The sequence below is a fragment of the Lactuca serriola genome, chromosome 1 (assembly GCF_051521515.1).
Source record: "Lactuca serriola cultivar US96UC23 chromosome 1, Lser_US96UC23_V15, whole genome shotgun sequence".
Lineage (NCBI taxonomy): Eukaryota > Viridiplantae > Streptophyta > Magnoliopsida > Asterales > Asteraceae > Lactuca > Lactuca serriola.
In genome coordinates, this window is record NC_136408.1 from 46,547,549 (window position 1) to 46,619,637 (window position 72,089).

General features: G+C 35.2%; 2 protein-coding genes, 1 long non-coding RNA gene and 2 pseudogenes across 5 annotated transcripts; 1 reads left to right on the forward strand and 4 right to left on the reverse strand.

The window, feature by feature from the left end:
* The first annotated feature begins 1,311 nt into the window (after positions 1-1,311).
* On the forward strand, positions 1,312-4,917 carry LOC145054427 (uncharacterized; annotated as a pseudogene).
* An 11,609-nt stretch (positions 4,918-16,526) lies between these two features.
* EER4 (Transcription initiation factor TFIID subunit A) lies at positions 16,527-21,270 on the reverse strand. 2 transcript variants are annotated; one of them, XM_079024693.1, is made up of 8 exons: positions 20,510-21,270; positions 20,114-20,335; positions 17,713-18,264; positions 17,564-17,638; positions 17,407-17,485; positions 17,109-17,173; positions 16,991-17,026; positions 16,527-16,893 (listed from the first exon to the last, which is right to left on the reverse strand). In XM_079024693.1, the coding sequence occupies exons 1-8, from the start codon at positions 21,110-21,112 to the stop codon at positions 16,702-16,704; spliced, it is 1,824 nt and encodes a 607-aa protein (XP_078880819.1). In that variant the 5' UTR covers positions 21,113-21,270; the 3' UTR covers positions 16,527-16,701. The 2 variants fall into 2 exon arrangements, with proteins under 2 accessions (XP_078880819.1, XP_078880811.1); XM_079024685.1 differs by having other exon boundaries at positions 17,713-18,273.
* A 3,030-nt stretch (positions 21,271-24,300) lies between these two features.
* Positions 24,301-28,580, reverse strand: LOC145086835 (B-block binding subunit of TFIIIC). Its single transcript, XM_079024675.1, has 7 exons — positions 27,541-28,580; positions 27,315-27,470; positions 26,888-27,240; positions 26,391-26,796; positions 25,329-26,316; positions 24,707-25,230; positions 24,301-24,631 (listed from the first exon to the last, which is right to left on the reverse strand). The coding sequence occupies exons 1-7, from the start codon at positions 28,501-28,503 to the stop codon at positions 24,446-24,448; spliced, it is 3,576 nt and encodes a 1,191-aa protein (XP_078880801.1). The 5' UTR covers positions 28,504-28,580; the 3' UTR covers positions 24,301-24,445.
* Positions 28,581-32,982: 4,402 nt separating this feature from the next.
* Positions 32,983-36,803, reverse strand: LOC145054437 (T-complex protein 1 subunit gamma-like; annotated as a pseudogene). Its single transcript, XR_013684800.1, has 8 exons — positions 36,781-36,803; positions 36,664-36,730; positions 36,501-36,582; positions 36,404-36,459; positions 36,259-36,343; positions 35,539-35,613; positions 34,475-35,133; positions 32,983-34,389 (listed from the first exon to the last, which is right to left on the reverse strand). The product of XR_013684800.1 is annotated as a T-complex protein 1 subunit gamma-like (transcript).
* A 41-nt stretch (positions 36,804-36,844) lies between these two features.
* On the reverse strand, positions 36,845-39,208 carry LOC145068324 (uncharacterized). The gene is made up of 4 exons (XR_013688956.1): positions 38,494-39,208; positions 38,169-38,231; positions 37,155-38,049; positions 36,845-37,080 (listed from the first exon to the last, which is right to left on the reverse strand). It is a non-coding gene; the product is annotated as an uncharacterized LOC145068324 (long non-coding RNA).
* Between the last annotated feature and the right edge of the window lie 32,881 nt (positions 39,209-72,089).

Genomic DNA, 72,089 nt, shown 5'->3' on the forward strand with positions numbered 1-72,089 from the left:
ATGAAAAATACAAAAGTAGAGATGAAACTAATATGCTAAAATGTTTAAAAATTAAAATGAAAATTGAATGCTAAATTTAAATTATAATGTTAATAACAAAGGATTGTATTTCTTAATAAAACTAAATTATGACCCGCGTAAAACGCAAAGAACATATAAAAATATACATATAAAGGTATAAAAAAGTTGGCACTATAAAAAAAATAAAGTAACAGAAACAAATTTAGTATTATCGATAACATTGAAATGTCTGAAAAAAAAAACAATGAAACACTTGAATATATATAATCGTTGAAAGATCTCTTTGTAGACATAACTTTTTGTTTTATTAGTTGGACGACCCTCGTCATGTATGAGTACTTTCAATCCTTTTTCACTTGTGACACGAGAAACAAAAAACATATAACTGACAATGAGTGAAGACGAGCCTACGCAAGTATAATCCAACATTTGATAATTATTGTCATTGACTTTTGTTAATGACCATAACAAAATAAACAACTATGGCGAATTGCTTCCGCTAAAAACGAAATGAGATTGTTTTATTAGATGAAGTTAACTTCATGCAATGTATATAACTAGTCTCGTTGATGAATCTAACATATATGATTCAGGCTTCAATGACGTGTCTTCCAATCCTAATAATATGTAACCTAGTACCATTGCATAGTCCTTTAGTTTGTTCGATATTATGAAGTAACATGACTGGAACACCTATTTTTAGTGTAAGTTTATGGTTGGAAATTCTAGACGCCTTAAAACCATTCAACACAACTGAAAAGTAGATTGACTCCTCAAAAAAATCTAGTAACTATATCTCACATAAAGAGTTTGAACTCATATATGTTTTCCCTTCATCTTTCATCAATCCTAAAATTTACTCATTGGTAGCATGAAATTCTTCATTTGTAGGTACCAAAATAGTTTTATCTTGAAAATATAATGGATCACCAAGATGGTTTTCAAATGATGGATAAATGGTGGATACAATTGAATGAATATGGTCACCTATAGAGCGAACAACAACGTTTTCTGGAAATTCAACTTCAACTTCACTATCATTAGGGCTAGTCCCGACCCAATACATGGGCGACTTGGGCTTAGGCCCAGGGCAGCAAATAACTGGGGGCATCAAAGAAGTCCAGCTACATATGTATAATATATATAAAATCAGCCCAAAAACTTACCCCGAAAATCTGCATACAACGATGAGAGAAAGAAAGCGAGAGGACGGTGGCAGAAAGAAAGAAAGAAGACGCGCCAATTGCCAAACGTTTAGTGCTCCTGGAAAAACCAAACGTTTCGTGTCTAATGCCTAGAATCCCGTTGGCGTCGGGTTTGATGGGAGAAATCAATATGTCTCCACTCTCCCGTATAAAAAGGAAGAACAAGTTTTCAGGTTTTGCTTTCGTTTCCTTCCAGTCGAATTGATTTTACTCTTTTTACGTACTTGATTCTCCGATTCAGTTTAGTCTTCAAACGCAAAGCTGTGATTTAGTCCGATTTATCATCGATTTGGTTATTTTAAAAGTTAGGGCAGCGATTTGGGTTAGTTTATTCAATCTGTTTGATTTCTTAGTCATCTGCTTCGTTTTCTAGTTGTCTATTTTAGAATCGGGTGACCTAATTTCTTATCTATTTCATTACAGTAAGTCAAATTTCCCATCTCTTGTATTTGTATGTGATATTGCTGCGTGATATTGTTGTTTCAGGAATCATCAAATCATATTTGGTAAGTTTTAACTTGAAATTTGTGTTTATTTAGGTTCCTTTGATTGTTTTAGAAATCTGATTTAGTGATTTATGTTGCATATATCTGATTTATTCTCCAAGAGTTCATATTTTTTTTAAGTTTGTTTCTAAAATCTGCTCAATTTCTTATTCATCTGATTTGTTTGTTGGTTATTTAAAAATATGTTCACCTAATTTCGTCTTTGTTTCATTACAGGCAATCAGATTTGTCTTTTGTTTGTGTTTATATTTGATTTTGCTGTTTTAGGAATCATCAAATTATATTTGGGTAAGTTAAAACTTGAAATCTTTGTTTATTTAAGTTTGTTTATGGTTTAGAAAAAATTTGGTTAATTGCTTCTCTAAGAGTTTCTATTTTATATTTCAGTTTCAGTTTTTCAGAAATTGAATCTGATACAATTCAGATTTCTCCATTGTTTCAACATTCAACAATAAGATTTGGTGAGTTTAATTTTGAAATCTGTTTTGTGTTCATTATTCAATAATTGTTGTCTAAACTACTTTTGTTATTATTTATGTAATGTGAAGCAGGAGCTATATTTTTGACATTGTTGACTAGAAGTAGCAGAACTGCAGAAGCCTTATTTCATACAATTTGGTCAGGTCGTATCTTCCTTTGCTTAGCTTTTATAACTATATTTGTTGCGTTTTTAATATGCTTCCCCGAAAACAGCCATCAGGTGCCCAAAATAGAAAACGAAAGAAAAAAAGAACAAGAAGAGGCTAATCAATTAAGAGGGTCTTTGAATAAATTTTTAGTTATGAATCAAAATGGTAATAAAAATAATTCTAATGATCCAATTAATAACTCACCTAGTGCTTCCAATGATTCGGTTGGAATTCCTAATGATTTTGAAAACAATGATTCAGTTGAAATTCCTAATGATTTTGAAAATAATGATTTTGTTGATAAAGATAAACCAAGTGACTTTAATATCTTTGATCCTAGAGTATGGGGTGATTCAGATTCTAAAATGAAAGATTTACTAATAGAAAAAGGACCTAAGAGAGAAATTGATGCCAATATAGTTTTTCCAAAAGATTCATTTGGTAGACATTTTTCATGTGATTTTTTTATTCGTAAATTAAAAAATGGTGATTTTTATGATACAAAATGGTTAGTGTATTCAAAAGAGCTTGATAAGGTTTTTTGTTTTTGTTGTAAGCTTTTTAAAACAATTCGAACTAAAAGTAATTTGGCAACCGAAGGAATTAAAGATTGGAAGCATCTTAGTGAAACATTAAAACAACATGAAAATAGTTCTGACCATATGATTAATTTAAGAATGTGGACTGAAACACGAATTAGGTTAAATAAAAATGAAACAATTGACAAAGAAATTCAAGAAATGATAAAAAAAAGATATCGAACATTGGAAAGAAGTTATGGTTAGAATTATTTCTGTTGTAAAATATTTAGCAAAAAATAACTTGGCTTTTCGTAGTACAAATGAAAAAATTTATGAAAACTCAAATGGCAATTTTTTAAGTGTAATTGAATCGATTGCGGAGTGGGATCCGGTAATGAAAGAACATTTTCGAATGATTAAAGACAAAGAAACACATAATCATTATCTTAGTCATAAAATTCAAAATTAATTAATTGAAATGTTAGCATCCGAGGTAAAAAGTGCAATTATTAAAAAAATCAAAAATGCAAAATATTTTTCTGTTATTCTTGATTGTACTCCGGATGCAAGTCACCAAGAACAAATGACTTTGATTATAAGATGTGTAGATTTGGAAAGTGTTCCGTTAAAAGTAGAAGAGTTTTTTTTAGAGTTTTTAGTTGTAGAAGATACATCCGGTTTAGGTCTTTTTAATGTTTTACAAGATGCCCTAAAATCTCTTGATTTGGATATTAACTATGTTCGTGGTCAAGGGTATGATAATGGGGCGAATATGAAAGGTAAACACCAAGGTGTTCAAAAACGGTTGCTTGATATAAATAATAGAGCTTTTTATATGCCTTGTGGATGTCATAGTTTAAATTTAGTTTTGTGTGATATGGCAAATTCTTGCCAAAAAGCAAAAACGTTTTTTGGTACATGTCAAACAATTTATAATGTTTTTTCTAATTCAACAAAAAGATGGAGTGTCTTACTTGAGTTTATAGATGATCTAACACTTAAATCATTACCAGCTACTCGTTGGAAAAGTCATATTGAATGTGTTAAAGCAATAAAAACACAATTTTCTCAAATAAGAAAAGCTTTAAAAAAATTATCTATAATAAGTGATAATGGACAAGTGTGTAGAGATGCTGATTCACTAGTAAATGGTGAATTTTCTAGTTTTGAATTTATTTTAAGTTTAGTTATATGGTATGAAATTTTGTACAAAATTAATTTGGTAAGTAAAAAGTTACAATCCAAAGAAATGCTTCCTGATGTTACTGTAAAAAATTTCGAGGGATTAATTAATTATTTTGAAGGATATAGGGAAAATGGGTTTGACTTTGCTATTAGTGAAGCAAAAGAAATAGCAAATAGTGTTAAAGTTAAACCCGAATTTACTCAAAAATGCAATTCTAAAAGAAAAAAACAATTTGATGAAATTCCAAATACCGAAAGAGAACATCAATCTTCTCAAGAAGCATTTAAAAGAGATTATTTTATTATTCTTGTAGATATGGCTCTTGTTCAATTGAAAAGTAGATTTGAACAAATGCAATATTTTGAATCTATATTTGGTTTTTTGTTTGATGGTTCCAAATTAGTTTCTTTAGATGATGATGAATTAAAAAAATATTGTTTAAATCTTGAGTCCAATTTGAAAAATGGTGAAGATTATGATATTCATGGAGATGGTTTATTCATTGAGTTACAAATTTTGCAGAAAATGTTGTCGGGTGAAGCTTACAAAAGTGAAAGTCCTTGGACATCTATTCAAATAATGGAGTATACAAGAAGAATGGATATGTTCCCTAATGTGTTGGTTGCTTATAGGATATTGTTGACGGTGCCGGTTACGGTTGCTTCCGCGGAAAGAAGTTTTTCAAAATTGAAGCTTTTGAAATCGTATCTCCGAAGTATTATGAGTCAAGAAAGATTGAATGGATTAGCAATTTTAAGTATTGAAAGTGATTTTTTACAAAATATTGATTATTGTAAAATAAGAGATGTTTTTGCTTCAAAAAATGCACGAAGACATCGTTTTAGGTGATTTTTGTATGTTTTGTTTGATTATAAAAATTATTGCGTTTTTTATTATATTTTTTATATAAATGTTTTTGTTATTGTACGGTACATATATAAGGGCATAATTTTTTTATCTCGCTCCGGGTAGTAAAAAACATTGGACCGGCCCTGATTAGGGCCACCAGTATTACTTTCACTAGTTTTAAGAATCCACTCATCAAATGCTTTTGTCTCATCCAAATCATTAGTTAGACAACCAAACTAAAGCCTAATAATGTTTACGGTTAAACGTAAAACTGTATATTCACGCCAGAATTCAACAGGGGAAGCTAATTAAACAATTTACGATATACCTAAATAATCAAATGCATTCAACTTGATAACATTAATTGAAATTGTTCAAGGTTTAACGTTGGAAGTTTGATGTACAATTTAGGAATTGATTTTAGTTTTATTACAGTTCAAAGTTCATTGTCTGTTTTGGATGATTACTCAAATTACATTGCTAATCTCAGTGGGGGGTCACTAATATGGTTGATGGTCTGATCTTGGTTGATGTGATGTGTTCTTCTCAATCATGAAATCAATGTGGATAGTCCGCAGACCATGTGCTGAGTAACACCTAAGTGAAGCATTTTAACACATTTAGAACAACATAAATCCATTAACTTGCATGGGATAGTTGGGTAGGGCCAATCAACTATTACAGGAAGACCTTATTAGAGTAACTTAAGAACATTAGGTTATGAATATGCAACATTGTTTTGTATGTTGATCATATTCTTTTTGGTAAAAAAAATCCTTCAAATGTTTCCTGGTAATGATCACTAGAAAGTACAAAACATGTCAAATAACATTTTAGCTTTATTACATCTCGAAGTTATTTCATATGCTATTTTGAGAGCATCTAAATGGTGTGTAAGCTACTAAAATGAATAAAGATTTTGAATAAATTGGGTTAGTCAAAACTGGGTTTTTCTTTTTCGTGTTCGGGTTGTCATATCAGGATTTTATCCTTTTTCAAAAAGATTTCTCCATATATGTTCATCAAGATAGGCATTCAAGGAATCTACCTGCAGTTAAAGAATTCCAAAAAAAGTTATTTTTTAAAAGTACGATGCTATTAATGAATTTTTTTTGCAAAGTTCAACGTTATTAATGAAATTCGCTTCCAGAACATTGTCCTACAAATGAGCTTCAATGTTGGAAAACATGAAACGTTTCAATATCATCTAAAAATATTCTAAAATAATATTTTTTTAAATTACAATGCCATTAATAAACTTTTTTTTTTTTGCAAATTTCAATACTAAAAACAAAATTTCCCTAGAAAATTGTCATATTAATGACCTACTAATTAACATTTAAATTTATATATTACATAAATGGTTCACTTGTGAACATAAATACATAGATGGTCCATATTTAAAATGTTTTTTTTTAACATAAATGGTCTATATGCGAAAGAAAATGAAAATGTACTTTCCATTAACAAAATATTTTCAAAAAAATCCTATTAATGAGCTCCAATGTACATAAAAATAAAACTTTTCTAGATTAGCCAAAAAGAATACGAAAAAGTCCTTTTTTGAAACTACGATGCTATTAATACTGAACTTTTTTGCAAAGTTTAATGCTATTAATGAATATTTTGTTTTCCAGAAGACAATCCTCTAAATGATCTTCAGTATACAAAAAATGTAATTTTCCATATCAACTAAAAATAATTCAAAAAAAAAAGTCCTTTTTTAAGAGTACGATGCTATATATGAACTCTCTTTTTTCAAAGTTCAATACTAAAAGCAATTTTTTCCAGAAAAGGTCTTAATATAAGGTTAAAAGAGCATATTGTAAAATATTTATCGATCTATATGAGCAAGAATTAAACATTTCCATCAATACCCAAAAAGGCATATAAATCATGCCTCATTCTGTAATTAATTCCAACGCCCCACAATGTGGAATCCTCTCAGTGACAGCATTCTAGAACTCAAACCACAATGGATAATCAATATGAAGAGAAGTTGCAATAAAAAATAATAATTGTCACCATCTTATACAAATATTATAGATTATTGGGGTGTTAGATAGTGTAATAACTTGCCAACAAAAAAAAATACCAACACCTTGTAGACATCGCCTGTACAACATTTAATAAATATACCAAGAAACATTATATAAAATAAACTATGGTTATGATATCTCTTCTAAGGTACATATGAATATTCAAATTAATGCTACCAAAAATCTTCAATATTTAAGTGGCTCTAAATACAACTACCCTCCAGTTTTAGGGCCCTTGACTTCACCGCACTCCCAAGCAGAAACGGTCCCTGAAATACTTTAAAAAAAATCTAAAAGATTAATATATACACACAAAAAGATGAAAAATGGTAAAATGAGCTTTCCAATATAACAACAATATTTTATAGACAATACTACAAACAAGCTAGAAACATGCAAATAGAGACGAAAGAACATCATAATTAGATTGACACCATACACTAATTTAGTCTTATCTTTCTTCTTCCCTTATAGGAATTTATAAAACATTTTCTATTGTATGATAGATTTCTGAATTACTTTTTTGAGATATGTGAGGTTGCAAGAATGGAATAACAAATAAATTGAATGGATAGGTAATCGTAAAAGCAAGATAATGGAATAAGTAATTCCATTCCAGAAACATATTTGTGAGTCATGGAATGGAACAATGAAATTTTCATATGATTTTTATGTTATATATTGCAATTTAAATTATAAAGATAATCCTTCACATATCTTTGTTTAGTTATTATTATGTAATTAAAAATGGTTTATATTGCAATTTTTATATTAATATCTTCTCTTATTTTTTAGAAAACCTTGATACTCATAATGTTACCAACCCTATTTTCAAGAGTGTAAGGTGTACCCATTTATCATTGAGAAAGTAAACTCAATAAGAAGATTCAAACCAGTTAAACGAAAGAATAAGGTTGTGCAAGGTTCTTACTATGCTTCTCGGCATGCCCAAACAACACAAGTTAACCAAAAAACCCTGCTAATTAACCAAAATTAATCAATCCCAAACATTCTCCAAGAAGATTTATCGATGTAATATCTTTACATGGTATACTAAAAGTGTCTTTTCTTTGCTATTGAGTCTAAAAGATGTTTTTTTATAATATTAAAAAGGGATTAGTAATAACTTATTTCTGAGAGCCCACTTTGTATTTTTGAAGATGTTTTTTACAATAAATCAAAACACATATCACTACTGGGTTTTGCTAAGTTATAGAATATGTGGATCACTCAATGGTATAAGGGTTTAAATTCCATCTCCAAATCCAGGAAGGGATCGAATGGGTAAAGCATTATAAATATTGACTCAAGTATATCTTCCATTCACGACCTAGTAAGCCACAAAAAAATCATTGACTAAATGAATATACAAAAATGTAAAAATAAAAAAGAAAACCGGCATATACAAATTCACTACCTAGTGGACATATCTTCCAGATTGAAACAATGAATGAGAGTTAGCGGTGATGCTGTGTCCATCATTTTGCTCTCCAGTTATCTATAACTTAAAAAATCAAAATCAACAATACATATCATAAGAACAAATATTGAAGCAAATTCAGAAAATGTAACCATTATGGATTTAAACTTAAATCGAAAGGTTTTATAGATTGGAACTTCATAGTTGAAATAGAATAAAAGAAACATAATCTAAAACGTACCGAAAATCGATCTAAACTATGACCAAATAAAATTAGAATCCAAAGAAATTTATCTCTATATTATTCCTCCTTCTTTAATGATGATCGAACACAAGACTAGTCTACACAAATCGAAGCAGGCGACATATATTCTATTTTCTTCTTTCCCCATTTTCTTCATCTCTGCAAAACTTAGGTTAGATAAATTATGTAAAGAAAAAAGGAACAGAGAGTAGGGGTACTGGTAATGAGGAATGGGACGGGGCATTTTTTCATTTTAATTTTGGTAAGATTTAATTGTCATTAATAGAATTCTTAATTTAATTCATTTTGTTTTTGGTGAGATTTAACTGTTATTAATAGAATTCCTAATTTAATTCATTTTATTTTTGATGAGATTTAATTATGATTAATAGACTACCTAATTTAAAACGTAATATATGTTTTATAAAATTTGTGGACAAAAATAAAAGGGTTGACAAAGATGATGTCAACAAATAATCCAATGGTAGAAAATATAGGATTGAAATGCAATCAATGGCCCTGATTTCTTCAAATTAGAATTAAAGGTTCTCTTTTAATAATATTTAGAGACGTATAAAACACACATCATACTTCTATCAAAAGATGGGTAGGCGTCTACACAAATCATATGTCTGTCTCCCTAATTATATTCGATCATCATTGCATACATATCATTTGATGTTTAATACTTTCCCAAAGGGATTAAACCCTAAATTGAATAGATCCATTCTCTCGATTGGAATTTTTTCTTCATGTAACTCTTCTTTGATTCTTATCCATTTTTTAATCCATCTCCAAACCCTACACTTTCCTGTCACCACCACATAGATACTACCAGAGCAATTGGAAAACATGGCGACAACTTTTGATCAGTATGGCCCGTGAAGCATACATGATTGATGACAATTGGTTATTTTAATCAATATGATGTTTGTACTTCTCTTTGTCGCTTAGATAGGACTACTTGAGTTCTTATTTCTTCAATCACATATACTCATTCCACAAAGCAAAAGCTCATCGGAGGTAGCTTTGCAGAATTGTTCTTAAGATAATTTTTTTGCCACATCAATTCCTCGAGGCTTATACTCATTCTGCGAAGCCCTCAGAGCTCGCCTCTGTAGAATCCATGTCTATTCCCGGAAATTCGATTTTTTGTGTATATTTTTTGGAATTCAACCCAAAAAAATGTCTACATCGTACAAAATCCTAGTTTTATTTGCTTGTTTATCAATGTTGATCAAATTAATCTTACCACTATTACTTTTTATAAATATAAAATGAGATAAATAGCATCTACACATATTATTGACTTATTCATTAAATATGATAATTTATTTTCTATTATTTAGGATTACATTTTTAATAAAAGAAAAATATATTGTACCATTCAAAAAAATAGTTTTTAGACTTGAATGGTTTGTAGACATGTAGCAAGTTTTTATTTTAAATTACATTGTCTAATGACGAATATAAAGAATGGTATATATATATATATATATATATATATATATATATATATATATATATATATATATATATATATATATATATATATATATATATCTTTATCTTAATTACCTTATAAAACATTTTTGGTCAAATGCTGAATTTTAAGTCGTACAAACATACAATACTTTTGCACAATCAATTTATGCATTACAAAAAGAGTAGAGTACATATGGTCAACAATTGAAAATGTCAAATCTCTTATCCCCTATTCTTAGGCTATTTTGACCCGGTTCATTCCTTATCTCCGTATTTCCCCAAATCTCGCAATTTCTGTTCACAAATCTTGGATATATATCGCTGACGTTTCCATTTCTAGGGTTTAATTCATCTTTCAGCATTCAACCACTATTGTAACACCCGTCGCTTGGCGCGGGTAAACGGCTAGTACCTTAATATTCATTTAGCCACAAATGCTGAATTTTAAGAGGTACAATCCTTAATACATCATATACAACAACTTTATGCATTCCAGAAAAATAAGATCCATTGAAAAGGGATAAGATTTTGAATGAGTCAAAGTTTTGATCAAGTGATAAGATTTTGAATAATTCAAAGTGATAAAATTTTGAATGAGTCAAAGTTTATGCATTCTAGAAAAATAAGATCCATTGAAAAAGTGATAAGATTTTGAATGAGTCAAAGTGATAAGATTTTGAATGAGTCAAAGTTTTGATCAAGTGATAAGATTTTGAATGAGTCAAAGTTTTGACCAAGTATTTCTCATATCCAACTGAATAGGTCTAACAAACTCCCCATTATATCACCTTATTCGCAGTTAATTATAGCCACCCTGCCTTTCCCTTCATCTAATTTTCAATTTAAAATAGACATTGCTGCTTGAATTTTGAAAAACTAAAAATATTCTCTCTACAAACATTGTTATCAACAGTACTCTTGACATGGATTTCTTCGAAACTCTATCTCTTCCCTTTTAATCTTTTTTCCTAACTCAAGTTTTTTGTTTTTTTTGCTTAAAATCTCTATGGTTTTTTTAGTTGCAGGTTATGGAGGTGGTGCTTAGCACCATCGTCAAGCTCTACACACACATACGTATTTCTCTCATCTTTCTATCTCCAAACTCTAATCAAAGCCACTATCACCATCTTCATCGCTAACACAACCACTACCACCACTCTCCTCCTTCTATTCCGTAATCGACACCTTCAACACCAACACCACCATCCTTGATTTTATCGGTTACATATTTTTCTAATCTATGTTTAATTTGGATTTCCAGGTCTCCGATGAAGTCTGAACTACCATTACCGCCATCACCACCCTTAATTTGTTCCAGTCACAACCATCCAAAACCATCCATGTATGATTTCAGATAAGCTTTCAACGCCTTCTTTCCTTCTATTTTCTTCACCAGGAGTCCGGAAGCATCCGTGAATTGAGTAAATGATATGGGGTTGATTTTTCGCTACTTCTTCGAAGTTTAAGGTAAGTCTAGAAGAGATAAACCTCAAAGTCGTTCATCTTTATCCCGTCTCTCTTTGGATTGATCGACTCATGTTAGTGTTCTGTTTTTATTATTTCTTTTTTCATTTTTGGGTTATATCTAATTTGTTTTATAGATAGAGATAACGATGATCAAGCATAACTCAAGTTTATGATGTTTCCTAGAGAAAATATTAAAGCTTTCCGGAGATGTGTTGGTAACCCATAACTCAAACCTTGATCATTTCTTACCTTATTTCTATAATTTCTTTTAAATCATCATCTGTTTAGAAAATTTGGTTGGGATGAATGAACAATGATTTAAAGGATTTTGCAAGAGAACTATAACTTCCATATAAGTGTTTTTTCTTTTTTCTAAGGGTTTTTGTTTTTTAGTGAAATCTATGTTCCACTCTGGTACTTTGAGAAAAGATTTGAAGAATGTATGTTGCTAAGCATTTGGATTCGGATTGCCATCTAGGTAGGCATGAAAATATTTCTAAAACTCTCATTGAAGTAATTTCAAGAGTCAGATGATATTTTGATGACTGTCCAACCTTGATGTTGCGGTATACTTTGTAAAATTTTGTAAGTTATAGCATTTATTTTAAATTTTTATCTTACTTTAGCATTGTACTTTGAAAAATGTAACCAAAATTTGCATGATGTATGACAGAATGATAGATGTTGAGAGCATGTCTAAGGTTTCTTGCAAAACAATGCCAATTTCAACCCTATAACATAATATGCAAGGTGGCAATACAACAACTCCTAGAATGCCTAATCTCTCATTGACCTGAATTAATTTTTTTTTCTAATTTTTGCAGGTGTTTGACATCCAGATCTCTATTACCTTTTGACTAACTCAGGTGAATGTTTTTCGTTTCAATTTTTCTTCTTTGATTCTAAAACAAGTTTTTTCTTCCAGTATTGGATTCTTAATCACAACTGACCATGCATTATTCTTTCCTTTGTTATTGCTAAAATTAATCAACATACTTCCCAAATGTTCCATATGCGTGTTTAAAGCATCCATTATTGACATGTATTGCTAATGACAGGAAAAGACCTCGACGATAGACAATATAAGGGTATTTGATCCTTCCTGATCTAGCAACCTTGCTCTGTTCTTAGCCTATTGCTAAATTGACTCGACCCCACATCTCATTTACACTTTTTGGTCTGTAAAAGTTCCAGTTTGGAATACTGGTGGTGTGGTAATTTTGTTCTCTTTAAATATTCTATGTATAATCATTTATTTGCACATTTCCATGAGACATATCACTAAAAGTTTACTGAAAATGGTATTAATTTATGTTTTTGTATGCACGTATGAGTTTTGAGGAGTGTAGAATGAGTGGTGGCATGAACCGGTTTATAAGGAACAATTGAGTTGAAGGTAAAATTGTAAAACCATATAGGTAAAGGTGTGTTTTAAAATCACTTGATTTTTAGTTGGGGAAAAGTATGGTTTTCAAGCATTATATTGAAGATATGGTACATTTAGTTGAGGAAGTACCAATTGTAGCATTGTAATTTCGTTGGTTTGTATATTTTGACATTTTACTTTTTTTAAAAAAATAAAAAGGGTTAACTACAAGATATAGAAATGTACATTTGTTTGTTTATATATTTTGGCACCATGCTTTTTGTTTCTTCCTATTATAGCGTTGTACTTCAAAATCTCAACCAAATTATAGTAAATTGGCCCAAATCCAATATTGGAGTTTGTGTGTTATCTGGTCTCTCTATATAAGTGTGATCTAATATAAGTATGTATGATGAACAATTTTCAGATTGACCTATGTATAATTGACTGTAAATTGAAAAGTTTTACGAAAATCAACAACAAACTAATCGTTGGGTGTCATACCTATTAGTTGATAGAAGAAAAATTATAAATTTGTGAATACATTGTATATCTTTCTTTTAGCTATGTGTATTACAATTACAGGAGCAATTGAAAAGATACAAAAGCTTAGACTATGTGCATCATAATGTATTACTCGTTTATCTGGTTAATAATATTATACATAAAACTATCAAATATGATTTAATTACTTATATATCCTTTATGTGTTATTTTCTACCAAATACGAGCTGGAATGATACTTGATCATATAGAATAGTAATTCAACCCTTATTTACTGAAATGGTCCTTGCTGCAACTAGAGATGCACATTTATCGGTTTTGGTTTTTTTTAAAACCGATTCGATTTTCTAACATGTTTTTTCTAGATTGGTTTTGGTTTTTGGGTTTTTTTTGAAGTGAAACTGATTTAAAAACCGGTTTTTTTGATAAAAAAGTATAAAAACTGTTTATATATATATATATATATATATATATATATATATATATATATATATATATATATATATATATATATATATATATATATATATATATATATATAATATTCAAACCTATTACTAACCGGTGGTTTGGTTATAAACTAACATGTTCTAGAAAAACATGTTCTCAAAAACCACTTTGGATTTTTTTTGTCGATCAAAAAAATGGTTTGAATGTACACTTCCAGCTCAATAAGAGCACATTCTTGAAATAACCTTGGACACTCATATTATAACAAGGTTTGGACAGGTTGTGTTATATTTGCTAACATTTTATGGTATAAAGTTTCATTTGTTTATAATATCACTATAAAAAAACATTTAACTTTTTGACAACATAGAATAATTATTTTGACATAAAATTGAACATATAACTTGATCACTTTTTTACTAATTTGACGAAAAATAAATATTTAACTGGACCACTTTTAGACTAATTTGACAACAAAAAATTACTAGATGGACAACAAAAATTACCAGTTTGACAACAAAAGTTACCACTTTTCCAATTTAATACTAGGAAACACTTAAAATGATTTTTTGAAGGAAAAAAATAGCCGGTGTCTTCAACGAAGAGGCGTAGTGGTTTCAATAGTTAAACCAAGTCATAGTGGTTTTTATGGATTTGACCTTAGATTTTTTCGGAAAGTCACTTTAACAAAGTTTCCATTTTTCATTCCCACATGATAATGTCTTCATTCATTATTTTGTTGATTTCTTCTCCAAACATTTACAATTTTTATTTTTATCAAATTGATTAACAAAAAATCAATAATTAAAAATACATACATAAAAGATTGTCTCGGTTCGGTTCTGCAATCCTAAAGGAAACAAGAAAATGGCTTGGTAGCCAACACATGAGTACATTCATATGTTTTTCGGATTCGTACGTTTTAAGAACCTCCATTACGTATGTTTTAATTATGTTAATCATTTGTCTTGTCTCTGTATTGCATGGGTATCACAATATTGCATATAAATTGTTCACATAATCCCCCACACAAATTGTAATCACTGAAACAAAAATATTCGCCGAAATAAAACTAATAGTTTGGACAGATTAGACTGCATAGATTACATGTGTAAGGTAAACGGGTGTAGAAACTATTTTTTGAAAAACTATTTACACCCGTCGCTTGGCGCGGATAAACGGCTAGTAGTACAAAATGGTAGGAAATCAAATTTGAGAAATAAAACTTAAAGTAGGAGGCTATTAGTTATATTATACAACTTTAGGACTCATACAAAAAAAAACCAAATAAGTATAGACATTACATGATAAAACTTAATGAGACCAAAATTGCAAAAAACACATATACTCAGAAACCAAAGTAATACAAAAAAAAAAAACCAAATAAGTAAAATTGCAAAAAACGCATATACTCAGAAACCAAAGTAATACATAACATGTAGGCTTACACAAAAAAAAACTCATTCGGGATCCGAACCAGTAAACCGGTTCACTACGAACTGGTCCACTATGAATCGAACCGATTCAAGAACCGAACCGCCGGTTTGCACCCTTTCGAGATTTTAGATATTGAAACCAGTTTAATAACCGTGAACCGGTAGTCAAACTGATCGAACTGGTTTAAAACCGATTGAACCGGTTTAGAACCGGTGTGACCGATTTAGATAGGTTCGAGTTTTCTGTGACGGAACCGGTTTGAACCGAACTGGTTTATGGCTGAACCTGTTTGGTTTTAAAAAAAAACGGTGTGCTCACCACTAATAACATGCATAGACACAAAAACACAAAGAAAAACAAACATATTCAAACAAAGAAACATAAATAATATTAATAATAATAATAATAATAATAAAATAATAACATATATTATGCAGAAGATGAGCAGATTGCATATATAAAGAAAAAACGAAAAGAATAAATAATAAAAGAAAAAAGTAACCCGATGTTTTTATAAATAGGATCATTAACACAAACAAAAAAAACACATTAACAAACACAACCATCCTCATATGATGAACTAACTTGATTTTGGTATTAAGTCTCTCTTGCAGAAGACGTACAAATTGAAGACGTGATAGCAAATTATTGTTTATGAATTGGAATGAAACAAAAAACCGTGTGACAAATAACTTTAAATGGAGATTGAAGTGTATAATTGGTATGGAATCCTGATTTTATGGGATTCGTTAAAATCATTAATGATTTAAATGGATCTTGATATTGTTACCAAAAAAGTGGATTTTGAAATTTTAGAATGAATATTTCGGGATTTTGTAATTAATTTGTTGTAAATAAATATTTTATTTTATAATGGGAGCTACAAAAAATTGACACATGACACATACTAAATACAGATCCATATTAGGCTGACTCGTGGCATCCTAAAACTATTATTTTACTATGTAGGGTAGAGATAGATATGTGAATTTGTACATAAAACTAAAACTGTCTTGAGGTACATTTTTATTTTTTACAAGCAAATTGTTATGAGTTTTATTTGTAGACTTTAGAATATCTTGTTTTTATGTATACTTTAAGAATACATAGTTAAAATTAAAAGATAGAAGCTAGGTAGAACTCCCAAGTATAGCCACTAACATATAAGTGCACATATCATGTAACACTAAAAAAACAGGAAACAGAAATAGATTTACCATATCATATCATGCTAAAAAAACCAAAACCAAAACCAGTTCCAAATAAAAACATCAGCATCACCACGTTTCTTTTGGTTTGGGTCTCTATCTATAACCACAATTTATAAAAAAACGAAAGAAAAAACAGTTTTACCATTAACTATGTAAACGATCTAATATCCATCAAAGCCTTGTTTATTAAGATGCTTATTTTGAGATTGAATCATCAACTGCTCAGAACTTGCAGAAGCCCTCATCTGCTGCATATTTCCACCAAATTGGTTTCTTGGAATCGTTGATTCTTTAGAATTATTATTATTATTCATATTTGCTTCAGAACATGTGTTCTCCATCAGCCCTTGTATCTGGAGTCAAATAGTCAACAATAATCGCTTTATTATAATAATAATAAATCAATTAATCAATCACAAACAGATAATATATAATAGATACTGCTCTCACCATATCCAGACGCTTCTTGTGTAAATCACTTGGTGGCTGCATTTTAGTTTCAAACAATCAAATTACATTTTAATTTTAATTTTAATTTTCTACACAAAAAAAAAAAAAGTCAACTTACATTGTCTTTTTTTTGTTTCTTCTCTTCACTTGAGAACCCAGGAATTGTCAACTTGTAGTTCTTTTCTGTACACAATACAAAAATGTTCAATCCTAGGTTATTCTCAGAAAAGTCGTGTGTATTTTGACCCTTTTTAAACCAAAAAAGACACAGGACTTCTTTGTTAAAAAGAAAGGATGGCCTTTTCAGAAAAAAAAAAAAAAAAAAAAAAAAAAAAAAAAAAAAAAGTCAAAATACACAGGACCTTTTTTGACAATAACTGATATTTCATAATTTTGTAAATGAAAAAAATTAGCACCTAGGTGTAGCAACACATCTTTTGATTCTACAATTGAAGAGTTGCGGTGCTTGGCCAAGATGGCTCCAAATGAAGTAACCTAAAAAAAATCAGGAAAATTAAATATCTTATCTACACATTTAAATTTAAATTTTAAAATTTAACAAGTCTCACTCACGGAATCAATAAAATCATCAGCAAGCATCAAAAGCATTTCTTCAAGTTCGGGGTCCAAAACTATATTTGGATCAATCTGAACACCAAAACACACAACCATTATTAAATATAAACAATAAATTGCAATCACACACACTACTTAGTACTTACTTGTGCAACCAAATCTCGAATTTTCCTTTTACCAAGAAGATGGTTGCTAGCTTCTGTCCCCTGGCTTGAACTTCCGCCAGGTGTCGTCGTCCCAGAAGCTGTTGCATCGGGTTGCGACCCGGTCAAACTTAAAGACTTTTGACCCGCGGATCCTCCGATTCTCGGTGACTGTTGCTGCAAAAGCTGTTGCTGATTCTGTTGGTGTCCAATTGGTTGCTGTTGTTGATTCTGATTTTGTTGCTGATGTTGTTGTTGTTGAACCATTTGTGAGATTTGTTGCTGATTTAAGGACATGGAATTGTGCATTTGAGAAGAAGGAAGCTGTTGTTGTTGCTGCTGCTGTTGTTGCTGTTGTCCCAAAAGTGCTTGTTGTTGTTGTTGTTGTCTTTGTTGTTGAAGGCGATATGAAGGAGAATTAGGTGCTGACATGGCAGGCATTTGTTTTGACCATTGTTGTTGTGTGAGGTTGTTCTGCATCATGGCTAATTGACCATTTTGACTTAATGCTGATAGCTGTGAGTTCATAAATGGGGTCCGTGATAGCCCCTGTGCCTGCAATTTCTAGAAATAAATCAATGAAATTAGCAAACAAGATGAAAGGAAAAAGATTGTGCTTAAAATATATATATATATATATATATATATATATATATATATATATATATTTCCGTGTTCAAATTGTAGAAATTCAGTGAAATAAATTCAATTTTCAACGAAAGTTTCTTCTTTTGACGTCATGAGGTGGGTTCACCACCTAGTGTATAATTAGAATAAAAAATCGGTAGTGTGTAGCAAACAACTTTTTTTTTCAAACTGTGTCATACAAATAGAAAATCTAAAAATAGAATAAAAAAAAAAAGAAAAAGGACTTTTCCGAGTGTGTGATATATGAACACAAGGATTTGCAATTTTTTATTAAAAAAAAAAAAGATATGGTGAGGTTAAGAGATACGGGTGCATTAAGTCTAGAAAACCAATAAGAGAAACAAATTGAATTTCATATTTTGTAGTTTATATCCTAAAAGGAATCGGTGTAAAGATCAAAATTAACAAATTGGAAAATATATTGACAAAATCAACTAATAACATCAACAACCTTAAAACACTAGAAAGTCAAAATGTATTCATTTGGTGATAAACTCATTTTTCCTGTTTAAAATGATGATGAATCCAAGACGAAGCAAATTACTTTATCTCCTTCAACTCCATTCTATCTTTTTCGACGATTGCTCTTAAATATAAGTACATAAAATTTTCACTTTTTAAATGGTTCTTCCCATATTTGAGTTGGAGATAAGAAGACCCTTCTATGCTAAAGCCTAACAATGCCAAGTAGCCACTTATAACAAGTCACAAATTTGTTTTCTTGTCTAACAAAGAACAAACAAGCTTGATGTTGGTTTTTTAACTAATTTGAAGAAGATGATGATGGAGTTCAAAAAGAAATTATGAAAGATATGGGGGAAAAGCGTAGGTGAAGAATAAATGCAGAAGATGAAGATGGTAAAATGACTAAAATATCCCTAAAAAGACAAGCATGAGATGCAACTAGCTATTTTATTTAACAGTCTATATATCTAATGGACACAACCATTACCACTATCATGTGATGCCATAGCATAGTTTCTAATTCTTGATTGTTAGTTAGTGGTGTATAATTATCTTTTCAACCGTTAGTTACAATTAGTCCATGTACACATTGATTCTATAAAAGGCTTCTATGCCAAAAATGTACTCTAACATATATATATATATATATATATATATATATATATATATATATATATCTTGTTAAAAAGGAAAAGAAAAGTGAAGTTGTAAGCCCAAATACAAACAATCAATCTGATGACAGCAACTATAAATGATCCACAACTTATCTTTTTCTTGACATGTGGTATATCAAAACTGTAGATATGTCTAACGGCTGTAGACATGTGTTTAATTCTTGTATAAAGGAAGTTGTTATCATACTAAATCTTACAGAAAGAAATAGTAGGCACTAATGTATAATATCTTTGTTTATGGAAACATCACTTGACATCCAGATATACTTTAGAAACCATCGAAAAAATTGATAATATAGCGTGCATATTACAACACCTAATATGTCAAAAACTGTTAGGGTTCTATTGGACATAAAAGTAAGAAGCATGAAAACATCTGTCATATTCTGTGAATACAACTATTAGCAAGCATGGCCTTCACTTGTTAGAAAGCCATATAGAACAAAAGATTGGTAGCTTATGTGAAGCCAGGAGAATTATCACAAGTACCCATTTGCACAGTGTTCACAAAGGCCTGACAGTTACATGTGTGACTTTAAAAATATAAATATAATAGTCTCTCATGCAGCTTAAGTTAACATTGACAGAGAATCAAGTTATTGAGATAATATGTTTACCTGACTAGATGCCAGTGCATTTTGTTGGGCCAATTGTGGTCTCATCTGGCCCTGGTTTATCCTTTGTTGAGAGAAAGCAAGAGAACCATTTGCCCTAATTTGAGAATTCAAATTGTAGGGGCTGATCATGTTCATCCCCATTTGCATTCCTTGCAGTGATTGCCCTGGTGTATTTCCTGGATGAAACTGAGACCCTTGAACTAACCCGGTTTTCTGCCTAGGCTGCAAACACAATGACACAACAGATCAGACATAACATTGATCAAAGAAAGTAACCCTTTATTTTCTATTGAATCAGACCTACTAACACTGATGGAAAGTAGCCTTTATTACTTTTGCTCAACAGGGCCTCAAATCGTACAATTACGCTACAAATTGAGAAGTAAGAACGATTACCGATGCTGATAATTGGGATTGTAGATTAAGCTGCGCAGCAGCGGCAGCTTGACCGGGTAACATTGTCATGTGGCCGGTTTGACCCATCAAGCCTGAGCGGGTTAGGGTGGCGTTTCCTATCTGACCAATTTGTTGATTTTGTTGCTGTTGCGGCATCTGCTGCTGCCCACTAGCAAAATTCATCTGTCCATAGATTCTGGCAGCATTATTCGCACTCATATTGTACTGTTGTTGTTGTTGCTGCTGCTGTTGCATGTGATTCAAACGCGATATAGATGGAGACCTCTGTAAACCTTGTTGATGAATTTGGAAATTGGCTGTCCCCATCAAATTACTTTGCTGTTGCTGTTGTTGAAGCAATTGTTGTTGCTGCTGCTGTTGCGATAGAACGTTGGATGAATTAACTTGTGGTGCTTGTTGTTGTTGTTGCTGGGATGGCAATGATGGGGTTGACATGATTTGACCAATGGTGTTGTCGATTGAAGAAGGGAGGTTTTGAGAAATCGATTGTTGCTGCTGTTGCTGTTGTTGTTGATCCATGGATGTGGTGGCGTTGGTGATGGTCGATTGAATTGGGGACGACGATGACCCATCCGCCATCATCAAATTTGAGAAAAATAGAATGAGATTGAATGATTAAATCATATGGGAAGGGAGATAATTGGTGTATCAGAAAGTATGAACAAAGTGTCAGTAACAAGAAGACTCGATCGAGAGGGAATTTGGAATGAAGGTTACTCGGTAAGAGACGAGAATGGGTCCGCTCAATTTATATAAAACTACTAGCCGATAAATCACTACAGTATTTCTTCCAAAAATCAGAAATAAACCCTAATTTGAGGATATTAGGAATCGGCAAATTGTATTACGTTTTAATGTTTTATGATGACTTTTGAGATTGCAACTATATTATTTTGACATTAACATAAAGTCTTTTTTGATGAAAATTAACTAACACTTGTTTAAAAATAACCGGTTTTTACATGTTATTATCTATTTTCCGGTCAAACTGCTAATATAAAATTTTCAAAAAACAATGATTAAATGGTTTGATCATCATTTACATTCAAAATCAATATGTTTAAAGTTAGACAATTACAAGGATTTCTCAAAAAAGAGTTCATATAATATCTTTTTTCAGTTAAATGATAAAGTTCAAGTTTGATTTTGTAACCTTCTTCATGATCTTAACCATAATGTTTGCATTGTAGTTTTTTGTGTTTTTGAGTTTGTTACGAATGTTATGGCTTTTGTATGTTTACATACTTACCTGTTTTAAAAACATGATAAATAATGACTTCTTAATAAATAAAATGACCTTCGACAAAAGGGAACCAGAATCTTGTAAATAATTTAGATATTAAGGTTGAGTTAACAATATTATTGAAAAGTGGAAAATAATAATTTATTGAACCTTTTATGTGAACCAGATAAGTTATGTCGTTACACACACACACACACACACACACACACATATATATATATATATATATATATATATATATATATATATATATATATATATATATAACGACATTTTTTTGTGTAACGACAACATTAAATTAAACACCAGTAAGAAGCTAACAAAAAATAGATTACAAAGTAGCGAAAAGTAAAGAAAAGTTATACCAACTAACACAGATCATTTTATGTTTTACGTCTATTGCAAATTCAAAAATAGGAATGAATTTGAGAGAATATGAGGTTGATGATAAGACAATACAAAATATACGATGATAACTTTAAACCTAATGACAAACAACATAACGATTAAAACATCTTTTTATATGTAGAACACGTAGTACACAAGCCTTAAACATAGTATCATTTAATGATGTCAATCAAATGGAAGAAATATGAAATATACGTTCAATATTAATTTGTTTTGTCACATATACAGAAATTATTATTTTATTAACCATTCTACTTATGTGGAAGTTTTAGTCAAAACACTAAAATGATGAGGAACAAAATAAACTAGCATGTCAATTGCACATCAAAAGATTGCATTGTTCTTTGCACTTTTCAAGATCAAACACTCACCTCACTTTCATTTATAAAAATACAATTACATATCTCATATTATATCTTGGTTTGGGCTTAGACCATTCAAGATCATCTTATTGTAAGTGTTTGAGCTTAGTGTGAGCAATTCTTCGGTATCCATTATGTTTAGAAGTCAAGTTAGCAAGACGTGTACATATGGTTTTCGTATCTATATTTAAAATCCCATTTACTAATTGCTTATCTCAAGCAATTTAGTTTTTTAACACCGTTTACTATCTAACAATTGTTGGTGATTTTAGTGTTATCAACATATTTTGGTATAATTATTATTAATAATGAAATAGGTTGAGCTCACTTTACTAACCGAGATAGGAGATGCGGGGTGCACACTCGGTGTGTTGAATGTAAACTCGGGAATATGGGGGTCCGGGTGCAGCACCCCTTGTGGGGTCCAAGTCCCTAAAACCTAAATGGATTTTGCTTCGGGTGTGACTCCAATCATGCAATTTCCCACCAAAAACCCATTGATGACATCATAATGATGTCGGCATCGGTTGTATCCAATAACTATCAAGTTTTGGCGCCGTTTTTGGTTTAACCGATTTTAACCGCTTTCCCCTCAAGTATAAGAACTCTTATATGGTTTCAGAAAAAGGGTTGGAACATTCATACACTCGAAATTAAATTATAATTTCTATCTCTAAAAAACAAAAAACATCAAGGTATATTTTTCTGTGTTTCGAATTTGAAAGTAACTTGATTTCCAAATTGCATCTTTTGGATTATCCCAAATCAGATTTCGTGATACCCTAGGCATAAGGGTCGAAATCACAGATTTTGAAAAGTGATTGCAATCACGATCCCATAAATTATCCAAGTTAATTGATATTCTCCAGACCCAAAATCTTACAACAACGGATTTTGACATTGTTTATGATAATTCATAATTCTAACTATTCAATGTCACTCTTGTATAATATTTCACAATGGGTTTGGTGTTTTGACAACCAAAAACCCAACAAATCATTCCAACTCCCAAACTTGGAGTTACAATTCTTATATACGCTTAATATAAATTTAGGAATTCTATATTTATATTATCCTCATCGTTGTAAGATAGCATGTCATCAATTTCCTTTATATTCAGGGTTTTATACTTAATTAACCGTTACCCACAAAGATCCCTAATTTAACAAACTTTAAGTTCAAATGCCACAAAGAAGATGAATTGTGGATCATCTCTTGGCTTGGGGATGTAAATCCAACCAAAATGAGTTAGATCTCCTATCCAAATGGTTTTGAGACATGCCCAACTCCAAAACCATACCCTAAAACACACACACACAATTCAGGAAGTGGAAATGAGGTCAATTGCTAAAAACCTCATCCTTTTTACACTAAATTATCCAATTCAATTGTTAGGTCCATATGTATAACTTATATGAAACCTTTGTCAAGTCATACGAACTCTCTTCTGGACTTCCCCTCAATCCCCTAAGGCCCTACAAATATTGGAGTAAAACATGCACATGATACCCTTGGTGCAGCTTGTATGGCATCCCCTATTACAACATGTTTGCACTCGAGGTATTTTCCTCATTTTAGGCATGTTTGATGGTGGTGCAACATGCATGGTACCTTATTAAATTGTATAAACCCTCTTGGAGTTAGAAAACTTACTCATAACATTGAAATGAACAAGACATGTATTGGGTTTATTAGTTTACTTTGTAATCTACAAATTATACAATTTTATATTGGTCAAGTCTAACATAAATCTTTCAAATAATTGCTTTTAAATTGTAACAGGGCCAAAACTAAAAAGAATTTTAACACACTCGAAAGCAGCCGGGATGGGGCAAGGTCTTCATATGACCAAAAAAAAAAGGTTAGTAATTTATGTACATATATATAATTTAATATATACTTCTACAAACAGTCGATACTTGTAGGGTTTGCATTAAAATGTTGTCTAAAAACCAGCTTTGGTTTGTTAAAACTGCAACCAAAAAGAGAGCGTAACATGGCTGGGGGCTCATTTGATACAGATGCATACATCTTCCTCACCCTGATATGACTATCCAGAATCATCAGCTCCAATAACTTTCTACAGCTCTGAAATGTGAAGGATTAATTAATTAATTCTTGTTCATAAGTAAAATCAAATTCAAACAGATGAAACTGACATACCTGAGGATTTAGAACATTCATCTGGCTTATGATTTGGTCCTCCAAAATCCCAGGATTTTGCATCACAATACCAAGAACACGGCGTACAAGTCCCTTGTAAACAATCTCATTCATACTCCCATCTCCATTTACCCAAGGCACAATTGGCTTATAACCATCACCATCACCAATACAAAATCCCTCTTCTGCCCCTGTTCCTGAACAACTTGCTTTCACATTCTTGTTTGTTTCGTTTTCTTCTGGTTCTGGGTGGTTTAAAATGGTGACTCTGTGCACCTCATCATCAGTATGATTTTCTTGCTGTAACTCATCATTAATGGAGGAGGTCTGTGGCTCCTTCAGATGAGGAAGATCATGTTCATGTTGGTGTTGGTGTTGGTGTTGATGGGATGCCATTGAGGAGGCCAAAAGGTATTTTGATCGATACATGGAATCAACAACATGGACAGAATCATAAGCATTCACCTTTAAAACCCGCCCAAATGCCTCAAGCACCTCAACAATAACTTCTCCCATCTTTCCCCCTACAAACCATAACATTTGTGGAAATATTATATATGAGATTCATATACAGAAGAAGAAGAAGAAGAAAAAACAGGTAAGTAACAAATTGCATACATACCTTCTTGTTGGGAGATACCTTCCATGCTTAACCCTTGGTCACCAGCCTTTTGGATGGCTGAATACACAGTTTGAAACATATTCGGATTAAAAGACCCAGAAGATGCCACGTGTCTTGCATAGCTACTCATAGCTTCCCATGTTGACTCAGAAGATGATGAAGATGCCACGTGTACAGAAGAAGGTGATGAATTGGAAACAGAAGAACAAGTGTCTCCGTCTCTAGAGAATGTAATTGCATCAACTCTTGAAATAAAACTACGGTTTAAACATAACTGAATACCTGGAAAACCTTTTTCTTTACGTGAAAAAATCTCACTGTCTAATATTTTCGGCTTTTTAGCTTTTTCAACACACACTTGTTCTTGTTTATCATCACATTCACGTTTACGTTTCTTTAACTCCTCAATCTCCCCAACACCTTCATCAGGCAAACAAGGGAACAACGACACTTCCCCTGAACACATCAGCATACATAAATGAACAACATCACCACACTGAAGGTCAACAGGTAGATTTACTCCATACTCTAACAAATCATCTTCTCTTTCATGAATCCACCTCGCCATCTTCACAGCTCTTTTTCCAGTATTAACAGGAAACGGAGAAGATGAAATACCATGTAAAAACTGCTGCGAGAGTACAAAATGACTCGCATCATTACCCCTGACCATGAATTTTCTGTCTCTGAGGTAATTAAATGCTGTAAAAAGATCATGTTCTGAATACCGTCTCAATGTTTCAGCTAACAGGTTTGGGATAGCTGGAGCTTTTGCTTTTGCAGTGCTTAAAAATATAAGCTTGAAAAGCTCGATTGCATTAGAAACTGCTAATGATTTGTAGGTTTGTGTACTAAAACCTTTTCCTCTATTCATAAGATTGTCATAGCTTTTAGGCAGATAACGTCTTCTTGATCTTCTTCCAGAAGCTTCCCTCCTTCCGCTATCTAAAAACTCGTCCCTAGGTATGGAGGTGGTTTGATCAAATTCCTACAAACCAGTAAAAAAAAGATTAATGATTAAAAATGATTTGTCAAAAATTAAATGATTTATAAAATTCTTACATTGAATCGAGGACAGTTGGATCCACCTTTAGTTGCTGCGAATTTGGAAACCTGTTTGTACTGAAGGACCTCGTCTAGGGCTATTTTTATATCTTTATTGTCAAAATCATCCCATTGTTCATCAACATCCAACTCATTTGAAGGATGAATAACAACATCAGGAGGTTTTCGATTATGAATGAGTGTTTTGTTCTTGGAATATTCTAGATGCTTTGCGTATCTGACACTAAGCATGTTACAGAGTCTCATTACAGCTTTTCTGAACTGATTGTTTCTGTTCAGAGTTGACATTCTTCTTCTGCATGTTTCAGGAGGCGCTGGGAGATTTTCAAGTGAGCTCCATTCTACACGATGAAATTTTGCTCCGAGTGCAGCGCGATGTCTTACGTACTCAATCACCAACAACCTGAAAAACAAAGATCACCAAAGTTTTACAATAATCGTCCCTGGAATATATGTTAATTCGCAATTTCAGTCCCTTTTTAAGAGTTTTTTACCTGTCTGTTGTTTCTGTCCATGGAAACCTTTCCGTACGTGTAGGCTGCTGTAGCTTTGACACAGAGTAAGACTGACCACCGTCTTCATCTTCAGTTAGTGCCACGTCATCATCAGCAGCAGCATCCATGTCATCCATTCTACTCGCTGAAATTTCATTATCTTCATGGAACAATTTGGGATGCTTCACTTTGCTAGACTCTTCAAGTAGATTTTCCATTAAAGTTGTCTTTCCTTTTCCTTTGGATGATCTTTTTCTTTTGTAAGTAATTAAAGCATTTGTTGGTGGATCTTTGGTGCTTGTTGCTCCCTTTAGTTTATGCTTTTGTCTCTTATCATAGAATACACGAAGCACCTACAAACAAAAATAATCAGTTTTCTGCAATTAATTAATGGAATACTTTTACCAAATACAAAGAGAAAACAAACCTGTTCCAAGGTCAAATTAAGATCCTCTGCAATCTTCTCACACTTTTTGTATGATATCTTTTGATTTGAGTCGTCATTTGCCACAAGTTTTAACAGCTCAGCCCGCTGATGAGCTGTCATAACTCGGACTGCTGCCCATGAACGTGAAAGGAATACCTGATGAAATGAAGTTTCAGAATATAAGAATGGAGTTTATATAAAAGAAAAGAAAGAACACGAAAGAAACCTCATGAACAGCAGATCCAGGGAATGCATGCAAAGCAGCTTTTGGATCAGAAGCAGAATAACAATACTCCAAAGTATTCCAGTATTCCTCAACACCTTTTCTACTTCCAAGAACAAAATCATGTCTGACATGAGGACGAAGATCAAAAGAATTGACACCTGGCGATGGCAAAACAACTGTGACAGGTTCCTCAATGTAAGGCTTAAGTTCTAGCGAATGTCTAAGAGTAGCAGTAGTAGTAGTATGTGGGCCCACAGAAGTCTCCATAAATTCTCCACCAATTAATCGTATCAACTTCAGGCGTCTTAAGATGTCAATAAGATACGAAAGACGTGAAGTGGCTCGAGTATCCATGAGAGACCTATACTCCTGAATCGGAAGATCGGAAAGACGTATTCCATTCCGGCATTTCTCAATCATGGAATCGAGTTTTACAGGGGACCCTGCAACCTGCAAGAACAACTCAAGTGGCATGGCCTTGATAGCTGAATCTAATTCAAACAATTTGCAACTACTATACTGGTTCTTCCCTTCATATACATCGTCTTCTCTTGATCTATCAAGAGTGAGATACCCCCACAGAAAAACATGAAGCAGCTTTACACGAACCATTTTTGCCAAAACAAAACCGTTTTCCCTCATTGCTATAAACGTCTCGGATTGAAATTGAACATCGTTTTTTGTAGGAATTCTCTCCACGTTATTTAAAACCGGGATTGATTTTGATTTACCATTTGTATGTCTGGGAAAACTTTGGGCGCGTATTAGCTTTTCAAATGACCTAATTTTCTCATGAACAGTATCCGATAGGTCTTCAGATTTGTATACAGATGGATGGAGGATCACATCAACTGTACGTTTGCGACCACAGTTTGTGGCAGAAGGGATTGCAAACGAAATGCATTTGCAATGTCCGTCTTCTTGAAGCTTATTTAAACTGCGTTCTAATGTCTTTCTGTCCATCGTTGTATACTTATTGTCAAGATTCTCCAGACTCTCCAGCACCCTTTGTAGTTCAGGTTTTATAAGAACCTTTTCTTCCTGTAAAAAAAAAAAAAAAAAAGGAAAATTCTAACACAAATATAACAAGTCGAAGAAGACAAAGATCAATATATTGTCTATTCACCTGTAGTTTTTCAAGTATCCTCTGTTCCCTCTTTGAGCTAGCTGAACTAAAACCTAGACATGGATATGTTGTATATGAGCGTCGAACTCTGGGTGCTAGCGAAGCAGATGAAGATATCTCCAAGTTTGATGCAGGGTTTAAATTTACAGTTATGCCATTTGTGTCACATTGCAGATTCTGTGAGCTTGTTGAACCAATTGGATCAATATTCTGTTCTTCACTGACTTCAGCATTGACTGTAATGGTTAGATGATGATCTGATTTGGCAGGGAGTGAAGTGGAAGCTTCAGTACTGAAGTTTCCAGAAGTCCAAACTCGGTAGACTAGACCTCTATTAAGGTTTTCTGACTTTAAATGCATCTGGAATCTAGACACCATATCAAGAATGCGAGGGTAGTATCGTTTACTGTTTATGCCAAGCCTTTTATATATTTCGTTAAGAATCAACCCTTTTGAACCTTCAGCATCAATCATATCATAAATTTGTTGCTCAATAGGAAGTTCAAGAAGCTGTTCAGTAATTTGGCCACGGTTTCCACCTCCATGACTTTTGGGGACACAAGTTTTAGGAGAAAATGTCTTTAGCAGACGTAAGCACTTAACTTCCTTCTGGTTCACTGTAGCATGAAACTCCTCAACTAGATGAGCATCTTTCAGCTTGTGTAAAATCTGAGAGCATTTGTGCAAGAAACTTGAATCTGAGATGATGAAATGGACCTTAGCGTAATTATACTAAATGGTAAGAATTTATAACTTACACTACTCCAAGCTTTATGTCCAGTTTTATTGCGATAACCTAATTCCTTCTTGATATCTCCAACAACAAGAACCTTAAGAGGTATAAAAACAAACAAGAATTAGCATCTGATTAAGTATAAAGGCAAAGTAAATAACTGAAATGTAAATAGTAACCTTGCCATCGGCTTTTTCTAGTCTATCACAAATAGCTTTTATATCAGATGCATAGTCTTTGATGTGTACATCCTCTTTGATGTGTTCCTCAGAATCACCATCTTCTGTAACAACTCCTCTGTCTGCATTGTCCTCTTTGGTAATTTCAAGTCTTTGTAAGCTTCCCAAATGCTTTGCATAACGATATAAGTGGAGCATATTGGTGTTTACTATTGAACCAGCTTTGTGTTCCCCTTCATTGCCAGCTTCTTTCTTCCTTACTATTGTTGATTGCCTCGCAATTAATCCACGGGTTTCAAGATTCCTTAATATATTGTATATGTTGTTGTTCTTAATGCCAAGTTCTTTGGCAAGATCATTCTGGGTTATTCCATCTGTTCTGCAGCAGTAAAAGTATAGTAAGATCAATAACCTTTATGCATAGTGTTGTCAGTTTTTATAGCAAATGAGCCCCTCAAATTCAAAATTTACAGAGTTTTCATTTCTGCATTAAGATTTCCTGATTTTGACTTCGAGTTCAAATTCACATAGCTAATACACAATGCAAACCTAACCTAACTAAATTTTTGGATAACTGTGTCCCTAACTGAAATTTCATGTTCTAACGATTGGTCTGAACTCTGTATTCACACCAATGGCAAGATCACTATGGTAATGTTTCGTAATAAAGTCGAGCATATTATACAAACAAACCTAGCAATGGCAAGACGCTCAAGGGTGCGACGATGTGGCTGAGAAATGCCGGAATCTGAAGCTTTAATGTCGTAAATTCCTAAAAAGTTGTCAAGCAGATGCTCTGCCGCGATAATCCTCAAGTCGATCGCTTCGGCATCTTCGAAATACTTAATGTTAGGGTCTTCAGCATCATATGAAACACCTTTACATTCGAATCGAAGACTTGGAATATTGAGAAGACTGGACCACAAGGCCTTCTTGACGTTGGTGCAGAGGTGAAGGCCGTTAGAGGAAAGATGAGTAGTGATCTTGGACCATAGACGACGGAGAGTTAGCCCGTTAGCTCCTTGCAAGCAAATTTCGTCGAGTGCACCGTAGACGACGGTGTCCATTGACGGTTTCAGGGATCAAGTTGCATGCAACCGTTGGTCGTTAACGAGCGAAATGTGAGCGGTTGTGTGAGAAAATTACAGTCAGAATTCGGGTGGTGTTGTTCTTGTTGCAGTGCGAACGTAGGTTTAGGGTTCGAGTCCCTCCCCTAACAGAATGGTGTTCTCAGTTTTTAATCGGGTGGTCATCTATATTCTATATCCGGACATCACAGTTTTGGTAGTTTTCTAGAATAATAGAGAAAAATGCAAAAACGGTCCTTTTGGTGTATATATATTTTTTTGGGATTCAATCTAAAGTATTTATTTTCTCTCTCTCTCTCTCTCTCTCTCTCTCTCTCTCTCTCTATATATATATATATATATATATATATATATATATATATATATATATATATAGAGAGAGAGAGAGAGAAAGAGAAAAAAAAAAAAAAAATACTTTAGATTGAATCCCAAAAAATATATATATATACCAAAAGGACCGTTTTTGCATTTTTCTCTATTAGAATATATTAAATAACTAGATTATAACCCGCGTTAAACGCGGAGGAATGCATAAAAAACATATAAATGTCTAGATATTGCATAATAATTAAAAAAACAAAGTTATGGTTATTAGTATTATTGGAATATGTAGAAGATTCACTGAAATCAATAAATATCTATAATCGTTGAAGGACCTCTTTATATACAACATTTTTTGTTTTATTAATTGCATGGGTGGCTCAAACAATTTGGGAGCTCTAAGCAAACAAAAAAATTAGGGTCCTTCAAGTAAGCAATGATATTTGAATTTGAGACCCTTATTTTTATAAACTATTGTTTTTACCATCAAACCAAGCTCCAATTTGTCTTTGTAATGCAAGAAATACATAAATATACATATATAATTAACATAATAAGCTTTAAAATTAGGGGTCTTTTAGAATTAGGGGCCCTAAGCCTTTGCTTAATTTTGCAAAGGGTAGAGCTGACCCTGATTAATGGAACAACCTTCCTCGTCACATATGAATACCTTCAAACATTTTTTTTTACTTGTGACACAGGAAACAACTACATATAACTGACAATGAGTGAAGACGGGTCTACGCAAGCCTAGTGTAGGCCGATAAATAAACTTATGGCATTGTACTTTCATTTAATAAGAAAAAAATAAATAAGAGTTTACTCATACCATTTGGAACCAAAACCACAAAATCAATCAAACAAAAGTATTTGTGACATATAATTATATTTTGTTTCCAATAATAACAACATACTTGCATGTAGCAAGAAAGAAACAACAAAAAATAAAGACATGGTTGTTCTTTAGTACATGCCTAAAAGAAAAAGAATGACAAAAAACTTGTAGTTTGTTGTATAAAAACTCATTCATAAATCCTCCACTGCTACTTACATTTTCAAAGCTTTTTCTTTTATTGCATCAATGTTCCACCTTTTTTTGTTAAAATACTCTCAATTAAATTTTTAACCAAATAGTTTTTTAATATACTTTTTACCCGAATCAAAAAAAGCTGTACAATTTTTTTTCAATAGACCTAATGCAAAAAAGAGGGAATTTTTTTGTGTTAAAAAAAGTTTTAATCGGAAACATATTTAAAATAGAATGTTATAATTATATAGATTTTTCACAAGATAATGTCTTATTTAGAAAAATATCTAAAACGCAAATGCTATAATTATATAGTTTTTTCAAAGTACAATATCCTAAGTAGCCGTTTGTCTAATTTTTTTACTTGATGCAAAAAAGGGCATGATAATTTCTTTTCTCGTGCTAAAAGAAAAGTACATAGCTATTTTGGGTTAAAAAAAAGTACATGACTTTTTGGTTTAAAATTTAAACTACTTTGTTGTTTTGAGTTAAAACTAAAAAATAAATTGCTATTTTCAGCTAAAAAAATAAAATTGTTGTTTTTTGGAGGTTAAAATAAAAATAAGTTGCTAATTGAGTAAAAAATTAATAAAAGTACTTTGCGGTTTTCGGTTAAAAATAAAAGTTTGTTATTGTTTTGGTTTGTAATAAAAGTCTGTGGTTAGACTTGGTTTAAAAAATGTGTTGATGTTTTGAGAAAAATAGAAATATGATGCTATTTTGTGTTAAAAAAACATATCATATTTAGAATAACACATAATAAGTATGTTTTATTTTAATTTTTTAATAAATAAGCCATAAAATGATCAGTAATAACATACAAGAAATATGTCAAAAGTAAAACTCATGATGTCTTGTTTTGTTGATAAACATTTTTAAGTGAACTAACAACACTCACCCATCGTGGGATAAATTTCCATAAAAGCATCCATAAACAACTATGAGAAGAGAATTAATAGTAACTTGAAGATCCAGTACATATAACATTTTAAAGTCTTTCTATATACATAATCTGGTAGAAATACTTATATAACTTATGATGCAATATTTAATGCTCAAGTATAGTTACAAAACTGTAGGCTAAAACAAATAAAAACTGTCAAAGTTTGAAGAAGTTCAAAAACCAGTACACCTCCAATGAGTATTTTTATAATTGTGATTTTCCATTGAATTTTCATTTCACAACATACCCTAAGCATATCTTTTTTCTTCTTCTTCACTCCATCTTTTCCGCTTTCCTTTCAACAATTGTGGTTTTCCATTGAATCTGGTAGTTTGCTTCTCAGATCTCCATGCTTCATCCTCAACTGGAACCCTTTAGCATTCATCCCCTGTTCTTTACATCCATCACCATCATAAACAACCATAATCCTACATATACTTCCATCACAATCAGAAACCCCACAAATTATCCATTCCTGTTAGGAAATGATGAAGAGGAGGATTTAGATTGGTTTTGAGCGATACTTTCCCGTACGAAGGATTACAAATCCATATTCACATAGTTCTAAATCTTTCTTTGCTAACATGGCTTTATCTCTCAATTGACATGTTTTTGTAGTCAATAGTTTGTAAACAAAGTAAGGACAACAAAAGTTGCCACTTTCACTGAAGCGATGGTTGCAACCCATGCAGCCACCTCCTGAAGGAAATAATAATTAAATACCTAACATTTTATATAAAAAAGCAGAAAAAGCAAACATGGTCAAACAGCTAAACCTCAAAAGGATTTTTTTTTCACACTCTGCCTCTACCACACTAAGAAGGCAGGCTTGACATCCGACAAGAATGTTTTGATATCAGGACCAAAAAATTTGTGTAATGCACCAATAAGTTTAATGATGACATTTCTAGTAGCAAATAAAGTCAATTAAATCTTTTCATTTAACGGTCCCAAAAAGTTTTATTTTCAATTTTGGCCCTTATATGAGGTCCTCTTAACATTATTGTTCTAAGTTCCAAGTAGTGTGAGTAAATGAGTAAAAATTTAGGACCAAAATGGCAAAAATTAGGCTTACTCATGGACCACAGTAAGTCAGTTTACTTGGAACATGTACCAAAAATGTTATGAAACCCTTAAATAAGGACCGAAATTGTAAAAGTGAGCTGAACGAAGTCATTTTACTTGGAACATGGATAAAAAAACACTACAAAAACCTCAAATAATAACCAAAATTGCAAGAGAAAACTTATTGGGACTAAAATTGAAAAACAACTATAAATGGGGACCAAAATGTAATTAGAAAATATTTCTTGCCTTTCCCTGAAGAGAAGTCATTGCTCTAATGACATTGACACCACAGTTTTGTGCCAAGGTTTGGGGTATTGCCTCAAATGCCACAGATACAACTTCATAAGGCCACTGACATTGCATCCTATTTGTTCATTCCATTCTTTTTAATTTCATTCCATCATACCAAATTAAGTTTTGAAAAAAAAACTAAAAAGTCAAATACCAACCTGTAAACTTCTCTCCACTTGATCTAAAAGATCCTTGCTAGCACCTATAAGAAGAGCAGTGCATGCTTTCAGATCTTGACAATCAACAATATAAGCAAAAAACTCATCACCGGTCTTTTTCACTTCAAAAAGTCTAGCTCCAGTTCCCACATCAGATTCTTGAAGTTCATCTGGCCTATTTACAATAACAGCCCCACATGCCTCTGCAATCCTGTTATTATCAATTTTCCTTAGTCTCCTAATTGCACTAACTCCCTTTATGCTTAAATAATGACATGCTAAATCACTAAGTCCATTTTATGTAATTAACAAATCGGTCTTAAATTTGAGTATTTGAGTGCATAAATTCATGATATATTCTTCTTCCATTTTTAACAAAACTGTTCAGTCTTCTTCCCGGACTAACTTTGCGTTTCTTTGATTCTCTCCTTTTTTGTACTCGAGAGGGCAATCGAGTAAAATGGCATGTGGGTTTATGATTTTTCTTTTCATTTTTTCAGGGAAGACAACGTCTTTGTTGAACATAACACATTTTAGGACCTTGGAATCTTCTAATTGCCCTCCTGGGATTTTTTTTCAACTTTGATGTATTTTTATGTCTACTTCTCTTAGTCTCTGGCCTACATCAACATCAACTATTATTGCATCAAGTGCTATATCTTATAAAAATAATAATATTAATAATATTAATATTAGGAAATATAATCACGAAATGACGAAAATCAATGGGGGGACCACTGATAAAGCAATTTCATGATTTGCAATTGACCAATTGCGAATTTGATGGTCATTTTGTTAAAAGGTTAAAATGGTCGTCAGTTTGTCAAATGAAACCACCCATTTTGGTCATTTTTGTAATTATACAAGAAAAAATATGAGCATTTTCAATACAAATAAATAAAAAGAAAATATATTTATATAGTTGCTGAAATTGTGATTAGTTTAACTTAAAACATCGCGGGGGGGGGGGGGGGGGGGGATAATACTTACTGTAATTAGATCCCCAAATTCACTTGTGAATTTTGTGCCAATGCAACTCTTCACTAAGCCTAACATTATTGAACCTGGTAATGGAAGTACAAGATAAAACAAAATCTTGAAATCGGAAAGTTCTTGTGCTCTTTCATTATCTGGAACATCTACAAAATAAACGAATTAAACAGTTTTAATGTCAGATTATTGAATTGGAAGAACACACACCTTGATAAACTTACTTACCCTTTCAAAGATAAAAGTTGGGCCCACAGCCTCTGAGAAAGTGGTTAAACATTTCATGGATTGAAGTCAAGTTTTAATATTAGCCAATAGTGAGAAGAGGAACTGGTTTCTATGCTTCATTATTTCATATCTAGAAGATGAAGAATTAGATATTGAATCTTTTCTCAAGGAGTACCATATTTTATCAAGCTACATGCATAAACACTTTTTGAGTGTGAGAAAAGAGATTAAAACATACAATTATAGTCAAAAGCAAACCTAATAACATAAAATATTTACAAGTATAATCCACAAAAAAAAAATTGAAAAAAACTCTATCTAGCATGTAACAGAAAGAGATGAAGATTATAAAGAACAAAGCAAATTGGGCAATTCAATCAGTTAGGGAAAAAATTAGGTAGAAGCATGGAAACATCAATTTACCTTCTTTCCATCATTCTCCTTCATCTTCTGATTCATGGTACATGAAATCAAATCACATGAAAGTTCGATTACTGGTTTAAAGGTGAAGGTGAATTATTAAAAAGAAGTACCTTATGTAGTTTTTTGGTAACATAAAAACATACTTATAGTGTTTTTGTCAACAATACGAAGATTCATCTGATGTTTATCAGCTTCTTCAACTATTACACTGGAATCAGCACATGTTATCTTCACAACGTCAAAAAAGGGAAGTTATTGAACTTGAACTGTTCCAAGCTTCTTCAACACAGTAGCAAAAGTTGCAGCAAGAAACCAGGGGTAAAATCGGAAAGTTTCACTTTTTGCTATTAAAGTGTTCAAAATTTAAAAATATTTATCAACATACCATTCATAACAGAGCTCCATTTAACACTATCTTCCCCATCACAAGGAATCAATATGTTTCCTAGGTATCCTCTAAAATGTACCTGAAAATGCTGGGAGTATATAAAAAAATGTATAAAGTGAACCAAATTAAAAAAAAACAGCATTATGAACATTGATGTTACTGTGAAATTCCAAGGTCTTTCAGGTTCAGCATAAAGAAGATCAAAAAGGACCCCAGTTGGTATATACCTGAAAAAGAAAACAACATTATGTCAAAAAAATGAACCAAATTAAAAAACAAAATATAATATTTTATGAACATTGATGTTACATGAATATTAAGAATAGGAATTACCAGTAAATTTGAAAAGTTTGTAAAATTAGAAAAAAAATATATAATAAATATATAATATGTCTCCAGTTTACCTGCAAAGAAACCAGGGGTAAAATCGGAAAGTTCAACATTTTGCTTTTTAAAGTGTTGAAAATTTTAAAATATTTATCAGCATACCATTCATAACAGAGTGCCATAATTCAACCTCATCAGGTTATGACATGTTCATAACATTTTCACTGCTTCCATGAATTATATATGTAGCCTGAAAAATAAAATCATAAATGATAAATCTATGCTTTTTAATTTTATAATCATTTAAAAAAGTTAAATTGAAACCTCTTTTAATGAATTGATATAGCTCCATTTAACACTATCTTTCCATCACAAGGAATCAAGATCTTCCCCACCACAATGAATCAAGAAAGTTTGGGAAATAATATGTTTTCCCTATTAAGTCGTGATCTTTTAATCCTCATTCCCTCATAAGTATGTCCTCCCTCGCCGCTAACCACCCATTGTGTTTTCTTAATAGTCAAAACATTATAAGCTTAGACCAAACGAAAGACCAGATTTATCCACATGTGTTGATCTGAAGTAAAAATTGCACCGGTCTAAAGCTACCAATAAAGTTTAGTAAAACGAAGCAGAGAAAAGAAACCAATTCACAACAAAGAAAATCAAACTAAACATTTTGTATAACAACATGTAATTATATGAATCCCAAATTCAAGAATCGAGAGTACATATTAAGTTTTCGAACACAGAAAACAGATTTTTTTCATTTCCTTCTATCAAAGAAGTGTCAATTTTGTCATAAATAAACATGATAGATAGAAGATAAGTGAAGATCATTTTAACAAACAGGTGGTTTGCATCTTTCAATCTCTTCAAATTTGTATAACAATAGTCCCACCATTTCAAAGTGAAAAGGCATTTAAAATCCAGAAACTGAAATTACCATAAAAGTGGTGGTGAATTCATAACGGTAAGAAGGTCGCACTTAATTACAATGTCAATTGGGAGTGTGTTCATGAGGAGCAGTGATGTTGAACAGTGAAGATAGAGCATGGTAAGGGTAAGGAGATCTATGTAGCAGATGCATCGGCTCTTGATTTATCTTTTTCATCGAATGCTTTAGCTTTATATAAAGAATCTTGCCTAATTGTCAAACCTTTAGCAAGAACACTTGAGACAATAATCTTGTCCTTCACACATGTAAACTCTTCCACTCCTAGAACAACAACCATTCCCCTATTTTATTAAAAAGAATCTATTTTTTTTTTTTTTAAAAAAAAACTGAATGCAAATTTTTCATAAATAGTTATGTTGTGGTTATTATTTTAAATTTACCTCTGCATTTGGTGAAAGGTTGTACATAGACATGGTCAGGGGTAAATGTAGTTGAATAACTTCCTGCAAGAAGTGACATGATAAAATTTTAGAATATTATCAAAATATATTTATATACCGAGTAAAAACCATAATTTGTATAGGTGTGATGCTAACAATCTGATCTACTATGATTGGCCACTGCAAAGATTTAAATTAAATACTAACAAAAAACATATCAATTTTGCATCTAGTGCAATATCAAAGCGAAACAGAGGCAAATACAAACTATAAACCCTAGGTTATGTAATAAACCAGAATACAAGAACAGAAACATAAATAGCACCTTAAATGGAGAAGATTCCTCAACCACCAGAACAGAAACAGGAAAAAATGGAGATTAGATTAGTGTTAGGGTTATAATTCCGACAGGTTCCTCTCTTGAGATTAGTGTCAGGGTTATAATTCCGACAGGTTCCTCTGTTGAGATGCTCCAACGCCGTTCAGGATTAGAAACGATACATGTAAGAAACTCAAAAGTATCTTATCAAAATTGATGGGAGCCGTCAGGGTAGGGTTCTTCGGACTTAGCATCTGATTTGGGCAACTTTCGAATACAGACATCCTTTTCAATGGATACGACGAAGGTGAGGAAAATCCCCGATATATCAGTCTGAAGCATCGGTGGTGACCAAGGAATGAAGCGGTGGAGACGGTAATATCTCGAAGGTGGATACGCACACTAATCCAATTGTCACTGGTTCAATTGGCGGTGGGATCTGGAATAATAGAACACGTTGAAGATGAATTAAGCAAAGCAAAAACGGTTGATGAGTGCTAATCAACCAAAGCAAAAGAATTTGGAAGTAAAACCCTAAATTTCCATCTGGAATTGTAATAAGATAATGTGGAAAAATCAAACTGAATTTTCTTGGAAGGGGAAAACCAGAGATGTAAAGGAGTGAGAATCGTAAATCTGAATAAAGGGGAATCGCACCTGAAGATGATGAATCTTAAAAAAAAAATGACGATGTGTATCTATTCGACAATGACGATTTGTGTGTAGAGAAAAGTGAAGAATGAAATTGGGTATGAAACGTAAGAGGTAAGCTGCAAATTAAGGCGCTCGTATATTTGACCATGACGTCATCAAAAATGATCCAAGGATGGAGAGATAAGAGTGAAATAAAATCAAGGGTCCTTATTTCTTCAATTTGGATTTTAAGGTTCTCTTTTAATAATATTTAGAGATGATAAAGATAAGGTCTCACATACCCACTCACCCCCCCTCTTGTCCAATATGCATCAAAAATGTCCTTTTACCTGTGTCTTCATCTCGATTAAAGACAGACAACTCTACATTGTTCCATCTCCTTTACCAAAATACATCATCAAAATAAGAACATTAAATTCAAACTCAGAATAAGAACACTAAATCCAATTAAGCAAGTCGATTTCAACGTCTCTTTACCTGTGACTGCTACTTCCATATTTGGGTTTCAGATTCGCAACAAAATTGTTGCTTCCAGATCTGGATTTTCGATTTCACCGTCGCTCTTGCTGTAACATCCCAAAAATCAGAAAAATTTAAAATTTTCAAAAACAACCATTAATCATAAAGTGCTTATAAAAACTGTTGTTTCAAAAGTATAGATCATAAATTCAGAGTATCCCAAAATTCAATATCATATAAACTCGAAGATGTGCATGATCATGCATTCGCTTTCTCACGGTCCTCTAAAGTACTTAAAACAATAAACTGAAAATGTAAGTAAAGGCTTAGTGAGTTGCCCCAAAGTACTGTCACACACATAAAAAACAAAAACATGCAAATATGAGCCTTCAGCCTGACTGGACCGCCTCGCAAGGCCTACAGACTATCTGGGCTGCTCCACGGGCCTTCGTCCCGACCGGACCGCCTCACAGGGCCTACAACATATCTGGACTGCCCTGTGTGTCTTGGCCTTTAGTACAAAGCATGACCGCCTCAACCTAATCACAATATGTCGGCATATGTAACAGATAAACATAAACACAGAACTAGCAAATACAAATAATCATACAGATCTACTAATCAGTCCTATACTAGCATAGTACTATCCTATAATTAAGATACATAATCAAGTGGGTCGGCATTGGTGTCTTCGACCCACAAGTATAGTGAGAAAAAACTCACTTCTCGGTCTGAAAAGATAGTTGAACAGGACACTGCTTCGAATATTAAATCTACCAATTACCTATTCATTGGAACATGACCAAACTTAACTTATAATCATAATACACAAATCACCCTAAATTAACTTGGTAAAAAATAGGTCAATGTCGAAAAGTCAAAAATCAACTGATTCAACTCAGTTGAGTACGCCCAACGTACTCAATTTATATGCTTAGCATACACAAGCCTTGACTAGAAACAGGGTGATGACCTCGTACACCATGCGTACCATAGCATACGCCCAATATAGGTGCAACCATCATTTCCTTCTATTAAGAGCTTAATCCCTTAAGCTCTTTTCGTCCAAATTCCAGATCTAGTCCTCAAATGATGTCATTGACCATAAAGTTTCCAGCCTCATGGTCTTGCATGGCTATTACATGCTCTATACCAAAACCCCTAACTTCTTAACTCTTTAAGACATCCTAGCTCATGCATGGAAGGAAACTAAGGTCCAAGATTACATTTTTATGGTTCCTAATAACTCCATAATGGATAAATTTTCCAACTTTATCCATTAGAATGGTCCAACCAACCAAGATCTAGTCTTTTAAGTCTCAAAGGGACCGAAAGTGCATCTTTTTCAACTTAATCCATTAAGTCAAAGTCTCAAGCCTTTAGATCTGAATCAATATGATGTTTAGATGGATAAAGTTTCTAACTTTATCCATAACAAGGTCACAAACTTTCAAGATCTAAACTTTATGCACTAAAGTGACTAAAATTTCATAACACCCAAGACTAACTAGATCTATCAAATGCATCATCAAGATTCAAACTTTATATATCTAGAAGAAAGATCAAGGTGCAAAAAGTATAGATCCACAAGCTCCAATGTAACCAACACTTCTCCAAAGAGCTCCTTCTTCTCTAAGATGCACCAAGAACACTTCAAAGCACTCAAGTGTCAAATCCGAAATTTTAAACCTAGCAAAGTCCAAACCCTAACATAGCACAGGTAAATCTACATCGCAACCCTTGTTGCATTGTATCCTTTATAGCTTTTATGGCTTATTTATAAGGTTACAACTTAGCATGTATCAAAACCTAAGTTAGTTTAGGGTGGTATAATTCAAGTTTGGCAAAAGGATAAAGCTTAAAACTATAAAATAAACCACCACAAAAGAGTGTTCAGTCTTAAGCTTCTAGAAAATATAAGTTTTCTAGCATATGATAATCAATATAACATATAAATTAGGGTTTAGATCATACCTTGATTGTTATGTAGCAATAACAATCTCAAATCCTTCTTGTATTGACTTTAGAAAGCTTAGAGTCACAAATATCACTCCTCTAATGGTTCACAAACACCAAAAGCAAGAGGATGAAGAGGAGAAGAGAAGGAGGCTGCCCAAAACATGTGGAAACCCTAGAAGGAAGCTTAGCCACGTTTTTTGGGCATAAGGGTTCTTTAAATAGTGAGACTATTAGGGTTATCTAACAAGGAAACCCTAATTTGGATGCTTAAGCCCTAAGCAACCCATGGGCTCCTTCCTTAAAGGCCTTGGACGATTTCTAATGGGTTTCACCATAGAATTCGTCCACCCCTTTAATATGGAGTCCATTAGCTCAATATTCAAATATCATACAATTGACAGTTCTAGTCCCTTAGTTTAATTAATGTCTTTTAGTCACAAACTTAATTCTTATTAATTCTTGACTAATATTAATTAAACAATATGATTTCTCCTTTAATATATTATTCTCATAATATATTAATAAATCATATTTAATCCTTTCTCTCCATTATTCATCCTATCAAGTTGCTTTGGTGAAGGCAACCCAAAAGGACCATGCACCATCGGGTCAAGTACATACCAAAATAGTTATGGACTTAGACACTAATCCAACAGTCTCCCACTTGGATAAGTCTAATAACTATTCTGCGTATGACTTCAGATCCTGATCTGCAATCGTAGCTTTCCAAAGTCGTTGTCAACTTTGATCTTATCAAATACGCGTGTCCTTAAGATAAGGGATCATATATTCCTCCATTCTAGATATCGTATAGACTGAGACATGGATCTAAATCATTCTCTCTGCCTATGTGCTTTTTCCCAAATTTAGATTTATGACGACTGACAACAGACTACAATTGAACACATCAATTTAGTCCCGGCTTGGCCAAGCGCTTAGGTGCCATCACTAAATCATCGAGGGGCCCACGTATATCGCTTTTATCCTACTTTGGATAAAAGGAACAGATAAACTTTGACTCAATGCTCGCCTGCACTCACTTACCGAATCACATACAACAATATGTTTTATAACACCAAGTTACTGGTGCGTTTACATATTATCAATATGCAACCGATTCGCAAGATACAACTCACACATCTCGGTTTCAAGAATATAAGATGTTATCGTCTCACCAATCACTCGTGATAAAATCCATGAAGTGATCCAAGTGAGCGTGGGTTTAATCCAATGCTCAAATCATATTCATAAGCACTCATGAACGTTGCAGCAAACATTTTCTTATGTCTAATGCTCTTTAGACAATCCACACACCAATTCACGATAGTCTTCATTCATATCTACTTCCAACATATGAACAGTTGTGGCCCGTTTGAATAATTTGACTGTTCTAAACCAATTAAATTATTCAGGAAGTCAAAACATGCAAAGTGAAACACAAGAATAATACTAATCCCATATGACCTCAAACATTTGAGTATAAATAAAACACATTTTATTTATCACCATATCGATTACTCATTATTTGTTGTTTCGGGTAATCAACTTCTTACTTGAATTATTACTACACTTGTCCCATGCTCTTAGCATGCACACAATATTTACCTACGGTCCTTACTTTGTGAAATAGATCAAATGAACACATTTCCAATCATACTCATTTCACAATTCCTAATCCTTTTTCATAAGTGAAAGAATATCAAATTCTTGCCACTTATAGAATATGATAGATTCTAACATTTTATGCAATGATCCTTTCGTAATGTCACAGCACGAAAGTCACAATGACTATTGCCAATGAAACTACAAAGTCCTCTATCGGAGATTGTTACAATACAATTCCTTAGATGTGATGTCTCTCACTCAAAGTACATTCCTTTGAACATCCTTTTGCATAAAAGTTTCTAATCTAAACATTGATTCTCAATATCTGACTCCCAATATGGAAACCTTTCCATACTTACCATATGAAAACTCATTCTCAATAAAATCTTATCTATTCATAGTAATGTCGATATGGTCCATCCAATACTATACTCCCAACTACTCACAAGCGACCAATCCTCGACGAACTTTGGATTGTCCTTTGATAGTTGTTTAATTATTTTAGTCAAAAACTGATTCTTGTCCTTTTTCCCTCTAAATGCGCTAGACATTTGGAAAATTTTAGAATGGTCAAATATTATAGCATTTGCAATTGATCCTATACCCAAAGCGTATGGGACACGATGCATAATGTCTTACATGAAGATTTGATACTTTATCAATCTTCTGTCATAATATTTTATGTGCTACGTTCTTATAATTCGAATTATGAAGAGGAATGTCGTAATCATAATCGAACTTTAAGAACACACTATGTATCCTTGACTAAAAATATTAATATTCCACAACCTAAGCCTTTAGTTTTGAAATGAAGCATAATATTCTCTCCGTTAATTATAGGAAAACAACTATTCAACCCTTACAACTTTGCGAGGTATGACTCTTGTTTTCTATAATTAATATTGCTAACTTGCAATTCTTGCCTTAATAATCATACAAGCATAACATTTATGCTCCCAATATCACAATGATTATTATAAACATAACACTTATGCTCCCACTAGCTTTGACATGTATTCAGAAACAACTTAACTTTCAGAAAAATAATGCCTATTGAATTTCTTTAAGTTCATATTTCTAATACCCAATGCTTCGATAATCTTTTATCAAGGCTTCTTAAACTTATACACCTTTGCCTTAGATAGTTTATATATGTGTCTTAAACAATTTAGACTAATTGCCAAATCTCATAATTCGAATCATGGAAAGGGATACCGTAACCATAATCAAATTCGAGAATACAATTTTCACAATACTATCTTCTTAAAATCTTCCTTAGTGAAAACATTTCCTCACAGTCATTTTCATGAAGGAGGGAATCTTATGACACTTAGATTTTAATGGTTTATGTGTTCCTATCCATGTGAATTTGTCAAAACCAAAGTTTACGACAAATTCAAACTCATATGGACCGAACTTCCTTAATCTTGATTTCTTGACTTATGGTAACACAACTGCCCACCATGTCTTCCAATTAGTTAAGCAGGTCACCCTTTCCTATCAATGTATTTTCCATTGATCAAGGTGTTTGCCTTTTTATGCGTTCAAATGAGAACTCATAAGACCCACATGCATAATTAACTCAATTGGAACGGCATAGAAACAAGATAGTGTCAACACGATAGGTTGTAAACCTCAACTCGTGTGCTAGTGATGATCGATAGGGTTTTTTTCTTGATTTGTTCTTGAAACCTTTCAAGACCGTTAAGACTCCCACTGACTCCTTAACATATAAGATTCTCTTGTCAATAAACATTTCTTGACAAACAAATATTCAAGAGTTAGTGTAGCCTTTATCAAGACAAAACATTTCATAAAATTGGTCCTAGTTGGTCTTTGTCTCATCCAAGACATCACAACTTTCCAATTTCAAATGTGCGAGAATAGGAAATCCCTTTTCCAAATTCTACATTTGATGAATGTTATAAATCTTCTTAATACTTGTCACTCAATATTACAATCTTAACTCTAAGACTTGTTTTTGGAACAAAGTATGATTGACTTCTTGATTTAACCATTTCTTCAATTCTTGACTCCTCTTCTTATACATACACTTGTACTATGACTTATTCAGAGGATCAATTGAAATATGGTTCTTAATCATTAAGACATATCATAAAGTATAAAAGGTACTCTCCCTTCTTCTTAGAATAGAGAAACTTTTATCTTTCTACCTACTTGATTCTTTTATTCGTTCTGCTATTGATTTAAATATTTTTCAATCAATTCTGAATTATACTTAATCTTATAAGTATAATCATATTTACTAATCATGACGAATATCTTTGTTACCCTTGTGGTGGACTTGATCAACACATAACTTTGTGTATTCGATCTCCTAGTCCTTCACTTGACACTTTGTCAACGAATTAGTCTAATTTCCAAATATGAAATTTCTCCTTCATCATGCAACCAAGTTGCATGATTCCAGGTTTCTGTCCAATTGAAACTTGGGCGATGAGAAACTCTCCCTATTTGGTAAATTCTTAACATTTCCACTATTAACATAATTAAGAATCTTATCCATTCGTTGTAGAATTATGCAAACATTAATTTTTCATAACGATTTCATTGCAAGGAAATAAATAAATAAATAAGTCAAATCAAAAATTTATTTTATTCATAAAAGCAGCGGAAAACATTTGTCCTTACAATGCAAAATCAACTGAAAAACTATGTAGTCAAAAGAAAAATTCCTAACAACTCTATCATAACTTTCTAAGCTCAAAATCTAATCTTCAAGTCCATGCGATCGAGTTCCATTTCTTTGTGATTAGACTCATCTTGCTTTTCCATCAAGCTTCCTCTCTTTTCACTGATCCTACAAAACATTCAAATGTAATCTCATCACATTATGTATTAAGAATCAACGAATAGGAACTTAATGGAGTCAGATAGTTGACTTTACCTGAAGCACAACCATACTCTTTGACTCTCCCATCTTCTGGACTCTTTAGGCTCTTAGGGCAGACTTGTATCCAACGCCCTTTCTCTTGGCAACAAACGCAGGTCGGTTCTCCTAGAACGTCCTCGGAAGCATGGTTGGTTGACTTTCCCAACAAATATGCTCCATTGCTTTGCCAAATCATTTCTAATTCAGCAGCAATGAGCATGTAAGTTAGGTCAATGAGGTTATCGTCATGATCCATCATATAATACTTTCTTTTGAACTCATTATATGATTCAGGAAGTGACTGTAGAACCCAGTTCACAGCCAACTTATCAGGGAATGACGCACCCAACATTATCAACCTATCGATGTGTGATTTCATTCCTAGAACGTGGGCACACACGGGTTTACCATCTCCATGTTTCATTTCCAATAGGGCTTTAGTGACATTGAACCTTTCAATTCTTCGATCTTGTGGGTTAGGGAGAATGATTGGAGGACGTGGAGGAAGTGAAGCATGATATCTTGTTCCTCGATCGAATCGTGGAATATCATCTTCATGTGGAAAGCTTGTTCCACGGGATTTGGGAAAACCATAGTTGTCGTACGTTGACATCTACAAAACGGGAGAAAATAAATTCAAGTTATTTGATTGATTGAGTCCTTAATAAATCACCCAAATGAGATATGAAGGCTATGACCCAACACAATATGCTACAACCTAGAAAAGGGATGCCGTAATCTAGTTGCAGAATATTTGAAGGTAAGTGAATGACGATTCACTAATTTCCACCATGAAAAACGAAAAAGAAATTTAAGTTTTAAATCTATGAAAACTCCTAGATCCTTTGAGATTCATTGAACATTTCAATGGCATGTTTAAATCTCGATATGCCCCTCTAGTTTGTGACTGGGATGCCGAGGATCACAAAACGGGTGTGAATAACCATGCAAATTTACATGGTGCCCCCACACGTTACAGTCACCTATTCGATGTGTTGGTAAACCACACACGCTCCACCGAACTATGACAAACATTGAGTCACCCTTTGCTACCTTTGCTTAGAACCATTTAGTGTGCCGGTAAACCACACACGCTCCACTAACTTCTTCGCAAGGGCACAAAGTGTAATTTCATGGAATTGCATCAATTCACTTTTGCCTAGGTAACTAAGATTGGGAATTTGTAAAACATTTAGTTACTTTTGTACTTCATTATACTTATAATGGAAAGTTCTGTCCTATCCTACCCGTTCGGCTAACGACCCTCCACTAGTCAAGAGTGCGGTGGGTAAGAGTGGATACCCATTCATTCGCCATTTTATAGGCAATTTCCTTAAACACCCCTTTATAGACTAGCTTCGTGAATGATGCCTACTAACGGTAAGACTGACTTTTACTCATACATATATATAATGTTAGACTTTTAATGTTATATATAGTATAGGGTGTATTTTACACTTTTAAAATACTAGGTGGTCAAATTTAACAATTATACTTTTAATTCAATTAATTTATAAACCAAAACTTTTATGGATTTATTAAACCTCTTTTAATTATACACCTTAATTAATTAATAAAATCATAAGGGTGTGATATGAACTTTTCAAAACATCACTAGGGTTTTAGAATTTAACATTCCTAAATTAAACTTTTAATCAACTTTTAAATTCCTAAACTTGAGGGCAAGTTTTTGAAACATTTCAAAACATTAGGGTTTAGAATTTAAATATACATCAAAATTAACTTTTAATCAAAATTTAAATTCCAAAACTTGAGGGCAAGTTTTGAAACCTTTTCAAAACATTAGGGTTTCAACTATTTAAATTTCAAAACAAAACTTTTGAGTTCAAATTCAAACTATAAAACCTAAAGGGGGAAAATTGAAACTTTTCATAACACAAGGATCAAATAACAAATAACAATTAATTTTATCATTATCTATATTTGACCTAATTTCAATTTCTTGCAAAATAAGTTACCCAATTAATACAAATAATCAACTTTAATCATATAAGGAAGTTATTATCTAATCAATTGGTAATTATCTTTTGTTTAATCAAGGATATACTCATAAATATGTATAAAATCGGATTTTAATGATCTAAAACAGATAAGGCAAGTATCCATGAGAAAAACAACAAGAAATCCCGAAATCCCCTCTTTCTGACACTCGAACTCGCCGAGTACCACATTGGACTTGCCGAGTTGAGGCCTACTCGCCGAGTACACTGTGGTACTCGCCGAGTTCGTCAGACAGGTTGGCCAAAAATCGATTTTAGCTTGAATAAACACACAAGGCATCAATACAATAGAAACCAATCAAAGCTCTGATACCACTGATGGGTTTTAGCCATAAGAACATCCTATGTGCTCATACAAACCCTAATGCTTGGATCTAGGTTTCTCTATTGTACATGAAATTCATCCAAGACTATAAACCCTAGATCTAGCATATGATAATCAATATAACATATAAATTAGGTTTTAGATCATACCTTGATTGTTATGTAGCAATAACAATCTCAAATCCTTTTTGTATTGACTTTAGAAAGCTTAGAGTCACAAATGTCACTCCTCTAATGGTTCACAAACACCAAAAGCAAGAGGATGAAGAGGAGAAGAGAAGGAGGCTGCCCAAAACGTGTGGAAACCCTAGAAGGAAGCTTAGCCACGTTTTTGGGGCATAAGGGTTCTTTAAATAGTGAGGCTATTAGGGTTATCTAACAAGGAAACCCTAATTTGGATGCTTAAGCCCTAAGCAACCCATGGGCTCCTTCCTTAAAGGCCTTGGACGATTTCTAATGGGTTTCCCCATAGAATTCGCCCACCCCTTTAATATGGAGTCCATTAGCTCAATATTCAAATATCATACAATTGACAGTTCTAGTCCTTTAGTTTAATTAATGTCTTTTAGTCACAAACTTAATTCTTATTAATTCTTGACTAATATTAATTAAACAATATGATTTCTCCTTTAATATATTATTCTCATAATATATTAATAAATCATATTTAATCCTTTCTCTCCATTATTCATCCTATCAAGTTGCTTTGGTGAAGGCAACCCAAAAGGACCATGCACCATCGAGTCAAGTACATACCAAAATAGTTATGGACTTAGACACTAATCCAACAATAATATCTAGATATTTAGTTCTTGAGGCGGTGATACTCTTACCAAGATGATAAGTTACATTTCCCAAAGTAAATATCACCATCTCATATATATATATATGTGTGTGTGTGTGTGTGTCAACCGAGAACCATACCTCACAATTCACATCTTAAAGCCGAAATCTTTCCATTTGATCTCAACTATTATAAGGAAATTCTTTGAATCTTCAAACATTCAAATCAGTTTCCCAGGATATCTTCACATCTTCATCCTTAATTTCCCAGGATCCTTTTTCACTCTTTGTAAGTATTAAACCCAATCTAGTGTAAATTAACCCTTTGAATCTCAATTATCCAGAGGATTATTCGCAGCCAATTCGTATCTAAGCAAGAACACGCACACAAGGTGAGTTCACACCCCCATATTTTTTCAAGCTTTTTCAATGTTTTAGGGGGTGGGGGAATACAAGCAAAACACAAGAAATCTTGTGTTTAAAAATATAATTTACTTATTATGTTTTCCTTACCATTAATATGCATTTAAACGTGAAACTTCTTAAAACATGGAATAAACTTATAAACTATAATAGGTATAGTTTATGGATCATATGAACTATTTTACAAAAGTCCAAGTTAAAACATGGAAATAAACTTATAAACTATAATAAGTATAGTTTATGGAACAAAGGGATCTTTTTACAAAAGTTCTTGTTATTTATAGAAAGGTTTTCACATTATTACTTGTAAATTCGTTGAAGCTAATAGTGAGGCACGTCTTCGTGTACTTACCTAAGTACCAAGGGAAGTCTAGCCTTATGAACCAGAGTCTCCTGGAGGGAGAGCGTGAGTTTGTGTATAGATCTATAGGGGACTGACAATCTCTCACCTCGACTGTTAGCTACAGTTAGGACCGGCAGGTCTACGGGTGACAAACGTCATTAACTGTCTGGATTTTCAGGCTAGATTTTGCTGAGGATAATTACCAAATCTCATTTTTCTTGCCAAAATTCAATTTTTTGAGTTTGGTATGGTTATCCTTATCAAAATTGGTGGATTTGGTTGAATATGGATAATATAGGATTATTATGAGTCAAATATTTGACCTATTAATTTAGAAAAGTTTCAAATTACACCCCTTAAGTTTTATAGTTTAAATTTGAACTTAATAGTTTAAGTTTTTGAAATTTAAATAGTTAAACCTTAATGTTTTGAAAGGTTTCAAAATTTGTCCTCGAGTTTTGGAATTTAAATTTAATTAAAAAGATTTAATTTTGAAATATTAAATTCTAAAACCCTAGTATTTTGAAAAGTTCACATTACACCCTTATGGTTTTATTAAATTAATTAAGTGTGTAATTAAAAGAGAATCAATAAATCCAAAGACATGGTTTAAGTTTAATTAAATTAAAAGTATATTTTTATTAAATTAGACCACTTAGTATTTTAAAAGTGTAAAATACACCATATACTATATAAAATTAAAAGTTTAATATATTATATATGTATAAGTAAAGAGTCAATCTTACCGTTAGTAGGCCTCATTCACGAAGCTGATCTATAAGGGGTGTTTAAGGAAGCGGTCTATAAAATGACCGTCATTGGGTATCCACTCTTACCCATCGCACCCTTGACTAGTGGAGGGTCATTAGCCGAACGAGTAGGATAGGACACAACCTTCCATTATAAGTATAATGAAATATGAAGTAACTAAACGTTTTAAATAAATTCCCAAATCTTAGTTACTTTAGGAAAATGTGAATTTGGTGCTAACCCATGAAATTACACTTTTCACCTTGCCAAGACGTTAGTGGAGTGGGTGTGGTTAACCAGCACACTCATTTGGGACTGGCAAGGGTGGCAAAGGGTAACTCGATGTTTGTTATAGATCAATGGAGCGTGTGTGGCTAACCGGCACATTGATTAGGTGATAGTGACATTGAGGGTACCAAGTATATTTGCATGGTTATTCACACCGTATTTGTGATCCTCAGTATCCCAGTCACAAACTTGAAGGGCATAATCGAGATTAGACATGCCATTGAAAAGTTCAATGAATCTCAAAAGATCTAGGAGTTTCAATTCGTTTACAACTTAAATTTCTTTTTCGTTTTTTCATGGTGGAAATTGGTAAATCATCATTTACCTACCTTCAAATATTCTACAACTGGATTACGGCTTCCCTCTTCCGAGTTGTAAAGTATCGTGTTGGGTCCTAGCCTTAATATCTCATTTTAGTGTTTTATTAAGGACTCAATCAACTAACTTGAATTTTTTTCCCTTGTAGATGTCTAGTTCTGACGACTATGGTCTTCCTGAATCCTTTGGAAAAAGCTTTCCTAAGTAAGGTGAAGGTCCACTTAACGATCAAGGTGAAATATCAATCCCTTGTTTTGTGGTTAAGTGAAACTTCACTCTCTCCACCTCCTCCAATTATTCTTCCCGACCCACAAATTCGAAGACTTGAAAAGTTCAAGATCACTCAAGCCCTATTGGCATAAAGACATGAAAATGGAAAGTCTGTATGTGCTCGCGTCTTGGACATGAAGTTGCATTTTAACAATTTGGGAAAGTTGGGTGTCGAAATCTCAAGGAAGTTGGATGTTGACTGGGTTCTTTAATCACTTTCTAACTCATATAGTGAGTTGATTAATGACTAATATATGATGGACCACGACATGAACCTCATTGATTTGACTTATTTCCTTATTGTTGCTGAATCAACGATGATTTGGCGCACTGTTCAAGCAAATTTGTCTGGTAAATCAATGTCCCAAACTTCCATGGACATTGACGATGGAAACATTGGAAGTCCAGAAAGATTTTTTCTAGGCAAGAGAAAGGCTAAGTCTGAGATTGCCTCGTGTACCATTCCAAAAGAGTCCATTTGTTTCTATTGCCAAGGTAAGGGGCATTGGATGCGAAGCTGCCCTATCTACCTGAGAGATCGCAAAGATGGGAGAGTCAAGATGTATGACTCTGCCTCAGGTAAAATCCACTATCTAAACTCTATTAAGTTCCTGTTTGTAGATTCTCAATACATGATGTGATAATATTGCATTTTGATGTTTTGTAGGATCAAAGAAAAGAAAGGAAGCTTAAAGAAGAGTGAGTTGAGTCTGATCGCGAAGAAATGGATTTCGGTCGCATGATTCGGTGATCGGATTTTTGAGTTGTTGCTTAGAGTTATGATAGATTGCTTATGAATATGTAATAGCATAGTTTTCATTTGAATTTGCGTTGTAAGGACAAGTTTTCCGCATTTTTATAAATAAAATAAATTTTGATTTTGTCTTATTTATATCTCCTTGCAATGTCATTTGTGAAAATTGATGTTTGTATGTTTCTATTGTAAGCAATAAAAGTGGACGTGATTCTTAGTTATGCTATTTGTGGTAGTGTCGTAATTTTCTAAGTAAGGAAAGATTCCCATCGCCCCAGTTTCAATTCGACAGAAACTTGGAATCATATGATTTGAATCATGTGATGTATGGAAATCTTGGTACTTGGGAAAACTAAGGCTAAATTTCTTGTTCGCACAAGTATGTGAATCAAGCGAAGGACTTAAAGGTCAAGTCCACCACAAAGAACGATAAGATTATTCATTATGATTTACTAAAAAGTTTCGTAGATATGGTTATGCTTACAAGATTAAGCGTGATTCTGAATCCTTGAAAAGTTTCAATGGATAGCAGAACGAATAAGAAGAATCAATTAGGCAGAAAGATAAAAGTTTCTCCAATCTAAAAAGAAGGGAGAGTACTTAAGTATCATGTTTTATGATCGTCTTAATGATTAAGAGACCATATCAAAATTGATTCTCTAAGGACAGCTTAATACACTAGTATGGCTAAGAAGAGGAATCATAAATTGTTGAAATGATTAAATCTAAAGGTGAATCATACTTCGTTCCAAAATCAAGTCTTAGAGTCATACTCCAAGATTACGACATTGAGTGATACGTCTTCAAGTAAGTTTATAACACTCATCAAATGTGGAATAGGAAAAGTTTTCTTATTTCTGCACATTTTCAATTGGTAAGTTGTGATGTTTTGGATAAGACAAATACCAACTAAAACCAATTATGAAAAGTGTTTGTCTTGATAAGAACTCACATTATCTCTTGAATATTTGACGAGAAATGTTTCTTGACAAGGGAATCTTATATGTCAAGAGGTTATTGGGAGTCTTAATGATCTTGAAAAGCCTCAAGAATTGATCAATCATTAGTTGACATATTCTTGTTTTCTGTGCCATTCCAGTTGAGTTAACTATGCACGTGAGTTCTATGAGTTCTCAAATGATTGCATAAAGGCAAAGCATCTTGATCAATGAAAGCTCATTGATCTGTATGGGTGAGTTGCTTAACAACTTGGAAGTAATAGTGGGACCCTTGGTGGCAAGAAATTAAGGATAAACAAGTTATGTCCATAAGAGCTTGGATTTGTCACAAAACTTGTCTTGTGATTATGGTTATGACAAAATTCACATGGATAGGAACACATACACCATAAAATCTAAGTGTCATAAGGTTTTTCTCCAATTCTTGAAAAATGACTGTGAGGAAACATTTTCACTAGGAAGATTTTAAGGAGTTAGCTGTTGTGATATTTGCATACTCAAATTCGATTATGATTACGACATCCCTATTCATAGCTCGAATTGTGAGATTTGGCAATTAGTCTGAACATTTGGGACTTATTGTTGTAAGTTCTGACTTATTGTTGTAACACCCATAAAATTCATGCCAAATTAAAACTTTTTCAAAACATTTAAACTATTTATCATTACAAAGTTTGTTTTCAAAATATCTAATATCATAGTTTTCCCAGAAACATAAACAAATCATGAGGAGCTGTACGATCATGCCTTCGCCTTGCTGTGATCCCCTGATGTACCTGAAACAATAAAGTGAAACTGTAAGCCCGAAAGCTTAGTGAGTTTCCCCCAAAATACCCATACCCACAACAATGCACATAAAATCATAAACAACATACTATGGGTCCAGTCAACCATCGGGTTGGAATACCCCAGGCCCACAACCAACAGGTTGGAATGCCAACATACTATGGGTCCAATCATCCTCGGGATGGAATACCCTAGGCCCACACCAATAGGTTGGAATGCCCACACACTACGAGTCCAATCATCCTCGGGATGGAATACTCACGGCCCACAACCTACAGGTTGGAATGCCCAGGTCTATTGGCCTCCGCACAAAGTAGATAAGCCTCAACCGCTAAACAAACATGTGCACATATAACACATAATCACATAACAGTCTATAGACAATACTTGATCTAATGGATCATACCACATAGCACATAACACCATCCTATCTACCAGGATGTCGATCTAACAGATCATACCACATATTATATAATATTATCCTACCCTCTAGGATACCGATATAACAGACCATACCACATACCAATAATATTATCCTACCCTCTAGGATACCGTTCTAACATATCATACTAGCATAACATAACCAGATAACAATCCAAAGGGCCGACCTTGGTGCCTTAGACCCTTGAGTATAGTGAGGAAAACTGACCTCGCAGATGTCGCACTGAAGTGATAGGCTCAAACTCACGAATCACCAACACGAACTCCACCACCTACAGTTACCATAAGACCTTTTCCATGAGTTTTCCAAATTACCAAAATACCCTCAGAGGTCAACTGGTCAACCCTTGCTCAAAGTCAAAGTCAACGGTCCATGTTGACCCGACTCGTCGAGTGCAGTTCACCGACTCGTCAAGTCCTCCCTGAACTCGAGAAGTCATGAAATCCTTGATTGACTCGTCGAGTTTCCCTACAACTCGCCGAGTTCATACGTGTCCAAAGGTTGGGAAAACCCTAGCCGACTCGTCGAGTTATCCGACTGACTTGCCGAGCCCTACGCAATCTCCATCGGACTCGCCGAGTTGTTCATCAACTCGTCGAGTTGATGACCATATTCATATGAATCGCTGAGTCCTTTCAATCCTTCACCCATACAGATGCTTTTTAAGCCATGCTAAGGCTCCATATTGTAGATCCAACTTCCCAAGACATGTTTATCACGTAAAGTTGCAAACTTTATGTGCATTTAAGGTGATAATGACAAAAAACAAGCTAAAGAAGTGGCTTAAGGTAAGGGAACGGTCATAGCTCAACAAATACTGAAGCTTTATGACAAAGAGGGGCTAAAGGAGTCGAGATCTGAGGTTGCAACCTCAGATCTTGACCCAAATCAGAGAACCACCACACTAAACCCTAAAATCCCAACCCATAATGAAGAGATGTAGCTAAGAGAGAGCCAAGGTAACAACTTTTTACCTCCAAAATGATGCCAACACAGAGAAGAATCCGGATCTACAACAGCCCCTTGATCCAAACTGCTTGAACTCCAAGCTTTTTACTCCAAAGATCCCTCTTCCAAGCTAAGGAGCACACAATTATAGAGAGCAACCACGAATTAGGGTTTCTGAACTCAAGGGAGGTAGCAAGAGAGGATAAGGGGAATAAGTGGTCCTTAAATAGGGTGCAAATCCCCGAAATTTAGGGTTTCATCTATTAACTCCTACTCGTCGAGTCCCTTCTTGGACTCAGCGAGTAGGTCACTAAAACACGCGGACCAAATCGTTGCTACTCGACGAGTAGGGCAATCAAATCGTCGAGTAGACCTTGAAAACAAGAAAATTCTTATAAAACTGATACCTGTGAATCGGGGTGTTACAATTCTCCCCCACTTGAACTAGAATTCGTCCTCGAAGTCTGCCACGGCGAACAGCTCCGGATAGTGCTCCCGATCTCTGCCTCTGGCTCCCAAGTCCACTCGGATCCTCTCCGATGCTCCCACTGTATCTTTACCAAAGGTATCTCCTTGTTCCGTAGAACCTTCCCCTTCTTCTCCAAAATGGCCATGAGCCTCTCCACATAATTCAGGTGCTCATCGACCTAAATATCATCCAACGATACTACCGCCCCCTGATCCATAATGCATTTTCGCAATTACAGAACGTGAAAAGTGTTGTGGATCTGACTAAACTCCTCTGGTAGCTCTAGCCTGTAAGTCACCTTGCCAACTCTGGCCATAATCCTGAACGGTCCGATGTAACGGGGACCCAATTTCCCCCTCTTCCTGAAGCGGATTACACCCTTCCAGGGCGACTTTCAAGAGTACCATATCGCCCACCTGAAACTCCAACTCAGATCGACGTCTGTCAGCGTAACTCTTTTGTCGACTCTGGGAGGTCTATAGTCGCTGCCTAATCTGTTGAATCTTCTCAGTAGTCTGCAAGACTACTTCTGTCTGTCCCATTACCCTGTGTCCAACCTCACCCCAGCAAACCGGGGTGTGATGTCTCCGCTCATACAACAAATTGAAAGGCGGGGCGCCAATGCTGGAATGATAGTTGTTGTTGTAAGCGAACTCTGCAAGCAGTAGGTGGGAATCCCAGCTCACACCAAAATCAATGACACACGCCCTTAACATATCCTCGAGGGTCTGAATGGTCCGCTCGCTCTGATCATTAGTTTGTGGATGGAATGTTGTGCTGAAGTGCAACTGCATGCCCAGTTCCTCGTGGAACTTCTGCCAGAAGCGGGAGGTAAATCTAACATCCTAGTCGGAGACAATGGAGATCGGAACCCAATGTCGAGCAACGATCTCGCAGACATATATGTCGGCTAACTTCTCGGCCGACGAACTCTTCCGTATTGCCAAGAAATGGGCACTCTTGGTCAATCGATCCATGATGACCCATATAGCATCAAACCCCTTCATCGTTCTCGGCAAATTGGTAATAAAATCCATTGTGATTTGTTCCCATTTCCACATGGGAATCTCCATGGGCTGCAGCTTGCCATGCGGCCTCTGATGCTCGGCCTTGACCATCCTACAAGTCAAGCACCTCTCGATGTACCAAGCGATTTCTTGCTTCATGCACGGCTACCAATAGCTCAAACTCAAATCCCGGTACATCTTGGTGGCCCCCGGGTGAATAGAGAAGTGAGACTTATGAGCTTACTCCATTACCATCTGTCTGACCTCACCAGTCATCGGAACCCATACCCGACCGCATCGGGTCAACAACCCCCGGCTATCTTGCACAAATCGGGCGCTCTTGCCCCTGATCCTCTCCAGTTTCCAATTCTCTAGTCGCATACCCTTCGCCTGAGCATCTCTAATCAAACTTACAAGCGGAGAATCCACTGCTATCCTCATACATATCACTGGGGTGGGAGTCCCAGCTGATTTGCGGCTCAGAGCGTCCGCCACCAAATTCTCTTTACCGAGGTGGTAAAGGATATCGCAATCGTAGTCCTTGACTACATCTAGCCACCTGCGCTGCCTCATGTTCAGGTTCGGCTAATCCATGATATGTCTCAAGCTCTTTTGATCCGTGTAAATGGTACAATGGAGCCCATAAAGGTAATGTCTCCATATCTTGAGAGCGAACACCACCGCCCCCAGCTCTAAGTCATGTGTAGGGTATCTCGCCTCATGCAGCTTCAACTGTCGCGATGCATAAGCTATCACCCATCCCCTCTGCATGAGGACCGCCCCTAAACCTGTGATGGATGCATCACAGAACACCACGAAATCCTCATCTCCCTCCGGGAGTGTCAAAACTGGAGCCTCACACAACCGCTGACGGAGGGTCTCAAACGCCCTCTACTGCTCAGGGCCCCACTGGAAATGCACCCCTTCCTCGTCAGACGAGTGAGGGGTACTGCAATCTTGGAGAAATCTTGTATGAATCTCCGGTAGTACCCTGCCAATCCCAGAAAAATCCTGATATCTAAAGGAGACTTCAGAACCTCCCACTGCATGACTGCCTCGATTTTGGTCGGGTCGACCAAAATCCCATCCTAGTTAACAAGGTGCCCGAGGAACTGGACCTCTCGTAACCAAAACTCGCACTTCGAGAACTTGGCATATAGCCGCTCTCATCTCAGAACTCCCAACAACCCCCTGAGATTCTCCTCGTGCTGCCCTCGAGTCTTGGAATACACTAAAATATCATCTATAAACACGATGACCGAGCGATCCAGCATCGGTATGCAAACCGTATTCATCAGGTCCGTAAATACTGTTGGCACGTTGGTGAGCCCAAACGGCATCACCACGAACTCGTAATGACCATAACGAGTCCGAAACGCGGTCTTCTCCACGTCCTCCTCTCTGACCCGGACCTGATGATACCCCGACCTCAGATCTATCTTGGAGAACCAAGATTCCCCCTGAAACTGATCAAAGAGATCATCTATCCTCGGGAGTGGATAACGGTTCTTCACCATCAACTTGTTCAACTCCCTATAATTAATGCACATTTTGTGCGAGTCGTCCTTCTTCCTGATGAACATGATCGGTGCTCCCCATGGAGAACTGCTAGGTCGGATGAACTGCTTGCCCAACAGTTCCTATAGTTGTGATGACAGCTCCTGCATCTCGGGTGGCGCCAGTCGGTACGACGCCTTGGCGATAGGAGCCGCACTCACCACCAGGTCGATCCGGAACTCGACCTATCTCTCCGGAGGCACTCCTGGCAACTCCTCCGGGAACACGTCAGCAAACTCTCTAACCACTGGAACCTCTTAAATTGGAGTCGGATCCCTAACCCACGTATCCACCACATACGCTAGATAACCCGCACACCCGTGCTGAATGTACTGCCGAGCCCTGGCAGCTGAACAGAACCTTGATCCCACTCTGGTTTCATCGCCATATATAATCAATTCACCCCCACTTGGGGTGCGAACTACCACCCGCTGGCCCTCACAATCTATCATGGCACCGAACCGACTAAGCCAATCCATCCCTACAATCACGCACACCTCCCACATGGGAATCGGTACCAATTCAATCGGAAAGGGTACTCCGAAAATCTCCTACTCACATCCTCGGTAGACCGAAGAAGGAGAAATCCCGTGTTCGTTGGCAATGGAGACTCGCAACTAGACCTGGCAATTTCAAACACGAAGACACGAATCTGTGAGAGACACGACATGATACGAATACACGACACAAATACATCTTAAAATTTGAGATAAAGCTTATTTCTCAACGTGTAATCGTATTGTGTCAAATTTGTGGCTAACACGTTTTCATGACACGAATACATGAATTGTCAGGTCTACTCGCAATGGACACTCTAGCTCACCTACTGGCATACTAAACTCCCTACTGAAAGTCTGAGATACGAACAACCGACTTGCCCCCGATTCAAATAACACCGAATATGGGTAAGGAGTTCACTAAAAACGTATCTAATCATAAGTTCAAAAGATAAGCACATAACATATATAACAAATGAGAGTAAGGATATAAAAATACCAGCAACCACATCTGGTGTTGCCCTGGCCTCCTCGGCTGTCAGCTAGAAGGCACGACCCTGAGCCTTGAAGGCTCTACCCTGACTGGTCTCCCATACGTAATCCTTAAAGTAGTCGGCGTTGGAGCCTACGCCGGCTTGGCGGCTGGTAAAGGACACAAGGCCTTCATATAGCCCACCTGCTCACAATGATAGCAAAGCCTGACTCCAGAAATCAGAGTCGGCTTCCTGCAATCCCTAGCGAGATGGCATCAGTGACATCCACTCCTTGCTCAGAACGTCCCTGAATGAGCCTTTCCGCACTTCCTACAAGTGCGGCCTGGCTGTCCCCCAGTCCTGGTATCAGTGGTCTTGGACCGCTTCGGCACCGGATGCGACTGTTCTGGTGCATGCCGCTGCTCCCTCAACTGCAGCTCAAGCTATAACTCACGCCGCCTGGCGGCCTTCTGTAACTCCAGTAGAGTATCGCATCTCTGAGTGGCAACAAACTGACGGATGTCAGTCTTGAGCATGCTCAGATAGCATGTCATTTTGATCCTGCTCCGAGGCAAACTCCGGGCAAAACATCGCCCTCTCAGTAAACATACGGGTGATCTTCGTCACCGTCTCAGCACCCTGTCTCAGCTCCAAAAACTCTTGAGATAACCGCTCACGCTCGAACCTCGGAATGTAGCGAGCACAGAACATGTCCCTGAACTGCTCCCAAGTAACAGCAGCTCTCTGGTCATCCGTATACGACCCCGTCATCAATCTCCACCAGTCCTTTACCTTGGACCTCAGCAGATTCAGGGCACACTTGACCTTCTGGTCATTAGGACATGAACATGTAAAGAAATACCCATCCACCTCATGGCTACAATGGGATCCTGAGTAACATCAAAAGTCGGGGGCTTCATGTTATCGAAGTCCCGGTACTGAAAAACTCAGCCCGCTCCCCCTCCTGCCGCTGTAGCTGCAGCGGCAGGTGTCTCAGTAAGGGCTGCATATCTGTCATCAAAGTAATCTATCATAGCGGACTTGATAGTCCCAAATAACTCCAAAATCTGACCCCGGAAAATCCCGACCACCTCCTCGTTCATGATCTCCCTGACTCGATCCTCTGTCAACAATGGCCCCTCCTGGCCGATAATCTCAGATGCTGTTGGGGCCTCCTGATCACCCTGTCCTGATCCCGATCCGGATCCTGTCACGAAACGCCTCGTAACCACCATACTGAAAATATAACAAGAAGATATCAGCAAATCCGAATAAATGACCGGGAACCAACTCCCGACTAAATCCTAGGGGTTGCGACTTCGTTGCTACGCGTATGGGTCATATGCTTTCAGTAGTATGGGCCCCTACTACCTTCCACACCTACCCATATTTGTCTCAAGTATCACCACAACACCTTTACACTATGCATACACCTGGTGGTCGCTCAACCTCACTCCTAGTGGAAGACTAACTATCTCACAACTGCCCTATCGGTCTCGCACAACCCACTCATCCATGAAACTTCCATCAACCCTGCAGCGCTAGTGTATGTTAGTCATACATAACGCTGGACCCTATAGACTTTCGAATACCTGATCCTACCATAAGCCCTTCATCAAACAAGAATAGGAAATAAGGCCAAACCAAACATTCTCAGGCTCTAAGATCTTATTTATGTACGACCGAGATGCATACACTAAGCAACTATAGTAATGATGTCAATATCATATGAGGAAAACCCTAGGCTACCAAGCATCATGTAATCAGGCAATTCTATCATGCAATTCCTGAAGATCCCTAGCCTAGCACTAGCATGTTGTTCTAACATATCACATAATCGAATAATTATATGATATTTTAGGGTCAACTTATTGGCTTCGGCTGATCGTACACCCTACATCCTCCTTTACTTATTTTGAAAAACATTTGAAAATCATTTTGAAAATCTTTTCCTTGATTTGAGACTGGAGTCACACGAGTGTTCCTCCAATTCACTCAAACCAAGGCTATGATACCAACTTGTAACACCCATAAAATTCATGCCAAATTAAAACTTTTTTCAAAACATTTAAAACCATTTATGATTACAAAGTTTGTTTTCAAAATATCTAATATCATAGTTTTCCCAGAAACATAAACAAATCATGAGGAGCTGTACGATCATGCCTTCGCCTTGCTGTGATCCCCTGATGTACCTGAAACAATAAACTGAAACTGTAAGCCCGAAAGCTTAGTGAGTTTCCCCCAAAATACCCATACCCACAACAATGCACATAAAATCATAAACAACATACTATGGGTCCAGTCAACCATCGGGTTGGAATACCCCAGGCCCACAACCAACAGGTTGGAATGCCAACATACTATGGGTCCAATCATCCTCGGGATGGAATACCCTAGACCCACACCAATAGGTTGGAATGCCCACACACTACGAGTCCAATCATCCTCGGGATGGAATACTCACGGCCCACAACCTACAGGTTGGAATGCCCAGGTCTATTGGCCTCCGCACAAAGTAGATAAGCCTCAACCGCTAAACAAACATGTGCACATATAACACATAATCACATAACAGTCTATAGACAATACTTGATCTAACGGATCATACCACATAACACATAACACCATCCTATCTACCAGGATGTCGATCTAACAGATCATACCACATATCATATAATATTATCCTACCCTCTAGGATACCGATATAACAGACCATACCACATACCATATAATATTATCCTACCCTCTAGGATACCATTTTAAAAGATCATACTAGCATAACATAACCAGATAACAATCCAAAGGTCCGACCTTGGTGCCTTAGACCCTTGAGTATAGTGAGGAAAACTGACCTCGCAGATGTCGCACTGAAGTGATAGGCTCAAACTCACGAATCACCAACACGAACTCCACCACCTAAAGTTACCATAAGACCTTTTCCATGAGTTTTCCAAATTACCAAAATACCCTCAGAGGTCAACTGGTCAACCCTTGGTCAAAGTCAAAGTCAACGGTCCATGTTGACCCGACTCGTCGAGTGCAGTTCACCGACTCGTCAAGTCCTCCCTGAACTCGAGAAGTTGTTGTTGGATTAGTGTCTAAGTCCATAACTATAATTGGTAAGACTTGGCCCGACTCGGCATGGTCCATTTGGGTTGCATGACATCGGGACATTTGGATAGACCGTTTGTGAGAAGAGGACATTTGTGACATATTAATATATTATAAGTTCTAATATATTAATATAAAATTATGTTATTTAATTAGTATTGATTAAGAATAAATTTAGACTTAATTTATTGATCAAAAGAGACTAATTAAATATATGGGGATTGATTGTGTAAATCATTCATTCTTATATATGTGGGCTTATGATCCAAGATTCCTTGTGTTGGGTTTAACCCATGTGGTGACCCATGGATACTCCATGGAGGTTAAAACCCATGGAGCATAAGGAATGGGTAAAGTTATGAGTTACATGGTGTAACCCTAATAGCCACACTATATAAAGACCCCTTTAGCTTAAGAAATTGCCACTAGTGATACATATATGAGGGCTAGCCGATTTGAGCATAAAGTGTCTTCTTCTCATGGTTATTCCAAGTGTTGATGATGTTGTGTGAACCATTTTAGGTGTCACACTTGGGGCACTAGGCTCTCGAGCTTCATGGAGTCAAGTCACATCAAGAGGTATGTATTCTAACTTGTTATATTACCCAAGTATTAAAAGATTGTATGCTAGATAGGGTAATTGTAACGCCCGTAGATCAGGGCTAGTCAATTTAGAGACGATAAGCGTCAAAAATGACTTTTTGATAAAAGATTATTTAGAATGAATAATTTTAACTAAGTTGTAGTATATGTTACAAGGATTCCGTACATATAAAGAACGCCGAAATCCGAGTTATAACGAAGAAGTTATGACCTGTCGAAGTTTCGCGACAGAACCGGCACGACACAGCGCGACGTAAAAAGTGAATTTACATTAGAGTGATATTTAGCCTTAGCAATCTAAATGAAAGTCGTAGAGTTCGTTAAACCATGAGCGTACATAAAAAGAACCCCCAAATCTGACTTCGTATGAGGAAGTTATGATTTTTCGAAGTTTCGACTTAGCGGTATGCAGTCCGAATACTCGATTTGAGACCGAGCAGTTTTTAGCCGAAACAATCTAAATGAGAATTGAAGATCTCATTAATTGTAGTAAAACGATAAAAAGATAGGCGAAAACGGACGTCGGATGAAGAAGTTATGATTTTATAACGGAGTTTTCCTGTCCCGGCCTACTAAAAATAAATAATAAAAAATAAAGTCAAAATTAGCCGACGAAGTCTAAACGAAAGTTGTAGATCGTAGTCTCACCTACGTGTGGATATAAAGAACGTCGAAAACAGAGTTCGTATGAGGAAGATATGAATTTTTGAAGTTTATTAAATATTTTCGATATTTATTTATATATATATATTGGCCGATATTATCCGAAAGGGGGGAGTCAGCGATCCTATCCAGGTTACGCCCCGCGTAACTAGGATTTACGCCTTGCGTAAATCGACCTTCCAGCTCCTATAAAAGGGAGTCGAGTGCAGCCGATTCAATTGCTCATTTCTCTTCTTTCTCTCGCGTTTTTGCATCGTTTTTCGTGCAAGAAATATCCCGAAGCCCCGGTATCATTCCCGAGCCCCGAAGCAAGTCCCGAGGCCCCGAAGATCCCGAGAAGTGAAATTCCCGAGCCGAAGCTCTGCCCGCGAGGAGTCCGGTTTTTGTGAAGATCTTCCAGATCTGCCGAAGAATACTACTTCTACAAGCCGTAGTGTTGTCCGATCATCTTCTAATCAAGTGAGTGTATACTACCTTTCATAAACACGATAATAATACAAGTATGGTTTGAGTGTATTAAGTATATTGTTGTTTATATACGTGAGTGTGTAGTTACTTTCTTCTAACACATAAATATGAAGTATTTGCTATGAAATACGTGCTATGTGTTTATGTATTATTTGTTTATTTGAGATGGGCGTGGAATTGATGTTTTATACAGGTGTTAAATGATTTAAACTGTGTAAGTATTTATATCTACGAAAATGTTGGGTAGAACTTGGGTAGATGGGATAGTTGGTGACTATGGAGTTAGCGCCTATGGTATAAACCTTGGCGACGATGTGACTTCGTGCCTATTTGATGAACCTTGGCGACTATGGAGTTAGCGCTTGTTGAGTAAGCCTTGGCGACTATGGAGTTAGCACTTGTTAAGTGAACCTTGGTGACTATGGAGTTAGCGCCTGATAGTTATGGATTTAGTACTTGATAAATAAACTTGGGCAGCAATGGATTTCGTGCCAATTCCTTAGGAATAAATGAATGAAGGATAGTTGGTTCTTAGGGTAAAACCTTAAGAAGATAATGGGGATGGGTAATTGGGTTGATTGTTTGCTGATTACATATAATAATTATATTATTGTGGGTTGAAAACCCTATATGCTCACCAGGCTCCCAAGCCTGACCCACTCAGTTTTCTTTACATTACAGGTGATGGCACAAGAGTGTAAGTTGGTGGACTTGACGAGAGATTTTGGATTATAGATCAGTAGTTATGAATAACTGTTGTAAGGTTTATTTTATATTGTTTATGCTTTTGGTCTGTGTCGAACATGACATCCCGAGATTTTATTATTTAATAAAATACATTCTCTTTGAGAAACGTTTTGATAAATTCTATCATATTTTATTTTGGGAACAAATTCCGCAACTCTTTTAATCAAAAGATTACTTTGATTTTATAAAAATAAAGCATAAACAAATCGGTCTTTTCTGGCCGTGAAATTGGGGATGTCACAGTAATACCTTGGAATATTCATATTTGCATGTATAATAGAGAAAACATAGATCCAAGGTATTTAGGGTTGTATGTACACTTAGGAGTGTTAGAATGCTCAAAACCCAACAGTGGTATCAGAGCCATGGGTTGTTTTCTATTATATTGATGCAAATGTTCTATTTTCAAAGTTGAAAAAAAAAGGATAAAAACATGAAGTTTGTCAAATTTTAAGATAATTACTTGTTTTGTGAAAAACTAATTATTTGTAAAATTTGAATCATTTGCTATAAGAGTTGAATTAGGTCAAATTTAGTAAAAGATAAAACGATATGATTATTTTATTAGTTTTAAAAGTTTGATCTAAATGTTTTAAGGAGTTACAAATTTTGTCATAAAATTTTGGAGCTCAAAAGTTTTTTTTAAGTTGTGATCTTAAGTGTTTTGAAACCTCCATAAGTTATGGATATGAAAAGGTTTTAAAAAAAATTGATTCAAAGTTTTTATGGAGTTACAAAATTTGGTGTTAATGTTTTAAAGAATTCCATAACTTATTCTTAAGTTATGGAACATGAAAAGTTTCATCATAAAACAAGCATTTAACTCCATAAGTTATGGATTACCAAAAGTTTTATGTTTCCTTGATTTATTAGTTACTTTAGATTTATGGAAAAAAAATTATGTTTTAGTTGTTTTCAATCCTAATTAATCTAGAGGTAGTTGTCCTCAAGTTACATAAAAGGTCACATTTATGAATCTTAAAACTCATAAAAGTGCCATAGGTTACATAAAAAAATGAAGAGTCTTTTTCATTAAATAGTATTATGACTCCATAACTTGTCCTCAAGTAATGGATGTTTAAGAGTCACTTCTTTAAAAGTGTTATTAAAGAATAAAAGGTTACATAAAAAATGAAGAGTCTTCATTTTAATGAACCATTAAACTCACAAGTTATGAAATGAAAAGTTTTGAATGGTTTCAAAAACTTGCCCTCAAGTTTTGGAATTTGTAAAGTTTTCACTTATGAATACTTTAATTCCAAGTTAAGCCCTTAGAATTTTAAAAGTTAAAATTCAACCCTTATACTTTATAATATTATAAGTTAATAATATTTATATATATGTATCAGAGTAAAGTCGTCTTACCATTAGTAGGCCTTATTCACGAAGTCGGTCTATAAGGGGGGGGGGGGGGTATAAGGTTACTGCCTATAAAATGGCAGTTTAATGGGTGTCCACTCTCACCCACCGCTTCCTTGACCGGTGGAGGGTCGTTAGCGGAACGGGTAGGACAAGGACTATAATTCTCATTTCATTAAAAGTATTAATGATAAATACTAAGTAACTAAACTCTTATTAGTACCCAATCTTAGTTACTTAGGAAAATGTGAATTTGATGCTAACCCATGAAATTACACTTTGCACTTTGCTTAAGTCAGTTAGTGGAGCGTGTGTGGTTAACCGGCACACTAGCTTGATTTAACAAGGTAGGCAAAGGGTAACTTAATGTTTTTCATAGTATCGGTGGAGCGTGTGTGGTTAACCGACACATCAATTGAGGGGTAAATATTAAGGGTACCAAGTATATTTGCATGGTTATTCACACCTTGTTTTGTGATCCTCGGCATCCCAGTCACAAAACCTGAAGGGCACACTCGAGATTCAAACATGCCATTGAAAGTTCAATGTATCTCAAAAGATCTAGGAGTTTCAAATCCAATTAAAACTTAATTATATTTTGTTTTTCATGGTGGAAATTGGTAAATCGTCATTTACCTACCTTCAACTATTTTATAACTTGGATTACGACATCCCTCTTCCAGTTATAAATGCGTTGTTGGGTCCTAGCCTTAATATTTCATATAGAGTGTTATATTAAGGACTTTAAATCAACTAAACTTGAATATCTCCCAAAAGATGTCTAGTTCAGACATCTATGATCTTCCCAAATCTCTTAGAACTTCACTTCCTCCAATTATTCTCCCTAACCGACAAGTTCAAGGTCACTCAAACCCTATTGGCAAGTCAAGGTCTAGGTGTGATCACATCTTGGAGATGAAGTCACATATTGACAAGCCGGGAGAGTTGGGTGTCAAAGTCTTGAGAAAGTTGGTGGTTCAATCACTTTCTAAGTCACATAGTGAGTTCCTTTGGGACTCCTATGAAGCAGACTATGACAAGACCCTTAATGATCTTATCTATTTGCTTGGTACTGCTGAATCAACAATGATTTGGAAGGCTAGTAAAGCAAATTTGATTAGAAGATCGACTTCCCAAAACTTTATGGACATTGACAATGATGACACTGGAAATCCAAAAAAAGCATTCTCTTCCCAATGGAAAGGGATCGGACATAGTCAACTCGGTTGACCAAATAGTAAAGAGAAAAGCTAAGTCTGTGATAGTCCCATGTACCATTACCATAGGGTCTATTTGTTAAAATTGCCAAAGGAAGGGGAACTGTTTGCGAAGCTGCCAAATTTACCTAAGGATGTTAAAGTCAATAAGTTTTGACTCTACTTTAGGTAAAGTCCATTGTCTAACTCTGTTAAGCTCCTATTTGGAGATTCTTATTACATAATGTGACTGAGTCACATGGTGATGTTATAAGAATCAAAGAAAAGATAGAAAGCTTAAAGGAAGTATATGCTGCTTCAGATCGCGAAGATGGACTTCGATCACATCAGAATTTTGAAGTTGTTACTTAGGAGTTATGACACATTGCTTAGGAATATATAACAACAAAGTTTTTCATGTGCTTTTGCACTGTAAGGATAGTTTTTCCGCAAAGTTTTTAAAATAAAAGGAAAAAAATTGATTTTATTTATTTTAAAATATCCTTACAATGGCATTTGTGAAAAGGAAAATAATTGTTGCTTATATGATTCCATTAATAGCAAGAGTGGAAATATGAATTTGATTCTTTCATTTGTGGTAGTGTCTAAATTTTCCAAATAAGGAAAGATTCTCATCACCCAAGTTTCAGTTGGATAGAAACTTGGAATCATGCAAGTTGTATAGTATGATGAATGAGAACTTTCAAGCATTGGAAAATTAAGACTAATTACTTGTTCACATGAATGTGTGAGTCAAGTAAAGGACTAAGGGATCGAGTACACATTCTTGTGCACTGATCAGGCCCACCACAAATGTAACTTGAGTGACACATATTAAAGAAGGTTTATTAAAACTAGTGAAATGTAAGAGTAAAAGGTTTTCTACTCTTGTACATTTGAGATTGGTAAGTTGTGATGTTTTGGATAAAACAAAGACCAACTTAGGCCAATTGTGTGAAGTGTTTGTCTTGATAAAGAATCTGCACTATCTCTTGAATATTTGGCAAGAGAGTCTTATATTTCAAGTGGACAGTGGGAGTCTTAAAGGTCTTGAAAGTCTCAAGAACTAATCAAGAATAAAACCTAAAGTTTATCACTAGTACACGACTTGAGGTTTATCACCTATCGTGTTAACATATTCTTATTTCTATGCCCATTCCAGTTAAGTTGGCTATACATTTGAGTTATATATGTTCTCAATTGTTTGCATAGCTACTTGGAAGCAATGGCAGACCCTTGAGCTGCCAGGTGGCAAGAAGTTAAGATTGCACAAGTTCAATCCATATGAGTTAGGATTTGTCACTAACCTAGTCTTGTGATTATGGGTTGACAAATTCACATGGATAAGAACACATACAACATAAAATCTAAGTGTCATAAGGTTTCTCTCCTATTCATGAAAATGATGGTGAGGAAATTCTTTCACTAAGTAGATTTTAAGTAGATAGCGATTGTGATATTTGCAGTTCTCAAAGTCATTAGTGGAGCGTGCGTGGTTAACCGGCACACTAACATTGACTTATGATGTAACATCCATAAATTTCACGCCAAATTCAAACTTTTTTAAATCATAAATAAAAGTCAATTAGTATTGTTTAAAAAATGTTTTCAAATCAATATCCATCAGAGTGTCCCAAAATCATAACGTAAGGATGAGGAGCGGTACGGTCATGCCTTTGCCTTGCTACGATCTCCTGAAGTACCTGAAACAATAACTGAAAACTGTAAGCCCAAGGGCTTAGTGAGCTACCCCTAAAATACCAATACCACACTGACAATACCATATCAGTAACAACCAATCAAACAATCATTAATCGGCCTGACTGGACCGCCCTACTGGGCCTGCAATCTATCTAAATCTATCCCGAGCCTTCGGCATGACTGGTCCGCCTCGAGGGCCTGCAATCTCCCCAGACCGCTCGTAGGGTATGTTGTCCTTCAGCACAAAGCAGGACCGCCTCAACCCAACCAACAAGCAATTAACCATGTGCACATAACTATCACATACTAGCATATACAAACATCACATATCTATCACACTGATCATCAACTATAGAATCCTCCCGTAACTAGAGTACCGACCTAGCAGGTCACTACATACCAATCCTTACGGATCATAAAAGCATAACATACTATCTATCCTGATTCCGATCTAACAGATCAAAATCATATGTAGCATACCATGACAACCGATCTAACCAATCTCTAGCATAGCAACCATGCTAACCAGGATGAATTCTAACATAGCAATAACATAGCAACCATCCTAAACCAAGATGAAATCTAACATGGCAATAACATAGCAACCATCCTAAACCAGGATGTAAATCATAAAGGGTCGGCCTTGGTGCCGTAGACCCTATCGATATAGTGAGGATAACTCACCTCGCAGATGTCGATTCGAAAGGTAAACTCCAACTATCGGATCACTTGACACAGGCTCCACCACCTATAACCATAGCACAATATACTCATAAGTCCTTACCCTTATGAGGCAACTCGAGGCCGAGTGCCCGCAGCTTCTTCAGGGATCAACGCAGGGATCTACACCTGCTGCTAGGGCTACCGAGGTTCGGCCGGTGAAGGCCGAGGCCCCGAAGGCTCGTGGGAGAGCATTTCAGTTGACCGCGGAGGAGGTCCACGCGGCGCCTGATGTTGTGGCTGGTATGTAATCTCTTTCATCTTTTATTTGAGTTGAGTTTTTTTAAGCTTATATGATGATATGCGTAGGTACTTTTCTTGTGAGTTTTGTGCCTGCGTTGGTATTATTTGACTCGGGTGCGAGTCGGTCGTTTGTTTCCGTAGCTTTTAGTCAGCATATTAGTATCCGTAGAGAGGCGTTGGATCGGCCTCTGCGAGTTTCCATAGCTGATGAGCGAGCAGTATATGCTTCGGATGTGATTCGAGGATGTGTCCTTGAGATCTTCGGTGTGGAGTTCCCTATAGATCTGGTTCCGATCGTGATGGGGGACGTGTGTGTTATAGTGGGTATGGATTGGTTGAGTCGATATGGAGCTGTGATAGATTGCGAGCGTCAATTTGTGACGATTTGAGACCCTAGTGGGGGAGTTCTTACGGTGTACGACCAGGGTACACGTATGGGGTCAGCATTTTGCTCGACCGCCAGAGCAAGACAAAGTCTACAACAGGGTTGTAGGGGATTTGTGGCATATGTGATGGATGCGAGTGTTGGTTCTGAGAGACCGAAGTCAGTTGACGAGGTCCCGATAGTGCGTGAATTTCCGGATGTGTTTCCAGAGGAGTTGACGAGTGTGCCTCCGGGGAGGCAGGTAGAGTTCGGTATTGAATTGGTTCCGGGAGCTGCGCCTATCGCCAAGGCGCCTTATCACCTTGCGCCTCTGAAGATGCATGAATTATCCTCGCAGCTTCAGGAGCTGCTGGGGAAGGGGTTTATCAGGCCGAGCAGTTCGCCATGGGGGGCGCCTATTCTTTTTGTCAAGAAGAAGGATGGTTCGCTTCGGATGTGCATTGATTATCGTGAGTTGAATAAGCTAACGGTCAAGAACCGTTACCCATTGCCGAGGATCGATGATTTGTTCGACCAGTTGCAGGGAGCATCTTGGTTCTCCAAGATCGATTTGAGGTCTGGTTATCATCAGGTGAGGGTGCGGGAGGAGGACGTCCAGAAGACAACATTCCAGACTCGTTATGGGCATTACGAGTTCGTGGTGATGCCTTTTGGACTCACCAACGCACCGGCGGTGTTCATGGATCTCATGAACAAGGTGTGCAGACTGATGTCGGATCGCTCAGTGATTGTGTTCATCGACGACATATTGGTGTATTCGAGATCCAGAGAGCAACATGAGGAGCATTTGAGGGAGATCCTCGGAGTTCTGAGATTGGAGAGGCTTTATGCCAAGTTCTCCAAATGTGAGTTCTGGCTACGAGAGGTTCAGTTTCTAGGGCACCTCGTTAACCAGAATGGGATATTGGTCGATCCGGCCAAGATTGAGGCGGTCATGAGGTGGGAGGTGTCGAGATCACCCACCGAGATCAGGAGTTTTCTGGGTTTGGCTGGCTATTATCTGAGATTTATTAAGGATTTCTCCAAGATCGCCGTGCCACTCACCAAGTTGACCTGGAAAGGTGTTGCGTTTTCTTGGGGTTCGGAGCAGCAGACCTCGTTCGAGACACTTTGCCAGAAATTATGCGAAGCCCCAGTGTTAGCCCTTCCGGAAGGGATGGAAGATTTTGTGGTTTATTGTGATGCATCGATATCCAGATTGGGAGCGGTACTTATGCAGAGGGGGCATGTGATTGCATATGCATCGAGGCAACTTAAGCCTCATGAGTCGAGATATCCCACTCATGATTTGGAGCTGGGAGCGGTAGTGTTCGCTCTCAAGATCTGGCGACATTATCTGTATGGGGTTCGGTGTACGATATACACGGACCACAAGAGCTTGAAGTATTTAATGGATCAGCCCAACCTGAATACGCGCCAGA

Bases quoted from the DNA above. Each gene is read 5' to 3' on its own strand.
- EER4 (XM_079024685.1), bottom strand. From the start codon at position 21,112: ATGATGGCGGATGGGTCATCGTCGTCCCCAATTCAATCGACCATCACC. The intron at 18,274-20,113 runs GTAAACATATTA...ATTTATTTCTAG, and splicing joins ATGCACTGGCATCTAGTCAG to AAATTGCAGGCACAGGGGCT. The intron at 17,174-17,406 runs GTGCTAATTTTT...TATTGTGTACAG, and splicing joins AGATGTGTTGCTACACCTAG to AAAAGAACTACAAGTTGACA.
- LOC145086835 (XM_079024675.1), bottom strand. From the start codon at position 28,503: ATGGACAGAAAGACATTAGAACGCAGTTTAAATAAGCTTCAAGAAGAC. The intron at 27,241-27,314 runs GTTTGTTTTCTC...TTTTGTTTGTAG, and splicing joins TTAATTTGACCTTGGAACAG to GTGCTTCGTGTATTCTATGA. The intron at 26,317-26,390 runs GTAAGAATTTTA...ACTGGTTTGTAG, and splicing joins CCAACTGTCCTCGATTCAAT to GAATTTGATCAAACCACCTC.